General features: G+C 37.1%; 2 protein-coding genes, 1 long non-coding RNA gene and 1 other non-coding gene across 11 annotated transcripts; 2 read left to right on the top strand and 2 right to left on the bottom strand.

Annotated features, from left to right (window-relative positions):
• Window positions 1-13,259: 13,259 nt before the first annotated feature.
• Window positions 13,260-19,319, bottom strand: LOC140981001 (uncharacterized). Of its 8 annotated transcripts, none has more exons than XM_073447198.1 (13): window positions 19,130-19,319; window positions 19,007-19,049; window positions 18,822-18,877; window positions 18,531-18,597; window positions 18,287-18,392; window positions 18,179-18,199; window positions 16,370-16,466; window positions 15,551-15,634; window positions 14,897-14,937; window positions 14,746-14,814; window positions 14,578-14,637; window positions 13,809-13,860; window positions 13,260-13,716 (listed from the first exon to the last, which is right to left on the bottom strand). In XM_073447198.1, exons 1-13 carry the CDS (start codon window positions 19,155-19,157, stop codon window positions 13,631-13,633), a joined length of 810 nt encoding a protein of 269 aa, XP_073303299.1. In that variant the 5' UTR covers window positions 19,158-19,319; the 3' UTR covers window positions 13,260-13,630. The 8 variants fall into 8 exon arrangements, with proteins under 8 accessions (XP_073303299.1, XP_073303298.1, XP_073303300.1 ...); XM_073447199.1 differs by having other exon boundaries at window positions 13,264-13,716; window positions 18,743-18,877; window positions 19,130-19,304; XM_073447192.1 differs by having other exon boundaries at window positions 13,266-13,716; window positions 18,743-18,877; window positions 19,007-19,301.
• Window positions 13,867-14,531, top strand: LOC140981002 (uncharacterized). The gene is made up of 2 exons (XR_012176022.1): window positions 13,867-14,315; window positions 14,348-14,531. It is a non-coding gene; the product is annotated as an uncharacterized lncRNA (long non-coding RNA).
• A 4,656-nt stretch (window positions 19,320-23,975) lies between the features above and the next one.
• Window positions 23,976-50,120, top strand: LOC140981582 (uncharacterized). The gene is made up of 5 exons (XM_073448011.1): window positions 23,976-24,018; window positions 48,016-48,144; window positions 48,868-49,062; window positions 49,264-49,620; window positions 49,867-50,120. Exons 1-5 carry the CDS (start codon window positions 23,976-23,978, stop codon window positions 50,118-50,120), a joined length of 978 nt encoding a protein of 325 aa, XP_073304112.1.
• Window positions 45,901-46,006, bottom strand: LOC140981910 (small nucleolar RNA R71). Its single transcript, XR_012176183.1, has one exon. It is a non-coding gene; the product is annotated as a small nucleolar RNA R71 (small nucleolar RNA).
• Window positions 50,121-69,017: the final 18,897 nt, after the last annotated feature.

Below are 69,017 nucleotides of genomic sequence, written 5' to 3'. Positions count from 1 at the left end.
TTTACACACACCTTGGCCGAAATCCTTCATACTTTTCTCTCCAAGTTTTTCTCTCATTTTTCTTCTTCAAGTGTTGAGGAAGAAATATTCTTCTCATTGAAAAATCTTCTTGTTTTTCTAGTGCAAAACAAGAAGGGATTTACCTAGCAAGTGGTGGGCCTAATTTTTGAAGGAGGAGGAAGCTTGTAGATCTTCATCCACTCAAGAGCCAAGTTGTTTACAACTTGGTTGGTGCCATTCATCAACCTCAAGAGGTTGATAGGTATAATCTCTCAAACACCCTATGTATGTCTTGTATGGTGTTTAAATGTATTTGTTGCACAAGGAACTTGGTGGCCGAAAATTTTAGCATGTAAAATAAAATTTTTGACTTCCGTTGCGCTTCCGGTCACCTTAACCGATCCCCTTTCACGAATCAGAAGTGGATTTGGAAGATGAGTTACTTTGACCATATTCCAAAGTAGTAAGCTTCAAATGTTGCTCCATGGGAGTATCATAAGGTTTACATCCAGTAAAGCTTGTATCAGAGAGTAATTCTAGAGTATATTTGCGTTGATTTAAGCATATCCCTGCCTTAGAATGAGCAACTTCAATCCCTAAGAAGTATTTGAGTGGACCAAGGTCTTTAATGGAAAGATGCTGATAGAGATAGTTTTTTAAGGCAGTCATGCAATCAATGCCTGAAGCGTCTGCTTAATCGTTTTCTTAAAAAATACTAGAAAATTTATTTTTTTAAAAAAAAAAGCTCTCAAAATTTCGGCCTTTACATATACATAAAATACTTTTGCACTATTTTAAAATAAAACATCCAACTAGTAATTGAAAATCCAAATGGAATAGTCAAAACATGAAATCGTTACTCGTTTTACCAAACCTAAAAGGCAATAAATGTTGAAAATTGTAGCCCATACTAAACATCTCAAAATCTCTCAAAACATAAATAAATAGTCGTAAAATCTTTAACGTAAAATCATAAACTTAAATACAGAAAATAGAAGCGCTGGTCCTCGGGTTATATGCACCGACAGTCCAGCAAAGTCAACCCATCAAGACCTCCAATATCATAATTATTAATATCACCTGCATCAAACACACCTAGTGAGTTTAACGACTCAACATATCATATCCTTGATAACAAATAATACGTAATACAGTTCACATACACGAGTGAAAAATACTTGTACTTAAAATAACATTTTCATAACAATGCATAACTTTAAACTTAAACATTTTCATATCAACATATTCATATTCATATTAACATATTCATATCCGTATTAACATATTCGTATTCATATCAACATATTCATTTTCGTGTTTGTTGAATTCAGATCGTGATTGTGACTCGTATTCTTAATCGTATTGGGCGATGGATCCATATAGAGAAAATCACAGTAGTGGGCGGCGGGGACACCTGCGACACTCTCACCGGTCAACTAGGCCTTGGCCAACGTATTAACATATTCGTATTCGTATCCGTGTCCGTATCCAAGGAAACATGATCGTCGGGCTCCCACTGGGACCATAACCCTAACAATATTTCCAACATATCATCGTATTTAGTCACAATCCCTTCATGTCCTTCAACATGTCGTATTTCCATCACTTAATATAAATATGCATATAATATCGTTTTTCTTTTAAATCAAGCATGCAACATATATTTTAAATGTCAATATTAAATCATAAAAAATCCGTAAACATTTAAAATAAACTTTTTAACATATAAAAATAATAAAAAGCCATAAACGTTTTAAAATAACATATTAAAAATCCATAAACATTTAAAATAACATTTTAACATCAAGATATTTAAAAATAACATTTTGACATATTAAATCATAAACATTTTGATGTATAAAATTCCATAAACATCCATAACCATTGAAAATAATCATATTAGCACAAAAAACAGCATTCAGAGCACTGTCATGATGTTTACTAATTTTTAAGTGTAAAAAGATCGTTTTATCCCTAGACGTAAAATTTCACGTTTTTGACTTTTTCTTAATTTCATTGACTCTAACATGTCCCAAATAATTATTTAAGCCTACATGAATTTTCTCATATTTTTATTTAGTTTAAATTTAGGACTTTTAAATTAATTTTTAAATAAGACGTATTACTGTGTTTTTAAATCTCAAATTAAACCAAACCTTAATATAAAATCCCCAAATTAAAAAATTAGACTTTTAATAATTATTTGAGCTTAAATATAATTTTTCATAATTTTATAAGGCTTAAACTAGGCTTTTCAATTAATTCTTTAATTAACGTTTCGTGTGGCGATAAAATCCCGGATAAATCCAAAACTCGTTACTTTTATCCCAAACTTTAAACATAGCATTTTTATTATTTATTCTACTCTTTCAAATCATGAGCCACACCCGTGGACCCATGGATTCAATTTTTGTCCCTAAAATCTCGTTTTTGACCCCCTAACAAACCACCCGAGCCATCTCACGATTTACTCGAGCCACGCCCGAGCCACCTCAAGCCAAACCCAAGCCAACCTCCCTAGGGACCTTACTGACCAAGCCCAGCCCGAAAAACCAGCCCTGGCCCGCTCAAAAACCTCCTGGAACTTGACCCAAAAACCTGCATGTGTTGTGAGTGTTATCCTTGAGCAATAAGACTCCCACCTAGTCTAGGACCCTTCCAGCCCTTAACCACTTGACCCCTCATGACCCTAACCTTCCCTGGACCACGCCCAGACCCAACCAAGCCAAGCCCAACCCCTGAACCAGAGCAGCGAGCCATCTGTTGGAGAAAACAGTAGCCGCGCCACTCCATGGCTTCTTCACGTTTCCTTGAACCAGCAGCCAACCAAGCCGCCACAGCCCCTACCCAGGCCCTTAAGCACCCTCCTAGGACCCTAAAGAGTCGACCTAAACCACTACCCCAGGCCCTGGACTGACCCAAGCCCCCAAAACACCAGAAGTCGAGCACTAGCCTTCACGTGAGCCCCATTCTTGTGCAGCTGGAGTTTTCTGGTCCTACAGCTTTCTCGAACCACCCATACCTTGCACCACCCTATCTAGGCTCTCCCTAGGACCCTTATGACTCGCCCTAGCCCAGCCCAAAGCCCCCTGGCCGACCACCCTTCTCCCTGCATGCTGCTGAACCTGCTCATCTCCCATAGCTTGCTCTCGGGTGGAGTCCTAGCTTGCTAGGACTCCTCCCCAGCCCCTGGTCACGCTAGGACTCTTACCATGACTCAACCACGTCCCTAGTTAGCCCTGGTCCCAAGCCGAACCCAAGCCTAGCCATCATGACCAAAATCGAACCTCTCCAACCACCATGACAGCAACCTGGTCCCATCTTGTTTCCTTTGTTTTTGCAGCGTGTGTGGGGTGTGTCTAAGGCCTCAAACTCGTGGAAAACATGCCCTATATCATCCTAATACATGGCAGCCCCTTAACATAATAAACATGTTTTGGAATGAAAACTCAAGCCTTAAAAATCACTTATGAAGCATACACGAAAATATAACATGATGACACTTGATTTTTATGTAAAATACAATTAAATAAATACTATGGTGTGATATATGTTTGAAGAAAAGAATATGGCATGTCTTTGCATGTTTTACGCACGAAAAACCGTTGGCGATTGAAGAATGGCGATAAAGATCCTTGGCTTGAAATTTCCTTGAAGCTTTTCGAAATTTTCTTCCAAATTGTTGTGTGTTTGAGTTCGTGTATTTGGAGAAAATTTTGGTGTGCAACAAATCTGAAAAGTGGCCGAAGGAATTGTGTGGGTTTGGGATGGGATTAACATATTAAATAATTAATTATTTCCTTAATTAAGCGTAGGCCCATTAAGCCCCCAAATTAGGCCTACTAGTGCTTGGTTAGAATTTAATTAAAATCTTAAAATAGTTTTGTTGAAGTAAGTTTGTGAGTTTATTAGTCGTGTTGTCAAAACGTTCATATTTTTGTTGAAAAACCAACACCGATAAAATTTACGTCCCGACGTATAAAATAACCTCAAAACCCCATATTATCAAAAATAAGAAAAAGCATCACCCTTAATTTAAATAATTAAAAAAATAATTGTTTAATAAAAATGTAACGCCCAGAAAATTTAAAGGTCCACACGAACCACATGCACGTAAATTATTAAATTCTCTTGTATTTTAATTAATTGTTTTAATTGCATAAATTAATTATGTTGTGCATATTTACATGTTTAAAATATATTTTTCTACATGATTGCATTAAAATGTATTTTCAAAGTTTATTCGAGTTGCGATCGAGGAACGGAGAACGAGGACTGAAAAAATAGAAAATATTTTTATTGGTTAATTGTTTTTAATTATTTAAAATAAAGGTGATGCTTTTTCTTTATTTCGAAAATAAGAGGTTTTGAGGTGATTTTATACGTCAGGACGTAATTTTTATCCTGTTGGATTTTTAACAAAATACAAACGTTTTGACAACCTGGCTAATAAATTCACAAGCTTTATTAAAAAAAAAATTTTTCTCGTACTTTCCCTCTTGATATCACACGGCACACACATATCCTTCAAGGAAAAGCATCAAGTTTTGCTAGGATTTCAAGCCAAGGTCTCGTCATCATCGTTCTTCGATTCGTCAACGTATATTCGTGCGTTAAATATGCCAAGACATGCCATATTTCTTCCTTCAAACATCTATCACACCATATTAATTATCTAAGCATATTTTGAAGGAAAACATGGCACGCAAAGTTGTTATTTTCGTAACTATATGTATATGTGTTCTAAATTTGTGTTTTTTGATTCCAAATTCATGTTATTATGTGGTTAAGGGGGCTGCCATGTTAGGAGTATAATTAAAGAGGTTTACACGAAGCATTAGGTTCATAAAACTCAACCAAAATGTTGCAAAAACATGTATAAAACAAGACGGGACCGAAATCGAAACGTCTTGATCATAGGGGCTCGGTTGAGGGGGGGATTTTCGCTTGGCTTGGCTGGGGCTGGACCAGAGCTGAGCTAGGGTCATGTGTGGGTCAGGGAAAGAGTCCTAGCCACGCTAGGACTCGAGAACCAGGGGCTGGGAGGAGTCCTAACCAACAAGGACTCCACCCAAGAGAGGTGATCAAGGGTGCGCAGGTGATCAGCTTGTGCAGGGAGATTTGGCTTGGCCTGGGGGCTCTGGGCTGAGGTAGGAAACAAGAGTTATATTGCATGTGGGTTTCTCAGCCAAGCATGTGTCTGATGTAGGGGTTCGGTTTTCCACTTGGGGTCGAGTTCTATGGGTTCTAAGGGTGCAGGAGGGTCCCTAGAGGGGCTGTTCATGAATTCGTGCAAGGTGGCTCGAGCCAAACACAGAAAACGTGAGGGAGAAGCTCATGGCAGTAAGATAGGCGAGAGGTTGCTGTCAAACTTCAGGGGTTCGCTGCTCTAGTTTATGGGTCTGGGCTGGGTCTGGGCATGATCCAGGGATGGTTAGGGTCAGGTTGGGTCGATGGTTAAGCAGCTGGAAGGGTCCTAGTTGGGTTAGGAATCCTAGAAGTGCAAGAAGTCTCACCCACACACACGCACAGATTTGGGTCGGTTACCAGGAGGTTTTTGAGCGGGCCAGGGCTGGTTATTTGGGCTGGGCTTGGTCAGGAGGGTCCCTAGGTGGGTTGGCTAGGGTTTGGCTCGAGGTGGCTCGAGTGGTTTGTTAAGGGGTCAAAACGAGATTTTAAGGGCTAAAAATGAATCCATGGGTCCACGGGTGTGGCTCATGACTTGGAAGGGTAGAATAAATATTAAAAATGTTATGTTAAAAGTTTGCGATCAAAATAACGAGTTTTGGATTTATCCAGGATTTAATCGCTGCACGAAACACTAATTAACGAATTAATTGAAAAGCCTAGTTTTAAGATTTATAAAATTATAAAAAATTATATTTAAGCTCAAATAATTATTAAAAGCCTAAGTTTTTAATTTGGGAATTTTATGTCAAGGTTTGGTTTAATTCGAGATTAAAGCGCATTAATACGATACATTTAAAGATTAATTTAAAATTCCTCGATTTAAGCTAAATAAAAATATGAGAAAATTCGTGTAAGCTTAAATAATTATTTGGGACATGTTAGAGTCAATAAAATTAAGGAAAAGTCGAAAAACGTGAAATTTTACATCTAGGGGTAAAACAGTCATTTACACCTAGAAATTAGTAAAAGTCATGGCAGTGCCCTGAATGCTGGTTTATGTGACAACATGATTATTTTCAATGATTATGGATGTTTATGGAATTTTATAAGTTAAAATGATTATTTTAAATGTTTATGGAATTTCCAAGTTAAAATGATTATTTTAAATGTTTAGGGAATTTTATATGTTTATGATTTAATATGTCAAAATGTTATTTTAAATATTTTGATGTTAAAATGTCATTTTAAATGTTTATGGATTTTTAATATGTTAAAATGTTTATGGATTTTTATGAGGAAACGATAACGTAAAAAGAAATGTTGCATGCTTGTTTTAAAAAAGAAAAGGATATTAAATGCATGATTTTTATAAAGTGATGGAAATGTAAAACGTTGAAGGAAGTGAAGTAATTATGACTATAATGATGTTATGTTGGAGATATCGTGAGGGTTATGGTCCCAGTGGGAGCATGACGATTGTATTTCCATTGACACCATTGAGGATATGAAGATAAGAATGAGGATATCGTGAGGGAAAAGGCCTCATAGGTAGTCCATTTATGGGAAAAGGCCCTAGAGAGAGCCCGACGATTGTATTTCTATTCGAGGAGGATAGGCCAGGGCTCAGTTGACCGGTGAGAGTGTCGCTGATGTCCCCCGGCGCCTAGTACTGTGGTTACATGTATATGGATCCATCAAATTTTTGAGGATTGAGGAAAATCACAATTAACTATCTGAATTCAACAAAAGAAAAGGAAAATGTTATGATCATGATAAAATGTTTTATGTTATGAAATGAGGAAAAGGAAAAATGTTGAGGATTAAGTGATGCATCATGAAAATGTTTACGAAAATGTTCATGTTTAAAGATTTTGCATCTTCATGAAAACGATATTTTAAGTACAAGTATTTTTCACTGTTGCATGTGATTTTATACGTATTACTTGTTATCAAGATTATGGTGTGTTGAGTCTTTAGAATCACTATGTGTGATTGATGCAGGTGTTTATGATTTTAATGTTATGGGAGGTCTTGATGGTTGAGCTGACCTGATTGAAGGTGCACATGACCTGAGGACCAACGCTTCTAGCTTTCCGCATTTATAATTATGATTTATGTTAAAGATTTTTACGACTTTGTTTTTATGCTTTTGAGTGATTTTTGAAAGATTATAGTATGGGCTGTATTTCTCAAATATATAGTTGATTGTTTTATTTTAAAATGGTTCCAAAATATTTTATGGTTCGGCCGAATGCTATGTGAGGTTTGAAAAAAAAAATAAAATTTCTAGCACGTTTTAAGGAAATGAATAGCAGACGTTTCAAAAAACATTTTCTATTTTTTAGCCCTCGGTCTCCGTTCCTCGATCGGAACTCGAATAACATTTAAAAATACATTTTAATGCAATAATGTAGAAAATATATTTTAAACATGTCAAAATGCACAACATAATTAATTTATGCAATTAAAAACATTTAATTAAAATACACAAGAAATTTAATAATTGCATGCATGAGGTTCGCGTGGACCTTCAAATTTTAGGGACGTTATATTGTCATTCCATGTAATGACTATACCATCAACATAGAGAGAAAGCATTGTAATTGAATCACCTTGTCTCTTGGTGAACAAGGAATGATCATGAAGGGACTGTTTGGATCCAACTTGAGACATTACTTGACAAAATTTGGAATTCCATTGTCTTGATGCTTGCTTCAACCCATATATAATGATTTAATGAGTTTGCGAGCATGATTGGCACGTTGTTTGGCAAAGCCTTGAGGGTTTGTCATATATATCTCTTCATGTAAATGACCTTGTAAAAATGCATTTGTCACATCCATCTGATGTAAAGACCAGTTCTTAGCTGCTGCAATGGCCAACATACATCGAACAGTAACAATTTTAGCAACTAGGGAGAAGGTATCATGGTAATCAATACCATGTTGTTGGCTATATCCTTTGGCAACGAGGCGGGCTTTGTATCGGTCAATGCTGCCATCTGCTTTGTGTTTTATTTTGTATACCCATTTACAACCAATAGGTTTCTTGCCAGGTGGTAAAGGAACAATTGTCCATGTTTGATTGGCCTCCAAGGCTGCAATCTCAGCATCCATTGCCTCACACCATTTTGGATCAGAAGCGGCTTCCATAAATGATTTAGGTTCTGAGAATTCAGAGATGGATGTAAGGAATGATTGATATGATGGTGAGAGGTTGTGGTAGGAAAGGGACTGAAAAATGTTGTATTGTTTCGAAGAAGAAGCTGACAAGGTAGAATTGGAGCAGATGTAATCTTTGCTCCAAGTTGGTGGTCTAGTATGTCTTGAGGACTTCCTGGTAGCGGAAGGAGGATTCCAAGGAGAAGAGGTGTGTAAAAGAGCATCTTGGGGAGGTAAATCAGATGAAGATGAAGAAGGAAAGTCATCGAAGTTAGGTACTGTGATTTTTGGAAAGATTCCTCGATCACCAACATGTGAAGAAAAAGGAAAAACATCCTCGTGGAAGACAACATCTCGAGATGTATAGAAGGTATGGGTAGATAAGTCCAGTAGCTTAAAGCCCTTTTGATGGACTGGATATCCAAGAAACACATATGGCTTGGCTCTAACATCAAATTTATGTAAAGGCTTGAGGTTGGATGCGTAGCATAAACATCCAAAAACTTTTAAATGGCTATATGTGGGAGGTTTGTTGAAGAGAACCTCAAATGGTGTTTTGTTAGACTATAAGGGAATTGGGGTGCGATTGATCAAATATGCTGCATGAAGAACACAGTCACCCCAATATGAATCTGGAATAGAGGCTTGAAACTTGAGTGCCCGAGCTATGTTAAGAATGTGCCTATGATTTCGCTCAACTAGGCCATTTTGTTGGGGTGTATAGGGACATGAGCGTTGATGGATAATGCCTATGGAAGCAAAATAGAGGCGACATTCAGTGTTGAAAAATTCAGTGGCATTATCGGTTCGAATGGTTTCCACATTTTTGTGGAAGTGGTTTGAAATGTAGGTAAAGAATTGTTTCAACAACTGTAATGTATCATATTTAAAATGCATTAAAAAAACCCATGTATATCTTGAGAAGTCATCAACCACAGTGAGGAAATACCTTGCACCATCATGAGTAGGATGTCGATAGGGGCCCCAAATGTCAATGTGTAATAGATGAAATGGATAAGGTGAAGAGTGTTTATCTGCTGTGGGAAAAGAACTTCGAGTTTGTTTTGAAATGAGGCATATTGGACAGTGACTCGTGAGTGATTTGTGCTTGATGAAGGGTAGGAATTGCAATGAAGTGGACAAAACAGTAGTAGTGTTGTTACAATTGATATTGCGGGGTATAATAGATTTTATGGAAGATGAAGTATTGGCAAGATAGTAAAGGCCATGCTTTTGTCTACCAATCGACATGATCCTCCCAGTCAAAAGGTCCTGAAAGAAACAAAAAAGTGGTTAGAAAATAGCACGACAATTGTGGTCTTTGGTGAACTGGGATATTGATAAGAGATTGAAATGAAAATCAGGAACGTGTAGTACGCAGCACAGGACACAGGATGGTGATATACGAACAGAACCAGTAGAATGAATGGAAGTGGTGTTACCATTTGGAAGCCCAACTGAACCAAGAGTGGTTGTGCATGGTCGCGAGTCGTGCAGTTGACTTGAGGCCCCTGTAATGTGAGCATTTGCACCACTATCCAAGATCCATCCATCAATATTTGAAATTGACATTAGGCTTGTGAAGTTACCTGCAAGATTTGTCGTGGCTTCATGCATTGGCGAAGAATCACCAAGAAGTTTCAGAATCTGGCGGTACTGAGCATCAGTAAATGTATGATGCATCACATGAGTAGGTTGTGACTCATCAATTGGCCCAGACTCAACAGGATTGTTGAAACTATTGTTTGCATTGAATTTCAAGGGCTTGTGCTGAGGAAATTTCTTATGTAATTTATGGCCTGGAGGGTAACCAATCAACCGAAAACAATTTTTTTTGGTGTCCCTGGATCTGACAATTTTCACACTTCACTAAATCATATTTCTTGGTAGATGAAGAATAAAATGGAGCCGTGGGAATTTCTGCAATGGGCTGAGAAGAAAGTGCTTGACGAGTTGATTCTTAGTGAATCACAATTGAGTAGGCTTGGTTGACAGAGGGTATAGGATTCATCATAAGAATATGACTCCGAATCTGACCATAGCTATCGTTCAATCCCATAACAAATTGAATAAGCCTCTGTTGTTCTTCATGGTCAAGATATTTTCGAGCACTTGCACACTCGCATGAGGGAAGAGTTACCAGTGAATGATATTCATCCCATAACCTTTTGAGCTTTGAAAAAAATACTGAGATAGAAGATGAGCCCTGGGATAGATGAACAATGTCCCTTTGCAAAAAAAAAAAATTCTCGAACCACAAATTTTGTCAAACCTTTCTTTTAGATCTGCCCAGACTTTGGACGCATCATTGCAGTAGATAATTCCATTGAAAATTTCTTTTGATACGGAACTCATGATCCAAGATAAAACAATGGTGTTGCATCTCTCCCATTGATGCAAGGTTGGATTAGTGGCTGCTGGACCGACAGAGGACCCATTAATGAATCCAAGCTTGTTCTTCGCTTGTAAAGCCACAAACTGGACCGACAGAGGACCCATTAATGAATCCAAGCTTGTTCTTCGCTTGTAAAGCCACAAACATCGCCCTACTCTAGACACCATAATTCTCCATGCCAAGGAGAGGATCTTGAACCAATGAGATTCCCAGAGTATCCGATGGATGTAAGTACAGAGGATCGTTGAACCCAATCGTTCCCGAATGAACCGCCATGAATTACAAGCTGATGTGATCTTGAGATTTGGATTTGTGGAAATAGAATAATGCTCTGGTACCATGTTAAGATTCAAATCGAATCATCATAAATCTCCATTGATGGAGATGATCAATTGATTGAAGAAAATATCTCAAGGAGAGTTTCTTACAAAAGAAAACCAAAAATGAAAGAGGAAAAAGATAAACTTCCGTATGTGAAACTTAAGTCTAACAAAAGTTCTTAACTGCTATTTGTACAGCTATTGTACAGCTGTTGTACAGTTGTCATGTTGACCGACCAACTCTACCATATAGCTCAAGCTATATATCTAACAGTCTTAACTGTAAAATTTCAAAAGTTGGGTTGCCCGGTAGACAGCCGTCGACATGTAACTGTTGTATCTCAGTTTTCTCATGCCCAAACGCAGCGGGAGTTTTAAAATTTTTATTTTATTTTGACAATCAAAATATGTATGTTTGAGCACTTTATGGTTTTATGATTAAACATTCATAGAGCGTTAGAATTTTATACCTTGAATTAAATCACTTGGCTCCTACTAATCCGGTATAGGCGGATATAGCTCTTGATGAATTCTCCACGAACTTTCTTCAAAAACTCCTTTCTTTATTCTTCTAATCAGGTCCACGACTAGATAAATTATTCCTCTTCTAATTTGCACTAGAAAATTAGAAGAAGTTTTTACGTTGGAGATTAAAGTTTGAGAGCCGGCTCAAACTTTTCCCAAAAAGAAGTGGACGAAATTTTGAGAAGAAAATTTGGAGAGAATTTCGAAAATCAAGAGTTTGTGGAGGCTAGGGTTTTTCAAAATTATGAATGAATTTTTTTTAACCCTAAGCCTAATACACATATATATAAGCTTAGGGCCCATTAATTAAATTAAACACTTAATGAGCTTAATTAATTAATTATTCTAATCCAACTAGTTTAATTAATTAATATTTTAAAGTCCAATTAAGAACCTTAATAATATGTATGTTGGTCTTGTACTCCGACAAGCCCATTATACATATACTCATTACATTTAATTTAAATCCCATATAAATTTAATATTTAACTTCTAAATTCAACTCCTTGAATTTATCACCTCCAAAATTTAATATTTAATAAACTCAATTTTTAAGCTTAATAAATTAAATCTATCATAAATTTAACATTTGAATTTAATATTTAAATTATAAATTCAACTCCTTAAATTTACTATATCATAGTATAAATTCAACTCCTTGAATTTATTCTCTCAATGAGAACAAATGATCCAGTGTTTGTGTGACCCTCAATGGTTCAGGGATACAGCTAGTCGTGGTTTCACAACTCCTTTTGATTTAGGACATAATCTTTTATTCGGGCTTACCCTAATTTGCCCCATTCTATGTATCAACAATTGATCATGAGAATGTCATAAATCATATTTCTGATTGAACTCATCGAATCATGGTAAGAGCGTCTGGTAGCATCGCCCCATGATTTCCTAAGTATCACTGATAGTGCCTGCAAGAACCAGTCGATTATGATTAATGTACAGTACACTCCCTTCATCTCATATATCTCGATCGAATATGCAACCATTGGTTCATCGAGGGTTGCATATTAATTCGATAACTATGTGACACATATAATAGTGGCATCGCATGTACTATTGGAGAACTCCTTCTCCAACGTACATCTCATACTCTGGCCAGAGATTCCACGCACTATTATTTCATCAGATCACATAGAATATTCACACCCGTAGGTGAGCGGTGAATCCCCGACTACAATGCACTGGCTCCTCTATGTGTCGCAACTGTACCCAACCTCACCACATGATGACTCTCCTGGAGCCGGTAAACGAGTCAAAGCACAGCCCTAGCATATAGAGCCTCAGTGTTGTCCCGGGTAGTAAGGACTAATAGTGTACAATCATAACCACGGACTTATCCTCTCGATGACTGATAATCACTTGGAAAGTCCGAGGGAGGGTTGTTCGGTATAATCATCATATGACTACCCATCTGCATGTTTGGACATCTCTATGCCCTTACCAAGAAACGCAGTACACAACATCATAGATGCTAGTCTCGAGGTCAAGCGACCTTTATCCATGTTTTAAGCAGCTGAATCGACTAAGAACGAATTTAGAATATGCAGTGTTTACAAATGAGTTTCAACATCGAATTACGATTCATTTGTATTAAAGCATAATCAAGGACATTATCTATGCTGATCGCATGGGTATACAGATAAAGTGAAACGAAACCATTAAAACATAAATTATATTAAAATAAAGATTGTTTTTTACAACTGAGTCAATAAAATCTCTAGTCAACAGTTGGCTTACAGGACATCTACTCTAACAGTAATATGATGTTAGATAAAAGATGTTTCAGGTTCAGAAGCGGATCCAGGATTATACAGGGGAAGGGGCGATTTAGTACAGTGTGTGTGCGGTTGGGGGATTCAAAACCTTTTCAGTTTTGGAGTCAATCGTCTGCTGGATCCGCCATTGGCATAGTCGATGCAATTGCACTAGATTTTCAATCTTGCATCATTTGCCTTTTCTTCGTTCATTGCGGGCCACACAATTAAAACCCGAAACGTTTAAGATCCATGCCCAATGACTTGAAGAATGATTGAATTCAAATTCTTCCTGAAGAAACTGGTTTTGCCAAAAGACGCCTTAAATTATTATTTTCCTGCGATAAAATCCTTCAGATTGTTCACAATTCCCTTGTCGTACGGATTCTTGAACTCTCTTACAGTTTGAGTAACGCCTGCAAAACCGGATCAGTCGAGGGAAAATGCTTCAATGGGATTTTATGCAAGTTTAAAGATACAGCGCTTTATGAGCAGCAGTTCTAGTTACCAGAGCAAGGGATGACCTCAACATGGAACTCTGGATATTTTTCCCAGTTTATCTGCAAAAGTGTAGTTTCGCTTACCAGTAGATGCGCTCATCTAACTCCAAGAAAAGTAAGTTGGAATCCACTATAGAAAGCAGTACATGGAGATGGAGAAACAGATGCAAAAATATAGAATTTGGACAAGAAATGTTGAAAAATTTCAATTATGCCAAAATGACCAAGAAAAATGTAAAACGAAGTATAGATGATGCCCCTCTCATATATTTTGTAATTTTTTTAAAAGTATATTTAAATTAGTATCACTCGAATTCAAGACCTATCACCATTGTGCTATTTAGTTGGCCATGAGTAATATCTTACAACTCAAGATATGCTTTTAATCAATCCGTTTTTTTCCAGACGGAAGTTTCACAAAATTAAAATAAAAGATTCCGAACCCTTAGCTTAAACGAAGCAATACCCCATTTCATTTTCTTGTGACTACAAATGGTGAACAAATATCATTCTAAGTCAAACACATCCTTAAGAAACTGAAACCGAGCACACTGGTCAAAAACTTGTCTTAAATTGGACCTATCGCAAAGTACACAGACAGGCATACCAGCAAACGAAACAGAGTATTCAGACAAACATGGGGAAATATAATTAATCAGGTCTGAAGTAAACTCAATTTAAAAGATACACTTAACATGACATATCAAGCTACTTGCAGTTTCAGACAAAGACAAACACAAAATTCTTCGTCCGCTTCAAGCTATAAATACAACTTACCCATTCATCGGTTTTGATGTTAAAACACGCACAGTAGACATGCCACGCAATAAAAACCACCTACAAGTTCAAAAAACATAACAATCATAAAGTGATAAAACATTGTGGAGAGGGGAAACAAGAAACAAAAGTAAGAGGTAGTGTGTGGGGCCGCATGGGAAGAGGTACCTGCCAAACCACTTGAATTAGAGAAAACAACATTGTACCAAGAACCAAATTTCTGGAAGCAGTAGACTGCTAGAACCAAAGAACATTTCATGAACATTGTACAGATGCATTAAAAATAAAGAAGAGTCGTGAGATTGGGAAGTTATCATACCTCTCTTCCAACTTTGGTTGAACTTAGAGATTTTGTAGTGTCTGGAAATAGGAGAAACATGAAAAGTGAATATCATATACTATAACTTACAGTTTATTCAAATATATGAATTTGCTTAGCTGGTATTATGCCTAAGCACGTGAATTGTTACATCGGAAGTCAATTTGAGACTAATAAATAAAGGCAATTTGATCCAAGAAATTTTATTGGTCGTGCTCGAGAAAAGGATATTGTGAACGGATCTTAATGGTGAAAGGTTTCAGCATTTTAGAATCGCAATGCCAAAGCTCCAGACAATCTTGTTCAGGGAGCATTAATGAATTTTGGTTATGGAAGAGACTAAATAGAAATCAAGTGTGAAATAATTTGCTCTCTTGCAATTTCAAAGAAACCTTTACTTTAAATGAGGTAGCTTGAGCTCCCAAATTCAAGAAGTCGAGCCTGATAATTTCTCGGAATCGACGCTCTAGTAAGAAATATTTAGAGTAAAAATAAAAAGAGTTTGACCAAATGATGTTTTAAACTATCAACTTATTGCTTCAATTTCTTTTAAAAGATGGGAACTAATCCAACTCTCAATTTCGCCTCTGGCATTATTACGTCTATGGTCAACGGAATGGAAGTACAAGGAAAACCCGGCAGGTCATAACTTACACTGAGAAGCACATGCAAAATAAGATGCCTCAGATGCGACAATTCCAACAAGAAGTACGATGAAGAAAAAATGATTTTTTTTACCTGCACAGTAAAAGAGCATTTTTTATGGAAGTATATCAAACTAAACTCTTATATTTCATTTGTGCTGTACTATTGCAAAGTGGATGAGCTATAATATGTACTATTAATCAAACATACACTGTGCATGTGTACAAAAATAAGTTCATAAAATTCTTTTACTATTTTCTAGTTAAAACAATTTAGGCAAGAAATTTTTAGGTGAAAACTTAATTTTAATAAAATTTAATTTTTGTAGCTTAATTGTATTTTTTGAATACAAATTTACATACCAAAATCATCTAACCCCTCTTAACATATACTAACAAATAGGTTAAATATGAGAAGATATCATATTTCCAAAATTATCTAAATATCCCTTTTCTTTTAGTGGAGTTAGGGCTATTTTTGATGACATATATTTGAAGTGCCATAACTAATATTATGAGGTGCTCCCGCTGGTAGCAAGATTTGCAGGCGAGACAGATGAGAGAGGGCATAGGTAGAAGAAGCAATTCCAATTCATTCTTTGTATCTATGCCATTTCAAGAGAAACATCTTCTATACTTCGTAACAGCTCTAGCTATTTCTGCACCTTCTCATAGACATGAACCCAGCTCCCTGCAGCTCACCTCTAAATAAAAAGATGGTGCGGAGCAGCATGAAGAGAAGTGCTCTTTTAAGCAATTAGGTAATTCTAGATTCCATCTTTGGGGCACCATGACATAAATAAGCTAAATTTATAGAGACACATATTACCTATACAATTTCCAAAAGCAGGGCAATGGTGGTCAAAACCCATTATGTAATTGTCGCAGTGCCTGCAATATCTTACCCTCCTGAGCGCGGTAAAACTCTGGACAGAAAGAGAAAATGAATTTTGAGTGCTACAGGCTAACAAATTAAAATATTTTGCAAGATGTTTGGTAGGACAACAAAATAATTTGGAATATATTTAGAATAGCTGTCGCAGCAAAGACACAGGGACACAACAACCGACACAAACAAGTAAGAAGAAGAACCTACCCTTGCCGAACCAGCAGAGGAGAAACTGTTAGGGACTCAAGTATAGTGAGGCTATGTTGTTATGGGCTTAACTAAGTTGGGCTGAGGAGTTACATGGGGAAGGGAATATATTGTGAGGAGTGAGAAAGTTGTACGGTTCATTCAGCATAATTTCCATTTTGTAACCCATAGCATAGCTAGGGAAGCGAAATAGGCTTTACTCTGGGATTTTCATCCATAGTTGTATGTATTATTTGTTTTACCGTCTTATATTCAATATGGGGATTAATTATCCTAACAGAAACCTAGTGGATACATTCAACAAGGAGACTTCTTAGTCATTCAAGTGATCACGTAGAAGTGACGGTAAAGACATATCTCTCTAAGTCAGACTTTAGGTGTGCTGTCACAGCACAGACAATTATCTTTGCCAGAACAGCACACATCAGATAACAAGATCCGCATTATTCAAGGGTTAATCAGTATTTGTGACAGACATTACCGTTGAAATTTTAAAATATGTCTATAGGCAGAAAGACAAAACAGGATAACAGTTTTGCAGACAGTACAAAAGCCACATCCAACTGCAAAGTTCAATTCTATCTTTCATCAACATATTCAAGAAAATAAAAACGAATGGAATGATGCCAAGAAACTCCGACCATCTTAACACTACCCTTGAATCACATATGGATATGTGCTATGCTACCTTGTATTCATTAAGCAATGAGTTTTAATGAATCACATACACATTACATACAGATTTGAGCTGCTCCAGTTTGAAACGAAATAAGCTCGCACATATTATGGTTACTCTAAACATTGGAAACAACAGAGATTCAACCTTGGGGACAGATTCTGCATGACTATCTACAAGTTTAGTATTTTTGGTAATTGAGCCTTGTAATTCCTAAGAGATTTAGGCTTCAAGGATCAGTGTGATTAAAGGCTAGTAATGCATTTCTTCCAGCAAATAGAGAAATAGAAAATTTACAATACCTTCGAACCTCTATAAGCTCTGGTATCCTTTACTTTATCGCATTATTTAATCTACTAATTACTATATACAACTCTCAACCTATTATTATACAAACTTTTTGGGCCTCGAGTTCCATGCAGGTTTTGCATTATTCGTTCTCACTAAAAACGCTAGTTTCTCTAGCCCGCGTTTCTGATCAGATGGAAAACTTGATAAAAATCTTTTAAAATATATAAGAGGGCAAATGATTTATTACCCACTTCTATTCCCTTTTTAGTCCGACCCCTTCGCCACCAACACAAAAAAATCATATGGAGTGAGTTACAGAGTATCCTATTAATAAACAAATACATGTAGAAGTTTCCTACACAGAAATGCACAAAAGCTCAACTGATCGATAGTTCGATACAACTTAAAATCCAATGAACAAAGGAAAATGAGCATTCAAAATACATGAAAAATTTAAAGCATCAGTCATAGGCTGACTAAGATAGTGATAGCACAGAACAAGTCACCGAAGCTAATTTTGGTTACTGAACGAATAGTGTCAATTTCCATTAAAAAGAATTGGTGAAATATCTTACTTCTTCAGTAAGAGATTCCTGCTGCATGAAAAAATAGAAACCTTTAGCGCCAATAAAAAATATATCAGATTTAAAGCTTATGTTTGTGTAATCAAACAACTAGCAGACTTGTACAACCCCTCCATCCTCTTGAACTTCGTTGGGATAACTTTTGACGACTGTGTTGAGGCAGCAAGATTGATCTTTTACAAATCCAGGGTCAACTGACATGATACTACAGCAAACAATATGATTCTCAGTCATCATCAATATATGGGACGAACAAAAATATCTAAAAAATCAATGTATCGCTCGGTTCCAAGGTAAACCATAAATCCATAGAAAAGCTTTTATGCACATTAAAGCAACTCACCCAAGAAGACCAATCACCACCGTGACGATCTCTATGTTGAATACAATGTCCATCACAGGTGAAATGACTGCAAAAAACACTGAACATAAGCCTCTTTGAAACAAAAGATCCACAACGATTACAAGCATCCCAAGACATTAAAATTTCATCAATTTCTGAAGTTACTAAATCATTTCAATCACACAGGGCAAGGCCCTTTAATAGAATTTTACCCTGGCGAACCACATAAATGTAAACAGCCCAGATAAAAATTATGCTAAAGAAAACGAAAGCTGGGGCCGAAGCTCTCACACCCAAAACCTTCTTGCAGCATCTCCCCAATCCCATCACAACCACAATCAAAAGGGCTGCAACATTTACGAAAAAACATAAAAAAGAAAATCACTAAAAGAACTATAATTTTCAAATGTGTATATATATATATATATATATACATACACTCTGCTGCGAGAAAAAAAATTGGAATGAAATAAAACCTGAGAGAGGAAGGAGAGTGAGGAGGGATAAGGTGGGAAGGAACTGAGGAAGTAAGAAGAGAGTTAACTGAGTGACGAAAACAGAGATGATGGATACCAGACCGCTCGTTATCAAAGATTTACGTTTTGGATTTCGGTCTGATTCCGGCATTTCTTCGATGGAATTTGCGGATGATTCAGCTTCCACACTATTGTGGGTTCAAGCTAACCTTCGTATATCCGGAACGAACATATTTCGCGTCCGAAATTAATTGACCCTTTGTTTTTTTACCGATCCGGACATGAAAAACAAAGACGAATGGAATCATCAAACACTAAAATTTCCTAAAAATCTAGAAAAAAATATGAAATTGTCGTTTTCTACAACCATTTCATCCATGAGCGATTGTTCACGAGTTTTTACATATAACTAGAGTATATCTATTTTATATTTATCATGAAAAATAATATTTTTGACAAAAAATATAACATTATTTCACAAATTAGGTAGAGTCGAAGACCCTTTCATAAAAATAACTTACTCGACGAGTTTTGTCACTGTTATTTTTACTGTTTTATAAAAGTGAAACACCCAATAATAATTTATTTGTTCTAACATTGAGTACACCAATGCAATATTACAACTAAAAATTACACTTAGTTTTTTAGGACATCTCCAACCCTCCTCTATAATGGAGGATTCCTCTTAAAGAATCGAGTGTGCTAGTGTCTTTGAAGGCATTTCAAACATTATATTCTCCAATGAGTTGTAATAGCTCGTGTTTTAAGAATTTTAACATCGAGGAATTAAATCGAGTTTGGTTTAAAATCAAGCAGAAGAAACTCGAAGTAATTCTTCATGAAAAAGACTGTTATATTAGAAAACATTTTAACTTATGTAAACTGAATAACTGAAAACGGGTAGATTAGTTTCTGCATTCATCAGTTCAGTTATGGTGACAACTGAACTGATGGATACTCTAACTGATCCAAACAGTTTGAAAACAGTAAGTAATCAGTTAAATACACAAGATACGTTTATGGATGTTCGGAGACTTCAACTGCTCCTACGTCACCTCTTCTACCACCTCGGTTAGGATTCACTAGAAGACTTTTGTAGAACCCGTAAATTAGACTACGTATAAGTCATGCATAATTCATAGTATTTAAATTAAAATGATTTTATTGCATGAGTATTTAAATTCTCTTCTTTAAATTTATTTATTTCATGCAGTAGTTTAATTATTAGCTTTCAGTAAATTAAGTGAGGTCGGACTGGAGTTGGAGTAAAGAGATAAATTTTAATGTTAAGAAATATCCCTAGAATTTATTTAAGTTAAACAATAAGTTAATTTAATGTAAAAGAAGGTTTAAGGAATTATCTAAATAAGTTGAGTTAAGTAGTAAATAAAGTTCAATAATTAATTCCTTAATTCTCTAAAATATTTAATGGGTAGATAAAACACTAGAGATTTAAAATTTAGAATTTAAGAAATATTTTCCCTTTATTTTCTTAAGATTTTCGTCCACCCCTTCTCATTTTTAAAAGATTTAGTCTTTTTGATTTACAACTCTTATCCTTGATTCAATTCCTTATCCATTTTTTTATTATTTTTCTTGGAAGATAATTCCACCACACTAAATCTTCAATAATTGATAATTAAGCAATATTTTTGCCTCTTTTAATCATCAAAATTTGGCCCTCTATTATCTCCTTAATCTGTTTTAAGTAGAGATTCTCCCCACCTTTAAATCTCCAACCAATAAATTATTTAAGCAATTTCTCCCTTGCTCCTAGACTAGAAGATCGACCAAGTGCATTCTAGAATTGCCCTCAAAATCTTTTATTATCACCATCATTCCTTATCTCACAAACTAGAAGATAGAAAGAATATTTTCCTTCCTTTATCTTGCAACCTTTCCTCCATCTCCTAGACTCATTTCTTCTCTCCATTATTTCGAAATTCAGAGCATCTTTCATAGTGTAAATCGTGAGGAAAAGAAAAAAAAACCGAGAGAAACAAGAGAGAAAAGTTGAAACAAGAAGCAAAGCACTCCGTCTCTTCCGCGCCGCGCCGTCGTAATCGTTTGTTTTCTTTCAAAACAAAAATCCAATGCATGTTTATATCTTTCTTTCACTCTTCAATCAAGTCATATACATGTTTTTAAACCATATTTGTTCATGATTTTTAATAGAAAAACCGAAATATTTCAGCAACTACACAACAAATTTCTGCACAGATTTTTCTACTTCCCCTCATGCTTCACATTGGTAGTCATTTTGATGGTTTCAGGGTATGGCTCGTTCCAGGCGCTCAAGGCTGCTTATGGACATGTCCTAGGGTATGTTAGGGTCAAGTTTGATCAAGGGTTCATGTCCCAAAACCGTGAGTTAGATGCTCCAATCCGCAAGCGTGAAACTAGTGTCATATTGAGTTCGATTTTTTTCAGTTTTGTTGTCAAGGGTGATGTTGCTGATCTTGGCTGCCCTAGGGGCTATAGCCATGGTTAGAACATCTCCTTGTCATGTCTAAGGCGTGACCAAGTCGTCCTTTTGAGGCTTGGTCCATGGTTGCATCGGTTTTTAAATCAAAACACAAGAACAACCCCTTCCCCTTTCAGCCCTTCTCATTTTTCAGCAAGTGTGTTTCGGGTATTGTGGAATGGTGTGGATCTTGGTTGGCCTATGCCCCTTAGCCATGGTTCACACCCTACCTCTGGATGTCTAGATAATGTCATGGCCAACCAAATGGCCACTGGAATGGTCCATGACAGCAAGAACCACAGCAACATCCCACGCGCAGAATTAGTGCTCGGTTGGGACGCATGATTTGTTTCTGGTGTGATGCGAATTGTGGCTGGCCTAGGGCCCTTAGCCATGGTTCAAATCATTCCCTAGGATGTTGGTAAGAGGTTCTGGTCGGTGGTTCAAGCCCCAATGGCCATTAGCCTTGCAAACGACGCAAGGAAACCAAAGCACAGCTGCTGTATTTTTGTGACTGCAACTTGCTGCGGCGGTTCAGTGGCTCGTTCGAGTTCTTGGTTGTCTTTTAGCCTATGGCCATGGACTGGACAGTGCCTCATCAAGTTAGAAAGGTCATGTTTTTGGCCGTTCATGATTCGGATCATTTTAGAGGTCGGACGAGAATTTACGGTGCAATGTGCCAAAGTGACTCTCAAAAGAGCGTTTCACGTTTTTGGCCTCCATTCCCTAAATTTCGAGTACTGTAAATTTACGAGCATTATTTCATCATTTTTAAGAGTATTTTAATCATGACTAAACGTTGGTTCGGGTTGGCCCGGAGTCATGATTAAATACTAAGTCAGTGGGCGTAATTGTCTCGTTTTTGGATTCAATTACAAAGTTTGGTCAAGAAAAATCAATTGCATATTTTTCATGTTAGATTTAAGTCGCAGCGAGCCTGGGAACGATCCAACCCATTTGGTACAATTAATACAGGACATTTAATTACGTTATTTAATTATATTACGTGCATAAAAATAGAAATTTTTTATTTTTGAGATTTATGTGATATTGCTTGTGGCCATTGTATTATTGTGGGATTATTACTTCACCCGGTCGCCAATTACCGGTCAGTTTAGTTTTGTACCACCCAGTATACTGTGGCATTAGTCTAATCAGACGATTAGTATTTCACCCGGTCGTCAGTTACCGGTCAGTTCAGTGCAGTTCATGGGGCCACTTGCGTAGAACATAATCTCAACAAAATTATCATCCAGGCTATTTTATTACAGAGCTCTATTGAGCTAACAGTTCACTTATGATTTTCAGTTCAGTTATGCACGTATTTATAATTATCCATGATAAGATATTTATAGTTCAGTTATGCAAGTACTATAATTCCTCATGACATGATATTTTCACTTCGCATGCAATTTTATTATTATCTATTTACTTGTTATTTACGATATATGCATGCTGAGTCTTTAGACTCACTAGACTTGATTGTTGTAGATACTGATGATGTCGGAACCGAGGGCGGGGACCAGTGAGCCAGCTCGAGTCGGCAGTAGTGGGACCCGAGGACCTCATTTATCAGTTTATTTATTATTTTTGGCGAAAACTCATTTTATTACAATGAATTATTTTAAGCTGTCGTGTTGAAACATTATTTACTTCCGCTGCTATTTTTGAACATTAAACTTTATTTATCAGTTTATTTATGAATGATGCATTTTATTTAATTAAAAAGAAAATTTTTAAATTTTTCCGCAAATTTTCAAGTACGAATTTTGAGACCTCTACAGGTGGTATCAGAGCAATGGATATGTAAAAGGGTTTTACTACTACTGACCTCGAGAAGCTCACGAAGTCACGTCTTCGGTCTGTAAGTTTTACATTTTCGCCTTTTATTTAATGCATGAATTATTTAACAGCATGTTTTCATGAAATATTTTACGACCAGATTTTTTTTTTTTATTGTTCAGTATTTAAAACTTAAATAAATTAGAGAATTATGCATGTTGGTTACGTTTAGGTTATATATGGAACAGTATGCCTCCTAGACGCCCGGTTGGACGCCCGAGAGGTGATGATGAGCGCCGTCATGAAGACGGTGAGGATCAAGGACAGGGGGGATTCGGACCTCCACCCCCTCCACCTGATATGAACGCCCAGATGCTGGTTGGGATGACGCAGTTCTTCGTGCAGTTTGCGGGGAACAATGCCGCTGGAGCAGCTAGGCCGACAGGGGCCGAAGCTATTTACGAGAGATTCATGAAGATGCGTCCTAAGGAGTTTTCAAGGACGACGGACCCCATGATTGCCGAGTACTGGATCAAGTCCCTCGAGGTTATCTTCGAGTTTATGGAGCTTGGAGATGCAGACAGAGTTCGTTGTGCCACCTACTTATTCGGAGGAGCCTCAGTAGCCCTGAATTTGGCTACACTGAGTTGGGCGCGCTTCACGGAGGTATTCTACTCCAAATATTTTACTGAGGAGGTACGCACCAGGTTGACCACCGAATTCATGAGTCTGAGGCAGGGGGATCTGACTGTTACGGAGTTCATCCGTAAGTTTGAGAGGGGTTATCATTTGTACCCCTGATCGCGAATGAAGCTAAAGCGAAATCGATGCATTTCTTGGTGGGTCTACGGCCGATCTTGCGCCGTGATGTTAGGGTGTCTAACCCTACTACTTATGAGGTCGCTGTCACCAGAGCTCTAGCTGCAGAGCAGGATTAGCGTGATATTGAGAGAGACCGCCAGGGCAAGCGCCCAGTCCAGGTACCACACCGCCCTCCTCCTCAGCAGCATCAGCAGCAGAATAAGAAGCCTTTCCATGGCCCGCCTAGAAACAGAGGCCACCACCAGCAGCAGCAGTAGCGGGGACGCGCAGTCCCTAAGCCTATTGAGCATCCGATCTGTCCCAAGTGCACACGCCTCCATCCTGGAGTATGTATGTATGGCTCTGGGAAGTGTTACAAGTGTGGTAGCACAGACCACATATTACCGCAGTGCCCGCAGAGGAATCTGCCTACCCAAGGCAGGGTATTTGCTCTGCATGCAGCGGAGACGAACCCCGATACCATGCTTATGACAGGTACCTTTAAGCTTTAAATTTATATTTGGGATTTAATGTTTTGGGTTGAGATTTTGAACCTAGTATTGCGATAGGATTGCATGCTCTACTCAGCATTATTTTCGGGAATTTAAGTTAGAAGAACTTTGACCTTTGCATGTCTATAAGTTAGTTTTATGATTATTGGGTTCAGCCTAGTGTTCTAACCTTTCAGGTAGAATTTTCATAGCTGGCTCAGCTACAAAAGCCCTGATAGATTCAGAGGCCACTTACTCATTTATTTCTAAGGTCTTTGCGAATTTTCTCAAAGTTAAGACCGTTGGGCTAGATGTAGCCTCCTCAATGGTACTGCCTTCGGGAGAGGAGATGGCAGCCACCAATGTGATCCGAGACATAGATCTGGAGTTTCATGGCAACCTTGTTTATGCGGATCTGATTGTCTTGCCGATGCCAGAGTTCAACATCATATTAGGCATGGATTGGCTATTGCGGAACAGAGTGTTGATAGACTTCCAGTGGAGATCTGTCCTAGTCCGACCGCCTGGGACGACACAGTTCTTATTTGAGCCGGACAAGTATTTTCCCTTACCGCGCATTATTCCTTATGCCCAGGCTAGGAAGCTCATGCATAATGGGTGTCGAGCGTTTTTAACAACTTTTATATCTGTCCCCGAGGCGCCCAGTCAGTCAGCCTCAGATGTCTCAGTTGTCAGCGATTTTCTAGACGTTTTTCCGGAAGACGTCTCTGGTATGCCACCTGAGCGAGAGGTGGGGTTTTCCATTGAGCTTATGCCAGGTACGGTTCCGATCTCAAAAGCACCGTACCGACTAGCGCCGACAGAGATGGCAGAGCTTAAGAAGCAGATTCAGGAACTTCTTGACAAGGAGTTCATTCGCCCGAGCTTTTCACCATGGGACGCGCCAGTCTTGTTTGTGAAGAAGAAGGATGGCTCTATGAGATTTTGCATCGATTACCGGGAGTTGAACAGGGTTACAGTGAAGAATAAATACCCACTTCCGAGGATTGAAGATCTATTTGACCAGTTGCAGGGAGCTTCGGCGTTCTCCAAGATTGATCTGCGTTCCAGTTATCATCAGTTGAGGGTGAAAGATACTGATGTTTCGAAGACTGCTTTTAGGACTCGTTATTGCCACTACGAGGTCCTTGTGATGCCGTTCGGTTTGACGAATGCGCCAGCGATCTTCATGGATCTCATGAATCGCGTATTTCAGCCGTATCTTGATCAGTTTGTGATAGTGTTCATAGACGACATTCTCGTCTACTCGAAGAATCAAGAGGATCACAGCAGACATCTGACTACAGTGTTGCAGACCTTGCAGAAGCACAAGTTATTCGCAAAGTTCAGTAAGTGCGAATTCAAGTTGGAGAAGGTGGCGTTCTTAGGCCACATTGTTTCTAGCAGTGGTATTGAGGTAGACCCGTCAAAAGTTGCAGCAGTCAGAGATTGGGTTGTACCACAGAATGCATCTGAGATTCGCAGTTGTCTTGGCTTAGCAGGATATTACCGGAAGTTTATTCAGAGATTCTCATCTATCGCAGTTCCACTTACAGCGTTGACCAAGAAGAATGTGAAATTTGTGTGGAGCGATGATTGTTAGAAGAGCTTCGATACTTTGAAGCAAGCTCTTATCTCAGCACAAGTATTGGCCATGCCATCAGGGCCCGGTGAGCTTGTTCTATATACCGATGCTTCGAAACTCGGTCTTGGCGCAGTATTGATGCAGCATGGGAAGGTGATAGCATATGCTTCTCGTCAGTTGAAGACTCATGAGAGGAATTACCCTACCCATGATCTAGAGTTGGCAGCCGTTGTTTTTGCTTTGAAGATCTGAAGGCATTATTTGCATGGAGAGAAGTACCAGATCTTTACCGACCATAAGAGCCTCAAGTACTTCTTTACGCAGAAAGAGCTGAATATGCGTCAGAGGCGATGGTTGGAGCTTGTGAAAGATTATGATTGTGACATTAGCTACCACCCGGGTAAGGCTAATGTAGTCGCGGATGCACTGAGCAGGAAAGTTGCAGTGATGGCCCATTTGGCGTTTCAGAGACCTCTTCAGTCTGAGGTGCAGAGGTTTGATCTAGAGGCATATCCTCAAGGTAGAGTTCTACGTCTATCCACCTTGACAATCCAGTCTTCTCTCCTTGATCGTATTTGCAGTAGTCAGCCAGCAGTTGGCAAAGTGGAAGCAGCGAGATGAGGCCAAGGGCAGTGTCTTGTATTCAGTTAGTGACGGTATTGTCAGATATCGAGATAGGATATGGGTTCCAAGCAGTGATTCCATTCGAGAGGATATTCTATCGGAGGCCCATATGTCACCGTACTCTATTCACCCTGGGAGTACGAAGATGTACAAAGATCTGCAGTTATTATATAGGTGGCCAGGAATGAAGAAGGATATCAGACGTTTTGTATCCGAGTGTCTGACTTGTCAGTTAGTGAAGGCGGAGCATCAGAGACCAGCAGGTCTGCTCAAGCCTCTTCCTATTCCCGAGTGGAAGTGGGAGAATGTTACCATGGATTTCGTGACTGGCTTACCGAAGTCAGTCAGAGGATCTAATGCTATTTGGGTGATTGTCGATCGTCTTACCAAATCAGCGCACTTCTTGCCTATCAAGACGACTTTCACCATGGTTCAGTATGCAGAGTTGTATATCCGGGAGGTAGTCCGACTTCATGGTATTCCAATTTCTATCGTATCTGACAGAGACCCCAGATTCACTTCCTCATTTTGGAAGAGTTTGCATTCGACGATGGGTACGAAGTTGCTGTTCAGCACAGCTTTCCACCCTCAGACAGATGGGCAGTCAGAGCGAGTCATTCAGATTTTGGAGGATCTTCTCCGTGCTTGTGTTATCGATTTCTCCGGGAGTTGGGAGTCGAACTTGCCATTAGTGGAGTTCACCTATAATAACAGCTTTCAGTCGTCTATAGGAATGGCTCCGTATGAAGCATTATATGGTCGCAAGTGTAGATCTCCTGTTCATTGGGATGAGGTAGGAGAGAGAGCCGAGTTGGGTCCAGAGATTATTCAGCAGACTGCTGATGTAGTAGTCAAGATCCGTGACAGGATGAGGACTGCTCAGAGTCGACAGAAGAGTTATGCGGATCGACGGCGGCGAGATTTAGAGTTTGCAGTCGGCGACCATGTTTTCGTGAAGGTGGCACCTATGAAGGGTGTCTTGCGATTTGGAATGAAAGGGAAGCTCAGTCCGAGATTCATTGGACCATTAGAGATCCTCGATAGAGTTGGGACGTTAGCTTATCGTGTAGCTCTTCCGCTGAATCTGGTCGGAGTACACAATGTTTTCCACGTCTCTATGCTAAGGAAGTATATGGCAAATCCTTCGCATGTCCTGAATTTTGAACCGTTGCAGCTCACGCCGAACCTGTCTTATGAGGAGAGACCAGTGCATATCTTAGACAGACAGGAGAAGAAGCTTCGAAACAAGCTGGTTAAGCGAGTGAAGGTCAAATGACTCAACCATTCAGAGGAGGAAGCTACATGGGAGTCTGAGCCAGAGATGAGGAGTCGGTATCCGGAACTATGCGGTGAGTTCTAATTTCGAGGACGAAATTTCTTTTAAGAGGAGAAGGATTATAGAACCCGTAAATTAGACTACGTATAAGTCATGCATAATTCTTAGTATTTAAATTAAAATAATTTTATTGCATGAGTATTTAAATTCTCTTCTTTAAATTTATTTATTTCATGCAGTAGTTTAATTATTATCTTTTAGTAAATTAAGTGAGGCCGGACTGGAGTTGGAGTGAAGAGATAAATTTTAATGTTAAGAAATATCCCTAGAATTTATTTAAGTTAAATAATAAGTTAATTTAATGTAAAAGAAGGTTTAAGGAATTATCTAAATAAGTTGAGTTAAGTAGTAAATAGAGTTCAATAATTAATTCCTTAATTCCCTAAAATATTTAATGGGTAGATAAAACACTATAGATTTAAAATTTAATATTTAAGAAATATTTTCCCTTAATTTTCTTAAGATTTTCGGCCACCCCTTCTCATTTTTAAAAGATTTAGTCTTTTTGATTTACAACTCTTATCCTTTATTCAATTCCTTATCCATTTTTTTTATTATTTTTCTTGGAAGATAATTCCACCACACTAAATCTTCAATAATTGATAATTAAGCAATATTTTTGCCTCTTTTAATCTTCAAAATTCGGCCCTCTCATCTTTGTAGGATTTAAAACTTGTCAACTCACAATTTAATTGATTTTCTTCCTTATCCATTTTTAGGAGATAAATCCCTCACTTTTTAATTCTCCAATAATTAGTAATTAAACAATTCCCTACCCTATTTTAATAAATAAAAATCGATCACCCCTCTCCCTTCTTTTAAAAGATTTAAATGAGTTGACAACTCATTCTCTATTATCTCCTTAATCTGTTTTAAGTAGAGATTCTCCCCACCTTTAAATCGCCAACCAATAAATTATTTAAGCAATTTCTCCCTTGCTCCTAGACTAGAAGATCGACCAAGTGCATTCTAGAATTGCCCTTAAAATCTTTTATTATCACCATCATTCCTTATCTCACAAACTAGAAGATAGAAAGAATATTTTCCTTCCTTTATCTTGCAACCTTTCCTCCATCTCCTAGACTCATTTCTTCTCTCCATTATTTCGAGATTTAGAGCATCTTTCATAGTGTAAATCGTGAGGAAAAGAAAAAAAAACCGAGAGAAACAAGAGAGAAAAGTTGAAACAAGAAGCAAAGCACTCCGTCTCTTCCGCGCCGCGCCGTCGTAATCGTTTGTTTTCTTTCAAAACAAAAATCCAATGCATGTTTATATCTTTCTTTCACTCTTCAATCAAGTCATATACATGTTTTTAAACCATATTTGTTCATGATTTTTAATAGAAAAACTGAAATATTTCAGCAACTACACAACAAATTTCTGCACAGATTTTTCTACTTCCCCTCATGCTTCACATTGGTAGTCATTTTGATGGTTTCAGGGTATGGCTCGTTCCAGGCGCTCAAGGCTGCTTATGGACATGTCCTAGGGTATGTTAGGGTCAAGTTTGATCAAGGGTTCATGTCCCAAAACCGTGAGTTAGATGCTCCAATCTGCAAGCGTGAAACTAGTGTCATATTGAGTTCGATTTTTTGCAGTTTTGTTGTCAAGGGTGATGTTGCTGATCTTGGCTGCCCTAGGGGCTATAGCCATGGTTAGAACATCTCCTTGTCATGTCTAAGGCGTGACCAAGTCATCCTTTTGAGGCTTGGTCCATGGTTGCATCGGTTTTTAAATCAAAACACAAGAACAACCCCTTCCCCTTTCAGCCCTTCTCATTTTTCAGCAAGTGTGTTTCGGGTATTGTGGAATGATGTGGATCTTGGTGGGCCTATGACCCTTAGACATGGTTCACACCCTACCTCTGGATGTCTAGATAATGTTATGGCCAACCAAATGGCCACTGGAATGGTCCATGACAGCAAGAACCACAGCAACATCCCACGCGCAGAATTAGTGCTCGGTTGGGACGCATGATTTGTTTCTAGTGTGATGCGAATTGTGGCTGGCCTAGGGCCCTTAGCCATGGTTCAAATCATTCCCTAGGATGTTGGTAAGAGGTTCTGGTCGGTGGTTCAAGCCCCAATGGCCATTAGCCTTGCAAACGACGCAAGGAAACCAAAGCACAGCTGCTGTACTTTTGTGACAGCAACTTGCTGTGGCGGTTCAGTGGCTCGTTCGAGTTCTTGGTTGGCTTTTAGCCTATGGCCTTGGACTGGACAGTGCCTCATCAAGTTAGAAAGGTCATGTTTTTGGCTGTTTGTGATTCGGATCATTTTAGAGGTCGTACGAGAATTTACGGTGCAATGTGCCAAAGTGACACTCAAAAGAGCGTTTCACGTTTTTGGCCTCAATTCCCTAAATTTCGAGTATTGTAAATTTAGGAGCATTATTTCATCGTTTTTAAGAGTATTTTAATCATGACTAAACGTTGGTTCGGTGTTGGTTCGGGTTAGCTCGGAGTCATGATTAAATACTAAGTCAGTGGGCGTAATTGTCTCGTTTTTGGATTCAATTACAAAGTTTGGTCAAGAAAAATCAATCGCATATTTTTAATGTTAGATTTAAGTCGCAGCGAGCCTGGGAACGATCCAACCCATTTTGTACAATTAATACAGGACATTTAATTATGTTATTTAATTATATTACGTGCATAAAAATAGAAAATTTTCATTTTTGAGATTTATGTGATATTGCTTGTGGCCATTGTACTATTGTGGGATTATTACTTCACCCGGTCGCCAGTTACCGGTCAGTTTAGTTTTGTACCACCCAGTATACTGTGGCATTAGTCTGATCAGACGATTAGTATTTCACCCGGTCGTCAGTTACCGGTCCCGGTCGTCAGTTACCGGTCAGTTCAGTTCAGTTCAGTGCAGTTCATGGGGCCACTTGCGTACAACATAATCTCAACAAAATTATCATCCATGCTATTTTATTACAGAGCTCTATTGAGCTAACAGTTCACTTATGATTTTCAGTTCAGTTATTCACGTATTTATAATTATCCATGATAAGATATTTATAATTCAGTTATGCAAGTACTATAATTCCTCATGACATGATATTTTCACTTCGCATGCCATTTTATTATTATCTATTTACTTGTTATTTACGATATATGCATGTTGAGTCTTTAGACTCACTAGACTTGATTGTTGTAGGTACTGATGATGTCGGAACCGAGGGAGGGAACCAGTGAGCCAGCTCGAGTCGGCAGTAGTGGGACCCGAGGACCACATTTATTAGTTTATTTATTATTTTTGGCGAAAACTCATTTTATTACAATGAATTATTTTAAGCTGTCGTGTTGAAACATTATTTACTTCCGCTGCTATTTTTGAACATTAAACTTTATTTATCAGTTTATTTATGAATGAGGCATTTTATTTAATTAAAGAGAAAATTTTTAAATTTTTCCGCAAATTTCTAAGTACGAATTTTGAGGCCTCTACAACTTTGATTTATACAACTACTTGTACAAGCCCACCCAGCTTAGGACTTACCTATTGCCTAACTGAATTCCTAGTCTAGACTGAAGGCAGCACCTTCCAGCCAACGCTTCTTTTGCGTCTATGTGAGAAAGGCTACATACACAATTTTAACGTCTTTGTGCAAGACAGTATTTGAATGGTGGTGAGAGTGTTTGTGTGTGTGAGAACTGAACAAAGATGTTCTCACACACTGACGGAAATAAGCTTCTAAACTAAGTTTATATGACTGTTAAGAGTTCCCTCTGAGCTGATTGCTTCTGAAAGCTGATGTTGTAGAACCCGATAAATCAGATTACGTATAAGCCATGCATCATTACTATTATTTAAATTAAAAAATTATTTTTTTTACACATGAAGGGTTTAAGTCATTTTAAAATTTGTGAAGTCATGATTATTTATTTTAATCGCAGGAGTTTAGTTTTTATCCTTTCTTATAAATACGAGATGCCGGACTGGAGTTGGAGGATTGAGATAAAATTTATAATAAGAAAATACTCTTAAATTTAATTTAAGCCAAGGAATAATTTATTTTAATGTTAAAGAATGTTTTAAGATTTATTAAGTTGATTGGAGTTAAGTTAATAATTAAGTTCTCCCATGTCCAATATTTAATTAAAAGCCTAAATTAAAATGGGTGACCAATTGAGATAAATTAATCTAGGTCTAATTTATTCAAGAAATTATAACCTAACATTTTAATAATTAATTCTATAGATCAAGCCATGCTATGCAAGAAAATTATTACCCTAATTTAATTTACTAACTTACTAAAATACATAATGGAAGTTTAAAACTTTAAGGACTTAAAATACAAGATTTAAAACAATATTTTACCTTACAATTGCTAGTAAATTTCGGCCCCTTAGATCAATTCATGTATGTTTGGAAACTCTCCATTTTAACTACCCTTCCATAACCTTTCATGGTATATTAATTCCCTCACCTTTAAATCGCCTATATTTAATAATTTAAGCATCATTATGCACCTAATCAAACCACTAATCTAACCTACCAATCCCACAATTTTCGAGCAGTGATGAAACTTAAAATTAATAATTTATTATATGTTAAAACTTATATTTTAAAATTTAAGTTTCATTAAAATTATAAAATTATGTTATTTTAGTATTGTTTGTTTATATTTAAATGTTTTACTAAATAAGTTTTATTTTCAAGTTTTCTACGTGTTGGTAAAATAATGATAACTCAAGCTAGAAAATTCAAATAGAGGTGATTCAAACATGTTTGAAATCCTTGAGAAATTATCTACAACTTTGCAGAAGACATGATTGCCTAAAATTTTTGTTAAGATGATCAAATTGTGAAAATATCAAAAGGAGGACAAATTTACTTTCACCATGACCAGTATTGAAACGTCCTGCCCTTTTTATTGCTTTAAAAGTACTAGAAATTTTTTTTTTCCTAAATTTCGTTCCTCCCATGAAAATATTTTTATAAAATATTTTACCATTTAAAATTAAACATCCACGAAATAGTCATAGAAATGAAATCGTCAATTTGTTTTACCAAACCTAAAAAAAACCATAATTTTGAAAAGAATAACCCATACTAAACCTCTCAAAAATATCTCAAAAATCATAAATAACTAGTCTTAAAATCTTTAATTATAAATCATGATTCATAAGTGCGGAAATAAGTAGAAGCGCTGGTCCTCGGGTTATGTGCACCTTCAGTACAGTCAGTTCATCCGTCAAGACATCCCTCAAACTCACCTGCATCCATCACACCTAGTGAGTCTAAAGACTCAACACACCATAATCTTTATAACAAATAATACATATAAAACCACATGCAACAGTGAAAATACTTTTAGGTAAAAATAACATTTCATGACATGCATAAATAAATCTTACTCTTTTTCATTCTTTTCCTTATCATGACATAAAAACATTTTAACACGATCATAAACATTTTCCTTTTCCCTTTCCTTTGTTGAATTCAGATCGTTAATTGTGACTTTCCTGATCATGATCAGAAAGAGTCGATGGATCCATCTACATGTAACCACAGTACTGGGCGGCGGGGACATCAGCAACTCTCTCACCGGTCAACTGAGCCTTGGCCTATCATGATTCGAATAGAAATACGATCGTCGGGGTTCCCTCTGGGGCCTTTTCCCATAAATGGGCTTCCTCATGGGCCTTTTCCCCTAACGACGTTCCCATTCTTACCGTTACCACAAATCCGTTACCACATAACCGTTACCACATATTCGCAATGATGGAAACACGATCGTCGGGCTCCCACTGGGACCATAACCCTCACGATATCCCCACCATTAACGAATTAGTCACAATCAATTCACTTCCTTCAATATTTTTCATGATCATTACTTTAGAAAAATCATGAATAGCCTTTACATTTTTTTTTTTGAAACCAAGCATGCAACATGTATTTTTAAATGTCTTCCTTAAATTATAAAAATCCCATGGACATTTAAAAATCATAATTAAATCATGAACATCTCATATACATTTAAAAATAACCATAATATGATAAAAATAGCATTTAGGGCACTGCCATGACGATTACTAATTTCTAGGTGTAAAAAGACCGTTTTACCCCTAGACGTAAAATTTCTCAAATTTGACTTTTTCTTGAATTCATTGACTCTAGCATGTCCCAAATAATTATTTAAGGCTAAATTTTTTTTCTCATAATTTTATTTAGCTTAAAAATTAGACTTCCTCATTTATCATTAATTAATTGTTTTGACGGTGTTTTAATCCCGGAAAAATTCCAAACTTTAATATAAAATTCCTAAATTCTAAATTTAGTCTTTTTATATTATTTTAGCCCTTATGGACCACAACTCGACCTCCGTGAGCCGTTTTCCACTTTTCTTTATTTTAAAAACCCTAATTTGACACCTAAACTTCGACCCCGAGCCAACTTTCGATTTTCACGAGTTACCCCCACACCATGTCGGACCAAAACTTGACCAACATCCTAAATTAACCTACTGGACCCTTAAACCACTAAGGAACCAACCTGAGCCCTCTTTTCCTTACCCCTAAGCTGGCCGAGAGTTGCACCTAGACTAGGACTCTTGTTTTGCTTCTAAGACTCTTCCCCACGCACCCAACCGCTGAACCCACCTACTGTACACCCTCTAAGGACCCTAATGAGACACCCTAGCCTAGCCCACGACCCACGAGCCGAGCCCCTAAGCCCCTGGATGCCTGCCCTCTCGCGCGCACCTGCAACGCGATTCACGGGTGGGAGTCCTAGCATGGCTAGGACTCCTTCCCCAGCCCATAACTCGAGTCCTAGCTTGGCTAGGACTCTTACCCTGACCCATGACAGCCCCTGGCCGAGCCCTAGCCCAAGCCAAGGCCGAACCAACCCCCTGAACCCGATCGTCCCCAACCCTTGACAGCAGGATCACGGTTGTTACTTGTTCTTGTTTCTTTTGTTTTTTTTTTCTTTGTTCCCGCCGAGGGTTGGGTGGTGTGGGGGACTCTAAAACATGTATAAACCTTACTTGATCTTACCCTAATCATGTCAGCCCCTTAACCGAACAACATACAAGTTTTTGGATTCAAAAATCGAGTTTCCTCATGTACACATGCAACATACCGAAATTTTCCGAAATAATTCTATGAACTTCATGCATACAATAATTCAAACAATACTATGATATGATGGATGAGAAAAGGAGATGTATAGTGTGCCTTTGCGTTAAATACGCTCGAATATCCGTTGACGTCGAAGAACGGGACGAAACCTTGGCTTGTTTCCCCTTGGCACCTTCGAATTTCCTCTTCTCCTTGTGGTGTGTGTGTGCCATGGGGTGCTAGGGTTGTGGGGAGAGTTTTTCAGATTGTATAGTAGGGTGGCCGTGAGTTTTGTGGTGTTAGGAGTGTAGGGTTTTGTAATTAAAGATTTTTAAATAGCTAATTAAATTTGCTAACTAGGTTAGGCCTATTAAGCCAATTAAATTAAGCCCATTAGTCTATTTAGGACATAATTAAAATATTAACAAAGTTTTTTTTTATTAAACATGTGAAATTTATTAGCCGGGTTTCCAAAAAGTTCGTATTCTAGTTGAAAAACCAACTCCAGTAGAATTTATGTCCCGACGTATAAAATCACTTTAAAACCTTATATTTTCAAAAATAATAAAAAACAACACTCATATTTTAAATAATTAAAACAATTATTTAGTAAAAACATTTTTTTTCGTTTTTTCAGCTTTCGGTCCCCGTTCCTCGATCGTCACTGGAATAATGCTTAAAAATACAGTTTTATGCATGATGACAATAAAAATCTCATTTAGCATATAAAAAAGTATGTCACATAATTAAATGGCAATTAAAATCAGTCATTTACTTATTTTTTATTATTTCCTAGATTCGCATGCAGTTGGATTACGTCGTTTAATTTTGGACCTTACAATTCCTCCCCCCCTTAAATAAAATTTCGTCCTCGAAATTAGAACTTACCGAATAGATCTGGGTAGCGACTCTTAGAGTCTCTCTCGGTTTCCCAAGTAGCTTCCTCTTCCGAGTGATTCAACCACTTGACTTTGACCATTGGAATGACTTTGTTCCTCAATCGTCTTTCTTGCCTTGCTAAGATCTGGACAGGTCTTTCTTCATATGTCATATTTGGGGTGAATTGAAGAGGTTCATAATTAAGCACATGTGACGGATTCGACATGTACTTCCGCAACATTGAAATGTGGAACACATTGTGAACTCCTACAAGCGCTGGTGGCAATGCCACTCTATAAGCTAGTGTACCAATCCTCTCCAAAATCTCAAATTGACCAATAAATCTTGGGCCTAGTTTCTCCTTTTTGCCAAAACGCATAACACCTTTCATGGGTGCTATTTTCACAAATACGTGATCTCCCACTGCAAACTCTAAGTCCCTACGTCGTTTGTCTGCATAACTCTTTTGTCGGCTTTGCGCCGTCTTTATTCTATCTCGAATTTGACTATAAGCTCGGTAGTCTCTTCAATCACCTCTGGACCAATCTCTCTTCTTTCACCCACTTCGTCCCAATGAATAGGAGATCTACATTTCCTTCCGTAAAGTGCCTCAAAAGGAGCCATCCCGATTGATGATTGATAGCTATTATTGTAGGTAAACTCCACTAGAGGTAATTTTGGTTCCCAACTGCCTTGGAAATCAATAACACATGCTCGAAGTAGATCTTCCAAAATCTGTATAACTCTTTCTGACTGTCCATCGGTTTGAGGATGAAATGCTGTACTGAATAGTAACTTGGTTCCCATCGCTGCATATAGACTTTTCCAGAAAGATGACGTGAACCTCGGATCTCTGTCAGAAACAATGGATACAGGAATCCCATGCAGACGAACTACCTCTCGAATATACAACTCGGCGTACTGAATCATGGTGAAGGTCGTCTTGATAGGTAGAAAGTGCGCTGATTTAGTAATACGATCAACTATCACCCATATAGCATTAAATCCCTTAACTGTCTTTGGCAATCCCACGACGAAGTCCATGGTGACATTTTCCCATTTCCACTCGGGAATAGGGAGTGGCTTCAATTTACCTGCTGGTCTTTGATGCTCTGCTTTAACTTGTTGGCAAGTCAAACACTCGGATACAAACTTCAGAATGTCTCTTTTCATGCCTGACCACCAATATAGCAACTGCAAATCTTTGTACATTTTCGTACTCCCCGGGTGAATGGAGTAAGGTGTGTCATGAGCTTCTTTCATAATAAGGCCTCTCAAAGAATCGTCACTAGGAACCCATAACCGATCTCGATAACGAACTATACCATCCACCTCTGAATATAATTTCCGACCCTTGGCTTCATCTCTAGCTCTCCACTTTTGTAACTGTTCATCAGTGGACTGCCCATCACAAATTCTATCCCTCAAGTTTGACTGTACCGATAATGTGGCAAGATTAGGTGCCTCGCTCCTAGCATACACTGTCAGCTCAAATCGCTGTATCTCGGACTGCAACGATCTTTGGAGTGATAGATGAGTGATAACTGCTGCTTTTCTACTCAGTGCGTCTGCCACTACATTAGCTTTTCCCGGATGGTAGTTAATGTCACAATCATAATCTTTTACTAGCTCAAGCCATCTGCGCTGTCTCATATTCAGCTATTTTTGGGTGAAGAAGTATTTAAAACTTTTATGATCGGTGAATATCTTACATTTCTCCCCATAAAGGTAGTGTCTCCAAATTTTCAAAGCAAAAACTACTGCTGCAAGCTCAAGATCATGAGTGGGGTAGTTTTTCTCGTGAATCTTCAACTGTCTCGATGCATAGGCTATAACTCGGTCATTTTGCATCAGAACTGCGTCCAATCCAAGTTTAGATGCGTCGGTATAAAGAACATAATCCCCTTGCCCCGATGGCATAGCTAAGACAGGTGCTGAAATCAAGGCTTGCTTCAACTTGTCAAAACTGTCTTGACACTCTGATCCCCATATAAACTTAGCATTCTTTTTGGTCAAGGATGTCAAAGGTACTGCAATAGAAGAGAACCCCTGAATAAACTTGCGATAACAACCAGCAAATCCCAAGAAACTGCGAATCTCGGTAACACTCTTCGGTACTGGCCACTCTTTCACTGCCTCGACTTTGCTTGGATCAACTTCAACACCATTACGAGAAATGATGTGGCCTAAGAATGCCACTCTATTGAGCCAAAACTCGCACTTACTAAATTTTGCATATAGCTTCCTGTTTGTAGTACTTGCAGTGCTGTCCTCAAATGACGACTATGCTCCTCTTTGTTCTTCGAATAAATCAATATATCATCAATGAAGACAATAATAAACTGATCCAGATACGGCTGAAATACGCGATTCATGAGATCCATGAAGATCGCTGGTGCATTAGTCAGACCGAATGGCATGACCATAAACTCATAGTGCCCATATCTAGTACGGAATGCTGTCTTGTGCACATCAGACTCTTTCACTTTTAATTGATGGTATCCAGATCGCAGATCAATTTTTGAAAATACCGCGGCTCCTTGCAACTGATCAAATAAATCTTCAATTCTTGGCAGTGGATATTTGTTTTTGATCGTGACCTTGTTAAGTTCCCGATAATCGATGCAAAGACGCATACTACCATCTTTCTTCTTCACAAATAATACCGGAGCGCCCCATGGAGAATAACTAGGGCGAATGAAGCCCTTGTCTAGCAATTCTTGGATTTGATCCTTCAATTCTTTCATTTCAGCGGGTGCTAGACGATAAGGTGCTTTAGATATAGGAACGGTGCCCGGTATAAGATCGATAGAGAATTCCACTTCACGATCAGGCGGNGACAAAAGATTTACCACTAGGTTGCCTAATAGATACCGATCGCTGACGAAAATCAATCGAAGCTCCATTTACTGATAGTCAATCCATCCCCAATATAATATCAAATTCGGGCATAGGAAGCACAATAAGATCTGCCCGAACAACATCCTTGAATAAACGAAGCTCCAGATTCTTGACAATTTTAGACGTGACCATTTGTTCATCGGATGGAATAGAAATTTTGAAACCCAAACCCATATCTTGAGGATTAATATTCAGTCTTTTGATGAAGGTTTCATATACGAATGAATGTGTAGCTCCCGAGTCTAAAAGTGCGTAGGTTGTTACACCTTGAATGATAATCCTCCCTGCGGTGAAAATGTCTTTTAAATCTTTTCGTTTTGAATCTCAAGGATTTACTATCATTAATTCCAAAAGTTATATGAAGAATTTGTGTTGAACTTAAACCTATTTTCGAAAAAATTGTACTTTAGTCCCTCAACTATTGAGATTTGCAATGTTGACCCAAAGTTTTCGAGTTATTGCAATTAAGTCTTTAAACTTTTTGAAATTGTTCATTTTAGCTTTTGAAGTTCCCGTAAATTACATTTATGGCCCTTAAGTTTTCGGTACTTGCATTTTGGTCCCTTAATTATCGAAAATTGTATTTTAGAACTTAAAATTTCGAAATTTGCACATTTAACCCCCAATGATTCGAATTCCTCTAAAAATCCTTTAGTTATGATCTTCTTTAATTTTGGCCCTAAACTTTTTATTTGGAATCATTTCATCCTTCACATAAAATAAGGCACAAAACTCAAATCATTTTTTATGGTTTCTAAAATCATAACTTAAGTCCAACTAGGTAGAACATGCAATCTAATTTTCACTAGGTTAATCCTTTTCTCTAATCAATTCTAATATCCAATTTAACATTTCAAGCAATAATAAACAATATAAAAATGTTAAATGACTAGGTTACCCGTGATGAGTGTAATGTCTGTCTCTTCCTCAGCTTCCTCGGCATTCATAACATAAGCTCGTGCCGTGGTAGCCGCTTTCCTCTGTGGGCATTCTATAGCTTTGTGACCAGCCTCCTTGCAGTAGAAACATTGAAATGATCCCAATTCGCATTTGCCAAGATGTAGACGGTTGCACTCCTTGCATGGTTGCCTTTCAGCAGGCTTTGGTGCTCCAGGGTTTTGTGGCTTTGGTGGCGCTGGCTTCTTGACTTGACCTTGGGGCTTTTGGGGCCCTTGAGGTCTAGGAGGACCAGTATTCGGCTTCTTGTTGGGTTGATTGTTATTCTGATAGTGCTGCCTCTTACGCTGAATCTCAAAGTCAATGTCCCTCAAGAACTGCTCAGCCTGATATGCATAAGTAACTGCCATAGCATAATTCTCCGGACGCATCATCATAACTTTATCCCGAATGGTAGGTCGTAGGCCATCCATAAAATGTCTAAGCTTTTCTTCCGCATCCCTGGCAATAAGGGGTACAAAGTGACAACCCCTATCAAATTTCTTCACAAACTCAGAAACAATAGCATCACCCTGACGGAGGGCCATAAACTCCCTCTTTATTCGGCTCCTAGCATCCGGAGTGAAATATTTCTCATAGAAATTTGTCTTGAACTGTGCCCAAGTGAGTGTAGTAAGGTCAACACCATGCTCGGCTCCTTCCCACCATAAAAAAGCGTCGTCCCTAAGCAGATAAGTAGTACACCTTACTCGATCCGCATCTCCCATATCAAGATAGCGAAAATGTACCTCAAGTGAACGAATCCAACCTTCTGCAGCAAAAGGATCGGTAGTGCCAGCAAATTCCTTCGGCCCTAGCCTCCGGAACTGCTCATAAACATCCTGCTGTGGCCTAGTCGCCTGCTGCTGCTGCATCTGCTGTAACTGCTGTTGTAACTGTTGCTGTTGTAACTGCTGCTGCTGTAATTGTTGCTCGAAGAGACGAGCCATACCCTCTAATGCAAGAGTAGCAGGATCCCCCGGTGGTGGTGGTGGTGGTACGTTTTCTTGTTGATTCACACTGTTCTCTGCTTGGTTTCCATTAACGGGGGCACGTCTAGGAGGCATTTTATCTGAACACTTTCCAAATTTCTTAACGTAACCATCATGCATTTAAATCTAAATTTTCTAATCATGTGACATAGCCTATACCATTTAACAATTTAAGCATGCACGCATAAATACTCAAGAATCTAATAAACATGTAACGTAAACACCTTATTCATGACATAATGCAGGTAACACCATATAATCATATAAAGCATGTATACTTACAATTTGAGGCTTGACGACTGATCTTTCCGGCGCTGATGGTGGCACAACCCTTTACAGGACCCTTGGCTATGATACCAACTGAAACGTCCTGCCCTTTTTATTGCTTTAAAAGTACTAGAAAATTTTTTTTTTCCTAAATTTCGTTCCTCCCATGAAAATATTTTTATTAAATATTTTACCATTTAAAATGAAACATCCACGAAATAGTCATAGAAATGAAATCGTCAATTTGTTTTACCAAACCTAAAAAAACCATAATTTGAAAAGAATAACCCATACTAAAACTCTCAAAAATCTCTCAAAAAGCATAAATAACTAGTCTTAAAATCTTTAATTATAAATCATGATTCATAAGTCATAAGTGCTGAAATAAGTAGAAGCGCTGGTACTCGGGTTGTGTGCACCTTTATTCCAGTCAGTTCATCCGTCAAGACCTCCCTCAAACTCACCTGCATCCATCACACCTAGTGAGTCTAAAGACTCAACACACCATAATCTTTATAACAAATAATACATATAAAACCACATGCAACAGTGAAAATACTTTTAGGTAAAAATAACATTTCATGACATGCATAAATAAATCTTACTCTTTTTCATTCTTTTACTTATCATGACATAAAAACATTTTAACATGATCATAAACATTTTCCTTTTCCCTTTTCCCTTTTCCTTTGTTGAATTCAGATCGTTAATTGTAACTTTCCTGATCATGATCATAAAGAGTCGATGGATCTATCTACATGTAACCACAGTACTGGGCGGCGGGGACATCAGCAACTCTCTCACCGGTCAACTGAGCCTTGGCCTATCATGATTCGAATAGAAATACGATCGTCGGGGTTCCCTCTGGGGTCTTTACCCATAAATGGGCTCCCTCTGTGGCCTTTTCCCCTCACGACATTCCCATTCTTACCGTTACCACAAATCCGTTACCACATAATCGTTACCACATATTCGCAATGATGGAAACACGATCGTCGGGCTCCCACTGGGACCATAATCTCACGATATCCTCACCATTAACGAATTAGTCACAATCAATTCAGTTCCTTCAACATTTTTCATGCTCATTACTTTAGAAAAATCATGAATAGACTTTACTTTTTTTTTTTGAAACCAAGCATGCAACATGTATTTTTAAATGTCTTCCTTAAATCATAAAAATCCCATGGACATTTAAAAATCATAATTAAATCATGAACATCTCATATACATTTAAAAATAACCATAATATGATAAAAATAGCATTTAGGGCACTGTCATGACGATTACTAATTTCTAGGTGTAAAAAGATCGTTTTACCCCTAGACGTAAATTTCTCGAATTTGACTTTTTCTGGAATTCATTGACTATAGCATGTCCCAAATAATTATTTAAGCCTAAATTAATTTTCTCATAATTTTATTTAGCTTAAAAATTAGACTTCCTCATTTATCATTAATTAATTGTTTTGACGGTGTTTTAATCCCGAAAAAATCCCAAACTTTAATATAATATTCCTAAATTCTAAATTTAGTCTTTTTATATTATTTTAGCCCTTATGGACCATGACTCGACCCCCGTGAGCCGTTTTCCAATTTTCTTTATTTTAAAAACCCTAATTTGACACCTAAACTTCGACCCCGAGCCAACTTTCGATTTTCACGAGTTACCCCCGCACCATGTTGGACCAAAACTTGACCAACATCCTAAATTAACCTACTGGACCCTTAAACCACTAAGGAACCAACCCAAACAACAAAAATGAGCCCTCTTTTCCTTACCCCTAAGCTGGCCGAGAGTTGCACCTAGACTAGGACTCTTGTTTTGCTTCTAGGACTCTTCCCCACGCACCCAACCGCTGAACCCACCTACTGTACACCCTCTAAGGACCCTAGTGAGACACCCTAGCCCAGCCCGCGACCCACGAGCCGAGCCCCTAAGCCCCTGGACGCCTGCCCTCTCGCGCGCACCTGCAACGCGATTCACGGGTGGGAGTCCTAGCCATGCTAGGACTCCTTCCCCAGCCCATAACTTGAGTCCTAGCTTGTCTAGGACTCTCACCCTGACCCATGACAGCCCCTGGCCGAGCCCTAGCCCAAGCCGAGGCCGAACCAACCCCCTGAACCCTGAACCCGATCGTCCCCAACCCTTGACAGTAGGATCACAGTTGTTACTTGTTCTTGTTTCTTTTGTTTTTTTTTCTTTGTTCCAGCCGCGGGTTGGGTGGTGTGTGGGACTCTAAAACATGTATAAACCTTACTTGATCTTACCCTAATCATGGCAACCCCTTAACCGAACAACATACAAGTTTTATGATTCAAAAATCGAGTTTCCTCATGTACACATGCAACATACCGAAATTTTCTGAAATAATTCTATGAACTTCATGCATACAATAATTCAAACAATACTATGATATGATGGATGAGAAAAGAAGATGTATAGTGTGCCTTTGCGTTAAATACGCTCGAATATCCGTTGACGTCGAAGAACGGGACGAAACCTTGGCTTGTTTCCCGTTGGCACCTTCGAATTTCCTCTTCTCCTTGTGGTGTGTTGTGGGGAGAGTTTTTCAGATTGTATAGTAGGGTGGCCGTGAGTTTTGTGGTGTTAGGAGTGTAGGGTTTTGTAATTAAAGATTTTTAAATAGCTAATTAAATTTGCTAACTAGGTTAGGCCTATTAAGCCAATTAAATTAAGCCCATTAGTCTATTTAGGACATAATTAAAATATTAACAAAGTTTTTCTTTTATTAAACATGTGAATTTATTAGTCGGGTTGCCAAAAAGTTCGTATTCTAGTTGAAAAACCAACACCGGTAGAATTTATGTCCCGACGTATAAAATCACCTCAAAACCCTATATTTTCAAAAATAATAAAAAGCGACACTCATATTTTAAATAATTAAAACAATTATTTAGTAAAAACATTTTTTTTCGTTTTTTCAGCATTCGGTCCCCGTTCCTCGATCGTCACTGGAATAATCCTTAAAAATACAGTTTTATGCATGATGACAATAAAAATCTCATTTAGAATATAAACAAGTATGTCACATAATTAAATGGCAATTAAAATCAGTCATTTACTTATTTTTCATTATTTCCTAGATTCGCATGCAGTTGGATTACGTCGTTTAATTTTGGACCTTACAAGTATATAGTAAAAAAAATCATAACTATTTTAATATTTAACCAAATGAGGTGAACCAAGTGGCCAAATTCATCTAGAGACAATTCCCCACATGTTTGCTGTTTTGAGCAGAGTTAAATTTGGTGATTAAAGTGGTGGAACAAAGCATTGAAAGAAGGGACATGGAATTGAAGTTGGAGGAGACAGAGACTACTATTACAACTACATGCCAATAATAAAATTTTTGACCATTTCTCTAATTTGGCATATAAATAGAGGCCTTGTGCTAGCTTGAGAATCATTCTATCTCATTGTAAAATATAGTGTGAATGTGTATAGAAGTTCTAAGTTCCAATATATTTTTCATTTTTCCAATTATGAGTGATGTTTTTAGTGTTGATCAAAAGTAAGCTCATGGAAAGCTAAATCTATTATGTCAAGGTGAAGAGGATGAATTTTTGGTGAAGTATGATTGTTTATATTTTGTATATTCTTTCTTTATTTTTTTCATTTTGCTAATTTCTTTTTATTGTAGGTATAAAAATGAATTATTTTTTGTTATCAATTTATATCAAATTCTTTAAAATATTGTAGTGTTTATCTTGTTTTGTTGTTTAGTTTTGATACAATAAATATTTTATCAATTATTATTGTTATATTATACATATATATATATATATATAATTATATTATATATATATAATCATAGGTACCATATATAAAATATCGGCGAATTCGGTATTTTCTATAGTGGGAACTATATTATATTAGGTGTGTGTTTAAATATTTAATTTTCTTGAAACCATTATTTATGGTGGTTTCCTTTGTTTTACTTTTAGTTAAACAGTATTGCATAAACCAAGAATAAATCCTCGATCCTCGACAAAATTTATAATTTGTAAACTTCGTTCTTGCATTTGGTAATCTATAAATTAATAAATTTAAACTTAAAATAACCTCTCTGTGGATCGATCTCGTACTTACGAAATATATTACTTGCAGACAACCTACACTTGGGTGAATTATAATTTAAGTAGTAGCAAGTTTTTGGCGCCGTTGCCGGGGAGGTATACATTAAGTTTATTTTTGTTAATTATGTTTTATTTATATGTATTTTGTTGTTTTTTTTTTTTGTATGAGTATTTGGAGTCGAAAAAAAAAGTGGTAGACTTATTCGAGTATCTGAAAATAATTTAAATATGGATGATAATTCAAATAATCAAGATAATGATAACAATAATAACAATAATAATAATAATAATCAAGAACATGATCAATTAAGAACACTTAGGCACCATATGAACCCTATTAGAACTAGTGCCCCATCTTGTTTAGTTTTTCCTCCTGATGCATCTAATTTCAACTTTAAACCTCAAATTATTCAACTTTTACCAAATTTTCATGGCTTAGATTCTGAAAATCCATATTTACATCTAAGAGAATTTGAGGAAGTTTGTAACACTTATAATGATCAAAATTGTAGCATGGATATAGTTCGATTAAAGCTTTTCCCTTTTTCTTTAAAAGATAAAGCTAAAACATGGCTACAAAATTTGAGATCAAGTTCAATAAGATCATGGGAAGAAATGCAACAACAATTTCTCAAAAAGTTTTTTCCTTCCCATAGAATAAACTATTTTATAAGACAAATTACTACTTTTTCTCAAAAACAAGGAGAAACATTTTATCAATGTTGGGATAGATATAAAGAATTACTTAATACATGCCCACATCATGGTTTTGAAACATGGAGAATAGTTTCTCACTTTTATGAAGGTCTAATACCTAAAAATAGGCAAATGATAGAATTCATGTGTAATGGAATTTTTGAAGATAAAAACCCAAAGGAAGCTTTGGAGTATTTGGATTCATTAGCAGAAAATGCACAAAATTGGGATAATATAGGCACAATAGAACCACCAACAACTAAAATCAATAATTCAACAAATGGGGGTGATATCTATAATCTTAAAGATGATATATATATTCAAGCTAAACTTGCATCTTTAGCGAGAGAAATTGAGTCATTAGAAATGAAAAAGAGTGGTCAATTAAAAAATATTCAAGAAATTGTTTGTCATATATGTGATACACATGATCATGCTACAAAAGATTGTCCAACATTACCTTCATTTAAAAAATATCTCCATGAACAAGCAAATTATGTGAACAATTATAAAAAATCAATACTAGATCCTTTTTCAACATCATATAATCTTGGATGGAAAAATCATCCTAATTTTAGTTGGAGGAATGATAATAATGCACAACCCTCACAACAATATTTTCAAAATAACCAAAATCATCAAGGGTATATTCCTTATGTTACACCTCCAAGAAAAAATTTTGAAGATGTAACTCATGCATTTATCCAAAAGCAAGAACCTATCAATATTCAAAACATTCAATCTATGACTGATTTGAAAGAAACTCTTGCAAAATTTGCATCTGCACTTAATATTCATGAAAAATGAAAATTTCCATCTCAACCTCAACCTAATCCAAAAAATCAAAATCAAGAATTAAAAAATGAAAAAATTGATCAAATAAAATCTGTTATTATACTTAGAAGTGGTAAAATAGTTAATGATCCATATAGTAATGAAAACAAGGATCATTTAAAATCAAAGAGTAAGGATGATAATCCTGATACTTTTGAGAATGATGATACCTTAAATTCTAAAAATAATATGTTGAATGATAAATCATCTGAAATATTAAATGAATCAAATAAACCTTCACCATTTCCTCATGCATTAACAAATCATAAAAAACAAAAAAATGATTTTGATATCTATGAAGTTTTTAAACAAGTAAAGATAAATATTCCATTATTAGATGCTATTAAACAAGTACCTTCATATGCAAAATTTTTAAAAGACTTATGTACTGTGAAGAGAAAATTGCATGTGAAGAAGAAAGCATTCTTGGCTGAACAAGTAAGTTCTATTCTTCAAAATAATTCTAGTTTAAAATATAAAGATCCTGGTTGTCCAACAATTTCATGTATTATTGGAGAAAATAAAATTAAAAAAGCTTTGTTAGATTTGGGAGCAAGTGTGAATTTACTTCCTTATTCAGTTTATGAAAAACTTAATTTAGGAGAATTAAAACCCACTTCTGTTACTCTCTTACTGGCGGATAGGTCAATCAAAATACCTAGAGGTATTGTAGAAGATGTGTTGGTTCAAGTTGATAAATTCATATATCCTGTAGATTTTATTGTTTTGGATACACAACCAATAGAAGTACATAATGAAATTCCAGTAATATTGGGACGACCATTTCTAGCAACTTCAAATGCTTTAATTAATTGTCGAAATGGAATAATGAAATTGTCTTTTGGAAATATGACTCTAGAACTTAATGTGTTCAATTTATGTAAACAACCAAGTATTAATGAAAATGAATATGATAATGAAATTGAAACAATTATGGAAGAAAATATACAAGAAGAAAACTTAAATCAACAATCTGAAGTTTTTTCAATAGAAAGTTTTGAGTCTGAAAATAATTTTAAAAAAGATGATAATACAAAACTTGAATTAAAAGTTTTACCATTCGAATTGAAATATGTATTTCTTGGTGAAAATAAAACATTTCCTGTTGTAATTTCTTCCACTCTTCTACCAAATCAAGAAGAAGATTTAATTAAATTACTTAAGAAATATAAAAATGCAATTGGATGGACTTTGAAAGATATAAAAGGTATAAATCCTTTAATTTGCACACATAAAATTCATTTGGAAGAAAATGCTAAAACATATCAACAACCACAAAGAAGGTTAAATCCACATATGAAGGAAGTTGTTAAGAATGAAGTATTAAAACTATTAGACGCTGGAATTATCTATCCAATCTCAGATAGTAAATGGGTAAGTCCAACACAAGTAGTACCTAAAAAGTCAGGCATCACTGTTATAAAAAATGAAAAGGGAGAGTTATTACAAGCTAGGATTCCATCTAGTTGGCGTATGTGTATTGATTATAGAAAATTAAATGATGCAACTAGAAAAGATCATTTCCCACTACCATTTTTAGATCAAATTCTAGAAAAAGTAGCAGGAAATTCTTATTACTGTTTTCTTGATGGGTATTCGGGGTATTATCAAATACCTATATCATTAGAAGATCAAGAAAAAACTACTTTCACTTGTCCTTTCGGAACTTTTGCATTTAAAAGAATGCCATTTGGTTTATGTAATGCTCCGGCTACTTTTCAAAGATGCATGTTAAGTATTTTCAGTGATATGATTGAAGAATTTGTAGAAGTTTTTATGGATGATATAACTGTTTTTGGAAACTCATTTGAAAATTGTCTTAAAAACCTAGAAGAAGTATTAAAACGATGTGAAGAAAAAAATCTTGTTTTAAATTGGGAAAAATGTCATTATATGGTTAAATCTGGGATTGTGTTAGGTCATGTGATATCTGAAAAAGGAATTGAAGTTGATAAAGCCAAAGTTGATGTTATTGCTAATTTAACATCACCAAAAACGGTCAAAGAAGTTCGATCATTCTTGGGTCATGCAGGTTTTTATAGAAGGTTTATAAAAAATTTCAGCATAATATCTAAACCAATTTCGAATCTTTTAACAAAAGATACACAATTTGAATGGACTCAGAAATGTGAAAATGCTTTTAAAAAAATAATTAATCTTTTAATTACATCACCTATTTTACAACCTCCAGATTGGTCTTTACCATTTGAATTAATGTGTGATGCAAGTGATTATGCTATAGGAGCTGTGTTAGGACAGAGAAAAGAAGGAAAACCGTATGCAATCTATTATGCTAGTAGAACCTTAAATAGTGCCCAAATAAATTATTCAACTACTGAAAAAGAATTACTTTCAGTAGTATTTGCATTAGATAAGTTTCGATCTTATTTAATTGGTTCTACTACTATTGTGTACACTGATCATTCTGCCGTAAAATATTTATCAAATAAACAAGATGCTAAGCCAAGATTAATACGGTGGATTTTATTGTTACAAGAATTTGATATTATAATTAAAGATAAAAAAGGAAAAGAAAATGTCGTAGCCGATCATTTATCTAGAATAATGACTGAATCATCTCATAATGAAATACCAATAAATGAAAATTTTCCAGATGATCAGTTGTTTTATGCTACTATTATGCCCTGGTTTGCTAACATTGTAAATTTTATTGTGACAAATAAAATGCCTTCTCATTGGAATTCACAGGATAAGAATAAATTCTTGATAGAAGTTAAAAAATTTTATTGGGATGATCCTTACTTGTTTAAGTATTGTCCTGACCAAATTTTTCGACGATGCATACCCGACAATGAAGTAAGTAATGTTATTAAATTTTGTCATTCTGAAGCATGTGGAGGTCATTTTTCATCCAATAAAACAGCTGCAAAAATCTTACAATTTAGATTTTATTGGCCGTCTTTATTCAAAGATACGCATTTATTTTGCAAATCTTGTGAAAACTGTCAGAAGATGGGATCAATTTCAAAACGAAACATGATGCCTTTAAATCCAATCATAATTATTGAAATATTCGATAGTTGGGGGATATATTTTATGGGTTCATTTCCATTATCTTTTGGATATACGTACATTTTAGTCGCTGTTGATTATGTTTCAAAATGGATTGAAGCAATTGCATGTAGAACTAATGATCATAAAGTTGTTATAAAATTTTTAAAAGAAAATATTTTTAGCCGATTTGGAATACCTAGATCAATAATTAGTGATGGGGGAAGTCATTTTATAAATAAATTAAATTCTTCTTTGTTAAGAAAATATGGCATTACACATAAAGTTTCTACCCCATATCATCCTCAAAGTAATGGTCCAGTTGAACTTGAAAATAGATAAATAAAACAAATTTTAGAAAAAACAGTTAATCCAAATCAAAAAGATTGGTCTTTAAGATTAACTGATGCATTATGGGCATATAGAACTGCATTTAAGACATCATTAGGGATGTCACCATATAGGTTAGTTTTTGGTAAGCATTGTCATTTACCGGTTGAACTTGAACATAAAGCTTATTGGGCAATTAAATCATTTAATATTAATTTATATGATGCATCTAAATTAAGAAAATTGCAATTAAATGAACTTGAAGAATTAAGAAATGATGCATATGAAAATTCAAAGATTTATAAAGATAAAACTAAAGCCTTTCATGATAAAAATATTATGAGAAAGTCATTTTAAATTGGACAAAAATTTTTACTTTGTAATTTTCGTTTGCATTTATTTTCAGGAAAACTAAGATCGAGATGGTCAGGACCATTTATAGTTAAATTTGTTTATCCTCATGGCGCTGTTGATATTGAAAATCCTAAAAATAATGACGTGTTTAAAGTTAATGGGCAAAGACTTAAGTCTTTTATAGAAAATGAAATTCTTAATGATGATTTTATGCCTTTATATGATCCACAATAGTTGTTTGATATTTTCATTTTGTTTTTGCAGATTCTAGTTCATTTCCCGGTTAAGTGACGGATAACGGTACTCCGTGACTATCTAAGTCGGTTTTTTCAGTTTTCCCAAAATAATTGAAATATATAATAATAATAATAATAATATGGATGCTTGTATTGTGAATCTTCGTAAATATTTTGCTTGTTTACCTGATAATGCATTGAAAAAAATTTATAAAGCTAGACGTGAGCAACTAAGGTTGATGATGTCATATGGCATACCGAATGATATCCGGTTGATAATTGAAGCAAAAGTCCGATTGGTTGGGGAAGCAAGTGAAATAATAATAAGACATATGCCAAGATTTGGTAAAAGCACATATGCCAAGAAGCGAAGAGCTAAACGTATAGGTGGATGTCATAAATGTGCAAGGTGGACTTGTAAAGGGAAATGCAAAAATGTTGGAATGACATCAATGAATAGAGAAGATAAAATTTTATTCATTAAGAATGGTCTGAGTAAAGAGCCTTTGGATAATTTTCTAGAGGTTCTTGATACGCATTCTAGTGGGTACGTGCAAAATGAACTTCTTAAACTATTATGGCAATTTCAACATGAAGAATATCAATATGGACGGTGGAATCAGTCTTATAAAAATCCTACTGTAGTAACGCATATCTGTTTAGATAAGTAAATATATATATACAATTTCGTCTCGAGAATCTGACGTTAAAAGACCCTGTTTGCTAATTTATAAGAAAATTGGATGGGAAGCATATCCTCGACTCATAGAAGGCGTTGAAGCCGTTACTGAACGTAAAATCAGAGGAAGATGTGAGCCATAATCACAACTACACTGTACATATGTGTTTTAATTTATGTCATTTTTATTTTCTTTTAATAATAATAATTTCCTGTTCAAATATTGACTTTTGGCATGTTACGCTTATAAATTCACGTGCTGTGACTTAACAATTGCAGAAAACATATTTCTCAACATGTCGACGTCCAAGGTAAGTAAACTAAAAAATATTTGTGTATTTTGTGGATCTATTGCAGGAAAAAATTCAATTTATGAAGAGGTAGCAGAAAAGCTTGGAATAACACTTGCTAAAAAAAAGACTCATTTGGTATATGGTGGTGGTGAAGTTGGTCTCATGGAAAAAGTTGCAAAAGCTGCGCATGCAGGTGGAAGTGAAGTCTTAGGCATTATTCCGATTACCTTAGCCAGTCTTACTGGACCAACAATAGGAGAAGAAATGAAAGTGGACAACGTGTATGAACGAATTACTCAAATGATTGAACATTCAGATTCTTTCATTGCTTTGCCAAGAGGTTTAGGTACTTTGGAAGAAATATTTCATACTATTTGTTGGGCATAATTAAATATCCACAATAAGCCAATTGGTTTGTTAAATGTTAACAATTATTATGATAAACTGCTATCGTTTCTTGATGATGTTGTGGAACAGGGATTTATTTCATTAGTTTCGCGAATGATGTTAGTTTCTGCTACAAGTGAAGGTGAACTTATTGATTTACTGCAAGGATTTAGTCATGAACCAGATCCATTCTTATCTCAACTTAATTGGCCAACATCCAAGAGTAAGAAAAGAAAATTCATGTGATGCTGAACTTGTGATTCAACGGTATGTTTTAATTTTTTTTCTCTTTAAGGTATGAAAAAATCTCCTCTTCTTCTTCTCCTCTTAGTTTTTTTTTTTATAAAAAAAAATATATTCATATATATAGTAATAATAATAATAATAATTTTTAGTTCAATGACGAGTAAGGTGTCAGTAAAATGCACCTGAGACGCATTAGTTAATAATTATTGGAAAATCACAATACGCTAGATTTTAATATTCATTATATTCAAATTACANGAGAAAAAAATTAATAAACTTTTATTGATTATTAAAAAATGGTTAATTACAAAAATATAACTCCCCTATAAAAAAATATTAATTATTAAAAAAAATAAAAGATAAATAACGGACTGCAAAGTTCTTTGTTCATTGTAATTTTTTTTCTAGATTTGATTGATGTACTATAAATGTGTTCTAAAAAAAACCATCAATCAATATGTTCTAAAAAAAAGAAAAAAATTTGTTTGTGTTGGATAAGTTTCAAAGGTAGTCGAATGTATCCGTTATATAAATGTTTATATATATAGACATTTATGGTAGAATGTTTGGATAAAAAAAATTATGTCATTGTAAAACTTTGCAGTCACGTTAATAAAAAAAAAAGGGGGGGATTTTATTCTTTGTAAATTTTCCTATTTTGTTTTCAATATTAGTTTATTTAATTGTTTGCTTTAATAATTAGTCTTTTTCAATGAGTGTTAATATTCATTTAAACTCCATGAGTGTAAATCAGCTGTCCATTAAATATTTTGACCTGAAAGAATATGGAGTTGAGGCTTTTACAAAAAAATTCTCGATATTATACATGTTATGGTGGGTGGTGTGAATTATCGTTTTTACAATATTATCATAAAATGAATATGTTTGTATATTTGAATATATAAAAGGAATAAAGAATCTAGGTTGTGATTTTCCGATAAATTTTATTACTAAAGGACTACTAATAAGATAGTGTGGGGGTATGATGAAACTTAAAATTAATAATTTATAATATGTTAAAACCTATATTTTAAAATTTAAGTTTCATTAAAATTATAAAATTATGTTATTTTAGTATTGTTTGTTTATATTTAAATGTCTTACTAAATATGTTTTATTTTCAGGTTTTCTACGTGTTTGTAAAATAATGATAACTCAAGCTAGAAAATTCAAATATAGGTGATTCAAACATGTTTGAAATTCTTGAGAAATTATCTACAACTTTGCAGAAGACATGATTGCCTAAAAAGTTTGTTAAGATGATCAAATTGTGAAAATATCAAAAGAAGGACAAATTTACTTTCACCATGACCAGTATATAGTAAAAAAAAATCATAACTATTTTAATATTTAACCAAATGAGGTGAACCAAGTGGCCAAATTCATCTAGAGACAATTCCCCACATGTTTGCTGTTTTGAGCAGAGTCAAATTTGGTGATTAAAGTCGTGGAACAAAGCATTGAAAGAAGGGACATGGAATTGAAGTTGGAGGAGACAAAGACTACTATTACAACTACATGCCATTAATAAAATTTTTGACCATTTCTCTCATTTGGACTATAAATAGAGGCCTTGTGCTAGCTTGAGAATCATTCTATCTCATTGTAAAATATAGTGTGAATGTGTATAAAAGTTCTAAGTTCCAATATATTTTTCATTTTCCCAATTATGAGTGATGTTTTTAGTGTTGATCAAAAGTAAGCTCATGGAAAGCTAAATCTATTATGTCAAGGTGAAGAGCATGAATTTTTGGTGAAGTAAGATTGTTTATATTTTGTATATTCTTTCTTTATTTCTTTTCATTTTGCTAATTTCTTTTTATTGTAGGTATAAAAATGAATTATTTTTTGTTATCAATTTACATCAAATTCTTGATACCATTGAAGTGTTTCTCTTGATTTGTTGTTTAGTTTTGATACAATAAATATTTTATCAATTATTATTGTTATATTATACATATATATATATAATTATATAATTATATCATATATTTTCTTTAGACGATAGCGTGGCTCTGCTGGTTGTTCTAAATGAAATATAATGATTTAATTTAACATTTACTTTATGCAGTTATATATTTATATAGTTATATATATAATCATAGGTACCATATATAAAATATCGGTGAATTCGATATTTTCTATAGTGGGAACTATATTATATTAGGTGTGTGTTTAAATATTTAAATTTCTTGGAACCATTATTTATGGTGGTTTCCTTTATTTTACTTTTAGTTTAACAGTATTGCATAAACCAAGAATAAATCCTCGAGCCTCGACAAAATTTATAATTTGTAAACTTCGTTCTTGCATTTGGTAATCTATAAATTAATAAATTTAAACTTAAAATAACCTCTCTGTGGATCGATCTCGTACTTACGAAATATATTACTTGCAGACAACCTACACTTGGGTGAATTATAATTTTAGTAGTAGCAAGCAGCAAGAGGGAAGGAAACAATTCTTGTGTCATTCAAATCCCTCACTTGTAGCTCCTACCTTAATGCATTTCTTTTATCATTTATCACCTCTAGTAGACTTCACCTTCATTACCTAGCACCCCTAAACCCCTTACCTTCAAAAATATCAGAAGAAAAGAGCTGCTAGAATCGTGAACCAACAGCAGAAAAACAAGAAAAAAATACAACTCCGTCTCCGCCGCGCCGTGTTCGTCGTATTGCTTTGTTTTATTCAAAACAAATTTCCAGGCATGTATATATTGTTTATTTTTTCTTCAATCAAGTCCTATATATATTTTTAAACCATTATATGTTCTTTATTCATGAAACAAACGAATTTGACAGCAACATTTCAGAAAAATCTGTACAAGCCTTCTCGGCCTTATGCTTGTTGCCTCAAGTTTGAGTTATTTTGATTGGCTACAGGGAGTTGTTCGGTTCCAGGCACTCAAGGCTGCATCTAGGCATGATTTAGAGTGTGTTAGGGTCATGTTGGTTCATTAGTTCAAGCCCATACACGCAGGATGAAGGTTTGACAGCAAGAAGTCCTAGAACTACAGATTTGACACACGATTTGCTGTTCGGATGTTTAATGTGAAGGTTCGAATCTTGGTTGGCCCAGGGCCTGCAACCATGGTTAGAACCCCCCCTTAGCATGTCTAGGACGTGACCAAGACAACCTTTCAAGGCTTGGTTCATGGGTACTTTGAAATTTTTAAACCACAAAACAACTGCCCCTCGGTTTTTCATTTCTGGTTTGGGTGAGTGAGTTTGGTTTTGGGGTGTTTGGGTGGATTGTGGTTGGCTTCTATCCCATATCCATGGTTCATACAACACTTCATCAAGTCTAGATCGAGCCCTGGTCAAGCATATGGCCACTGGAACGATACAAGACACATCACACTATGCAGAAAGTGATGTTCTCGGGCAAAGCTTTGGATTGTCATAGGTGTTTGCTTGGATTGTGGTTGGCTTTTAGCCCTTAGCCATGGATCAAGCCACAACTTAAGATGTTGGTAAGAGACTCTGGTTGGTGGTTCAAGCTCCAATGGCCATTGGTCTCGTAAACGAAGCATAGCAAGTGCAGTTGCTGCCACTTTTTTTTTTGACAGCAACTTTGTTTCTGTTCAGAGGTGGTGTTTGAGTTCTTGGTTGGTTTTTAGCCTATGGCCTTGGACTAAACAGTACCTCAATGAGTTAGAAAGGTCATGTTTTTGGCCGTTTGCGATTCGGTTAAGTTTAGAGGTCGTACGAGAATTTACGGTGCAATGTGCCAAAGTGACTCTTGAAAGAGCGTTTCAAGAGTTTGGCCTCCATTCACTAATTTTCGTGGATTACAATTCTTAGGGTTATTATTTCATCATGTTAGGTGTATTTTAATCATGACTAAACGATGGTTCGATGTTGGTTCGGGTTGGTACGGAGTCATGGTTGGAAAATTAGTTAGTTCGTCGCGTTTGTCTCGTTTTTGGGTCGGATATCAAGTTTTTGCCAAGTTGAAATTATTTGTATGTGTCTCATATTAGAATTAGGTCGCAGCAAGCCTGAGAACGATCCAAATCACTCGGTAGAAACATGGTTATAATTATATTACGTGCATAAAATATAAAATGATTACTTTTGAGATATATGCGATATGTCTTGTGGCCACCTCACGCTTATGGGATCTCTACCCGGTGACTTACAATCGGTTTATGTTCATGTATGGGTACGGACATCCAGTCCAAGGGCTGTGGTGATCTATACCGCCTAGTATACTGTGGTTTAGTCTGATCAAACGTTCATGTTATGTTATGGGCCACTTGCGTAGAAGCATTATCTCTACTAGAAAAATCTCATCATGATATTTTGTGACAGGGCTCTATCGAGCAAATCTTTTACGATACGATATTTTTCGTTGCATGCGATCTTATGATATATTTACTCGTTATTCACGATATATGCATGTTGAGTCTTTAGACTCACTACACTTGATTGTTGTAGGTACTGATGAGGTCGGGATTGAGGGCGGGGACCAGTGATCTAGCTTGGGTCACCAGTAGTAGGAACCCGAGGACCTCACATTTCATCATTTACTTTTTATGCTCAAACTCAGTTTTTATTTTGATGAATTATTTTTAAGTTGTGGTTTTGAACACAATACTTACTTCCGTTGTTACTTTTAAGTTAAATCTATTTATCAGTTCATTTTATAAATGATGCACGTTATTTATTTTAAGAGAAAAATTTTTAATAATTCTGCAAAAATTACGAATACGAAATACTGGCCTCTACAATTGGTATCAGAGCCTATGTTCTTGTAAAGGGTTGTACTACTACTGATCTCGAGAAGCTCATGAAGTAACGTCTTCAGTCTGTAAGTTTTACGTTTACGCATTTCGTTTAAAGCATGAAATATTTTAACAGCATGTTTTTATGAAACGTTTTATGTCAAGATTATGATTATGCAGTATTTATTTAAATTTAAAGAAATAATGGAATTATGCTTGTTGGTTACGTATGGGTTGTATGTATGGAACAGTATGCCTCCTAGACGCATTCATGATCGCATGAGAGATGATGAGCATCGTCATGAGAACGGTGAGGATCATAGGCAAGAGAGAGATTTACGACCACCCCCTCCACCGGACATGAACACCCAGTATGCCTCCTATTCTACTCTAAATATTTTACTGACGAGGTGTGTTCCAGGTTGACTAGGGAGTTTATAACCCTGAGGCAGGGAGACATGACTGTTACGGAGTTTATCCGTAAGTTTGAGAGGGGTTGCCATTTTGTACCCCTGATTGCAAATGATGCTGGAGCCAAGTTGAGGCATTTTCTGGATGGTCTACGGCCGATCTTGCCCCTCGATGTTAGGGTGGCTGGCCTTACTACCTATGATGTCGCTGTCTCCAGAGCTCTAGCTGCAGAACAGGATCAGAATGATATTGAGAGAGATCGCCAGGGCAAGCGACCCGTCCAAGCGCCGCACCGCCCTCCTCATCAACAACATTAGAGTAAGAAGCCTTTCCACGGTCCATCCAGGAACAGAGGACAGCAGCAGCAGGGACGTGTACTCCCGAGGGCCCCGGAGTATCCAGTCTGTGATAAGTGCACATGCCGCCATACTGGAGTTTGTAGATATGGTTCGGGGAAGTGCTACAAGTGTGGTAGTCCTTCTACTTACTGAAGGAGTGCCCTCAGGGGAGTCTGCCTACCCAAGGCAGAGTTTTTGCCCTCCATGCAGCGGAGACGAACCCAGAGACAATGCTCATGACAGGTATCGTAATGATTTAAGTTTGTATTTGAAATTCAATGTTTTGGTAGTCTGGTTTAAGATTTTGAACTTAGAATTTGTGAAAGGATTGCATGCTCTAATCTGCGTTATTTTCGGGAATTTAGGTTAGAAGAACTTTGACCTTCGCATGTCTATAAGTTATTTCTTGTAATTATTGGGTTCAGCTTGATGTTCCAACCTTTCAGGGAGAATTTTTATAGCTGGTTCAGCTACCAATGCCTTGATAGATTCAGGGGCTACTCATTCGTTCATTTCGGAGACCTTTGCAAATTTCCTCAAGGTCAAGACCATTGGGCTAGATATAGCAAATTTGGTAGTACTGCCTTCTGGAGAAGAGCTGACAACTACTAATGTGATCCGAGACATAGACCTCAAACTTCATGGTAATCTTGTTTATGCGGATCTTATCGTATTGCCGATGCCAGAATTTGATATCATTCTGGGTATGGACTGGCTATTAAGGATCAGAGTTTTGATTGATTTCTAGAGGAGATCTGTTCTAGTCCGACCGCTTGGGAGAGAGCAGTTCTTATTCGAACCAGACATGTACTTTCTTTTACCGCGTATTATACTTTGTGTCAAGGCTAGGAAGCTCATGCGTAGAGGGTGTTGAGCGTTTTTAGCAACCTTTGTATCTGTTCCCGAAGCACCCAGTCAGTCAGTCTCCGATGTCCCAATTGTTAGGGACTTTCTAGACGTTTTTCATGATGACGTATCTGGTATGCCACCTGTGCGAGAGGTGGAGTTTTCTATTGAGCTTATGCCAGGTACTGCACCGATCTCAAAAGCACCGTACCGATTAGCACCGACAGAGATAGCAGAACTCAAGAAACAGATTCAGGAACTTCTTGAAAAGGAGTTCATTCGCCCGAGTTTTTCGTCATGGGGCACGCCAGTTTTGTTTGTGAAGAAAAAGAATGGTTTGATGAGGCTTTGCATTGATTACCGGGAGTTGAATAGAGTAACAGTGAAGAACAAATACCCACTTCCGCGGATTGAAGATTTATTTGATCAGTTGCAGGGAGCTTTAGTATTCTCAAAGATTGATCTACGTTCTGGTTATCACCAGTTGAGGGTGAAAGATGCCGATGTTCTCAAGACTGCTTTTAGGACTCGTTATGGCCACTTCGAGTTCCTTGTGATGCCTTTCGGTTTGACGAATGCGCCAGCGATCTTCATGTATCTCACGAATCGCGTATTTTAGCCGTATCTTGATCAATTTGTGATAGTATTCATAGACGACATTCTCGTCTACTCAAAGAATCATGAGGAGCACAGCAGACATCTGCCCGCAGTTTTGCAGACCTTACAGAAGCACAAGCTATTCGCGAAGTTCAGTAAATGCGAGTTCTTGTTAGACGAGGTGGCGTTCTTAGGCCATGTCGTTTCTAGCAGTGGTATTGAGGTAGACCCAGCGAAAGTTGCAGCAGTCAGAGATTGGGTTGTACCGCTAAATGCATCAGAGATCCGTAGTTTCCTTGGGCTAGCAGGATATTATCGGAAGTTTATTCAGGGATTCTCCTCTATCGCAGTTCCACTCACGTCGTTGACAAAGAAGAATGCTAAGTACGTGTGGAGCGATGAGTGTCAGAAGAGCTTCGATTCTTTGAAGCAAGCTCTTATTTCAGCGCCAGTATTGGCCATGCCGTCAGGGCCAGGAGATTTTGTTTTGTAATGCTTCGAAGCTCGGTTTAGGCGCAGTGTTGATGCAGCATGGGAAGGTGATAGCATATGCTTCTTGTCAGTTGAAGATCTGTAATGCCCGAGATTTTATCCTGTTAATCTGAGATGAGTAGTTGATTGATTGATATGATTATAGACAGAGCACATTGAGATTGGATTGGAATTGTTGAGTTGTGAATATGTGCGAGGACAGAAGGTCTCGCGCATATGCGCGGCTGGTGGGCTCGCATATGCGCGAGCTGTGTGGTTCCAAGATGTGCCGAGACGAAGGTCTCGCGCATATGCGTGACAAGAGGTGCGCATATGCGCGAGGTGTCCAGTAGCCAAGATGTTATTTCCAGAGAATGTCGCGCATGTGTGCCAAGATGGTGCGCGCATATGCGCGAGCAGCTGATACAGCCAAGCGCCGAGACCTAAGGTCTCGCGCATATGCGCCAGTGAGGGTCGCGCATATGCGCGAGACGTGCAACACCAAGAGATGATCCACTTGTCCTTGCCATGCAATTTAAAAACCATAAGTCTTCATTTCCTTTCCAACTCCAACAAGAATCGAGGGAAAGTTTCAGAGAAATCTTCAAAGCTTCATCCAAACTTCGGAAGTGGGTTGGGCAAGATCTAACCATCCGAATTGCAATCCGACTACATTTCCGTGCTCCTCTCGTTAACGGCTAGAAAAAGATGTAAGTTTTATTCATTTCCAGCAAGGTTTGAAAATATGATAGTGAAGGAATCAGATATGATTAATATATGGTGTTCTTGGGATATTAGACCTCGTATAATTGAAACCGGATTGAAGAACGGATACCGTATGAAATTGTTATGATTTTTCAAATCTGATTAGATTCAGATTATACAGATTTGGTATCAGAGTGTGTTGTTGATTGAATATGAGTTATCGAGATTGATGTTTATTGATATAGTATTGCTGGTATTTCAAGATTACGCCGTTATGCCGTCAAAGTGTACCGAGTTGAATATTGATCCGTATGTGTACTCCTTTGAGTTAGAGGTTGATATGGTACATTGTATATATGTCTTTTCAGATTGGTATTGACAGATTGGATATCGAGATTTCAAGACTTCGACTTGTTCAAACCGAGACTGCAACAAGAAAGGAATAATTCATGTTGATTCGGGAAGATACAACTCGAGTTAGATTTGATTCGAGTTTCCCAAAATCACATACTAGATTTCTATACCTTGCTATGCTTGTGTTTTATCTTGATTTATTTACACGCATTGAGATAGGATAGTCATTGGCAGATTTGCCAAACTTTCTAGATGTTCGGTGGTATCGAAGCATAGGAGAAGATCGACTCCGATTGTAGAGATTCGATACAGACATGACCGAAGTCTAGGAATAAGACGTACCGCCACCACGATTGGGAGAGTAGGTGGGAGACTTGTTACGTCTTATTCACACCGGGATCCCTAGACTTAGATATGAGTCGAGTCAAAGAATAAGAGTCGAAGAGTTTTATCTGTATTCACNGTGAGAATTACATTCCCAGTATAAACTATGTATACATGCAATCATACAGACAATATAAAAGCATATAACAGGCATTCATAACATGTATCAAAATCCGAAACATGAAGCAATATCACTAATAAATCATATTCTAAAGATGTACCATAATCAGGAACATAATTCAATATCAAGCAATGAATCACTCTCCGTGATTCTCAGACTCAGACTCGACTCAGTCCTAATCTAGGGATCCCGATCTGAATAAGAACATACACCCACCTACACTCCCGATCGGGGTGGTCGTACGTTCTTATTCGCGGACTTTGGCCCTTCCATACCGAACATCAGTAATAGAAGAAACTCCAATTCTATCCACTGCGATATGACCAAACGTCCGATGTCCTGACCTATCCGTCAAAGACTCTGACACTTCCGCCATATTCCTATCCTGTGACAATGTGCAATGTGCCAGTGAAGATTCTATCACTATCAGGCACTTATGTCACAAGATGACTCATCTACTACTCGTCTAAAATCAATAGAGCAAGCATATCAATTCATAAATTGCAAATATCAATGCAATAAAATAAAGTATGTGATTTAGGAAAACTCAAGTCAAATCTAGCTCGAGTTGTGCAATCCCGAATAAACATTAATTTATACCTTTCTCTTCTCGATCTGACGAAGACGAAGTCTCGAATTCAACTCTGTCCATACCCAATCTGGTAATGACAATCGAATAGGTACAATATCAATATACAACTCAATTCAATACCTGTTCTGATCAATACTTAAATCAAAACACAATCTGATCAATATCAACAATACAATGATACAATTTCAATCAATCATGAATTTGAGCAACATCAATCTACTGATGTTTTGACGGCATAACAATACAATCTCGATAACCCCGTCAATATCAACATCACAGATATAATACCAGAACTCCTAATCAATATCGGTACAACTCATAATCAATAACAATACAATCCTGATATCGAATCTTTATCAAATCAATTCCGAAATCATAACAATTACATAAACAATATGTTCTTCGATCTGACTTCAAATATACGATGTCTACTATATCAGAAACACCATATATGAATCATATCCGCTTCTGACAATACCATAATTTCTGATCATATCAAAACGTAGTAAAACTTACGTCCGTATAAAGCCTGCGTCGATAGAAATACAGTACTGAAGTCGGATTGAAAATCAGATGGGCGGATCTTGCACAAATCAGAAATATATAAAATAAAAAGCGTAAGGATTTTCTTCAATTCTTCCTCGACCTTTCCTCGGAATTCTCCAGGATACAATCCAGCTGTTACATATATATATATATATCACATTGCATGGTTAATGATACGTGACTCATTTTCTTAAATTCCATTCGGCGCTCGAGCGGTAAGAAAGTACCGCTCTGGTGCGGAATGTTCTGCCCAAATATTTTCTTCTCGCACATTGGCGCTCTGGCTGTTATAAATTACCGCTCGGGCGCCGCATCTTCTGCCCAAAACATATACTTGTCGAACCATGGCGCTCGGGCGGTCAAAAACTACCGCTCGGGCGCCTATAGTTCTGTTCAAAACTTGTGTAAGTCATATGCTTGGCCCAATCCGGTCTTGGACTGATCCGTCTATAATCACATCAATTCAAAATCAAGAATCTCAGCTTAACAGAATCAAAATCTTGGGCATTACAAAGATCAACTCCGATTGTAGAGATTCGATACAGACATGACCGAAGTCTAGGAATAAGACGTACTGCCACCACGATTGGGAGAGTAGGTGGGAGACTTGTTATGTCTTATTCACACCGAGATCCCTAGAGTTAGATATGAGTCGAGTCAAAGAATAAGAGTCGAAGAGTTTTATCTGTATTCACCAATGTGTCATAATTACTGATTCAAGTGTTATGATTTTGTATTTAGTTGCATGATAGGCATCTATACATGTTTTATACTGGGATTTGTTCTCACCGGAGTTTTCGGCTGTTGTTGTGTCTGTATGTGTGCATAACAACAGGTGGGACAGGATCAGGGTCGAGACAAAGATGAGAGATCGAGATAGCGTGGAGATTTCGGGCGGAGAAGAAGAACTAGTGGTTTATTACTAGACATGTATTTAAATTTGAAACGCTAGTGAGATACTTGTAGTTGAACAAGTAAATGATACTTTGAGTTAAATGATATGATAGCATTATGTATGATTTATATACACTTGTTTATAATTGTTAAAAGCAAAATTTTGACCCACATTTTCTAGCAAGATCCACTTAATCCCAAAGATAATTGAGTTAGAGCCCGGGTCCCCACAACAGTTGGTATCAGAGCGATAGATCCTTTAGACTGAAATAGAATAGAATGAGCGGGCGTAGAACGAATTTTTCTTCCTTGCTCTGATTGTGCTAGCATGATTTATTCCTTTCACTATTATATGTTGTATTGTTATCTGAGTTGATTACATCATCTATTTGCAAAGACTGAATCAGAACAGATTGTGGATCAGAGGTATATGATCAGAGGAGGACTGAGACAGATTGTATAGATTGTGTACTAATCCGTTTGATAATCAGATATGCCTCCTCGACGAGTACCGCAACCAGTAGCTGGTCGGGCACCAGAACAGGGCAGTACATCCAATGATCCGATGGATGTGACCGCTACACCGATGGTGACTTTGTTAAAGCGGTTTTAGTCATTCCGACCACCGACACTGAAGGGCACATAAAATTCAGTTGAATGTGAAAGTTGGCTCGATGACATCGAGATGTTATTTGACTCTCTTTATGTGGAGACCCGGGCTCTAACTCGATTATCTTTGGGATTAATTGGATCTTTGCTAGAAAATATGGGTCAAAATTTTGCTTTTAACATTTATTCAATTGTATATAAACAAGCATAAGACATTATATAAAATACTGTCATCTTATTCAACTACCATTAACATTCACATGTTCTATTGAAATCAACATACTAGGGTTTATAATTCAGTACATGTCTAGTAAAAACCACTAGTGATCTTCTACGCCCGTAATCTCCACGCTATCTCGATCTCTCATCCTCTGCGTGACCCTGATCCTGTCCTACCTGTTGTCATGCACACATACATACACAACAACAGCCGGATACTCCGGTGAGAACAAATCCCAGTATAAAACATGTATACATGCATGTCATGCAATTCAATACATAATCATAAAACATGCTATCATGAATAAAATTCAATAACAATATGTTCCATAGTCTATGAAACAAGATCAATGCAACATAACTCAAACTCATGTCTGGACTCAACTCGACTCTAACTCTAGGGATCCCGGTGTGAATAAGACGTCACAGTCTGCCACCTACCCTCCCAATCGGGGTGACGGTACGTCTTATTCCTAGACTTCGGTCATGTCTGTATCGAATGTCTACAATCGGAGTCAATTCTGCTCCTATGCGTCGATATCACCGAACGTCTAGCTTGGCAAGTCTGCCAATGAATCTCCTATCTTAAATGCTTGAATATAAATCTATAAACAAAGCATCAACATATAAAAAGGTAACAATCTAGTATGTGATTTTGGGAAACTCAAATCAGATCTAATTCGAGTTATATCTTCCCGAATCAACATGAATTATACCTTTCTTTCTGTCAATCTGACGCTGTCGAAGTCTCTTACTCAAGGCCTGTCAATACTCAATCTGGGAATGACAATATCGAGGAGTATAATATCAATACACCAATCACTTCAATACTGGATATAATCAGAACGAAATCAAATTCTGTTTCGACAGCATAACTGCATAATCACAATATACCCAACAATACAAATCAACAGATATCCGTTCTCGCAACTCATAATCAATAATAATACAACTCTGATATCAAATCTCAGTCAAATCAACTCTGAAATTCATAACAATTCTATACGGTATCTGTTCTTCAATCCGGTTTCGATTATCCAATTTCTACTACGTCAAGAACACCATATATGAATCATATCTGATTCTGACAATACCATAATTTCAGATCATATCAAAACTTAGAAAACTTACGTCCGGTTGAAGCCTGCGTCGATAGAAACACAGTACTGAAGTCGGATTCAAAATCGGACGGACGGATCTTTCACAAATCTCAAATATAGAAGATAAAAGGCGTAAGGATTTCTTGTAGTTTCCTCTCTTCCAACTGAATCTGAATGAAGAAGTTTGTATATATATAATTAAGTTGCATGTTAATGATACGTGTCATTATTTTTTTCACACCTTTCAGGCGGCGCTCGGGCGGTAACCGATTACCGCTCTGGCGCGGAATGTTCTGCCCGAGTGCTCGACTTGTTACACACTGGCGCTCGGGCGCCAGACGTTCTGTCCAAAAACCACCTGCTGGTGCACTGGCGCTCGGGCGGTCATTTTCTACCGCTCGGGCGCCAATAGTTCTGTCCAAGTGTTCATCTCCACTGGCGCTCGGGCGGTAACAAACTACCGCTCGGGCGCCAAATTTTCTGTCCGAGGCTTCTTGCCATTGCATTTCTTCACTTTTCCTTTCCTTCCTCATGCCTCCATTACCAATAATAGTTCAAAAGAGTGATATCAAATTTCAGGCCTTACACTTTACTACACTGACGAGCGACGAGTTAAACTTATTTGGCATCAACTGCAAGAAGTTGCAAAGAACTGATGGCTTACCACGAAAAGAGCCTTGGAGCATCGTGGCACATAGATCACTTGGAAAGTTTTCAAAGAAGAGTTCTATCAATGATTCTTTCCCTTGTCCTACCGAAAAGACAAAGGTGCTGAATTTGCCAATTTGAGACAGGGACAGCTGAACATCGAAGAATATGTTGCTAAGTTCTCTGCATTGCTCCGATTTGCCCCTCATGTTGCAGAAAATGATGAGGCCATTGTAGATCAGTTTATTAATGGCTTGAATCCAGATATTTTTACTTTGGTGAATACCGGTAGACCTAACAACTTCGCTGAAGCGTTGAACCGTGCCAAGGGGGCGGAAGCTGGACTGCTTAGGCAACGAAGTACTCCTTATGTCACTCCGAGTCCAAGACCACCACAGCCCTCTTCTCAACCTCCTTCCAGATTCGAGAGCAGTGGTAATAGCAGCGGGAGAAAAGACCAGTTGAACGCGAAAGGCAAACAGTTCAAGAGATCAGGGAGCAGTTCGACGAGCTCCAGTGGATCACGACAGAGAGGTCCTGGTCAGAGTACAGAATATACAGGTGTGTATTGCAGCTCTTGTGGAGGTAGACATGCTACCGAGCAGTGTCAGATTGTGATAGGTCGCTGCAATATCTGCAGACAGCAGGGACACTTCGCCAGGGTTTGTCCACAGAAAGGGGTACAGCACGCTCAGAGTGTAGGAGCATCTGGGTCAGTAACTCAGCCTGAGAGGCAAGTTTCATCTGTTCACTCCTTTCAGCCGCCCCCTACACGGAACCAACCCCGAGCCAGAGGTAGCCAGACAATGAGCCAGCCTTCCAGACAGCAGGCTCAGGTGTTTACACTGACAGAGGAGCAGGCCCAAGATGCACCAGACGATGTTGTCGCAGGTAACTGTTTTCTTTGCGGTTATCTTGCCTATGTTTTGATAGATACAGGTGCATCTCATACATTTATATCAGACCGTTTTGCATTGATACATGAATTGCCTGTCGAGTCATTATCTGTCGTAGTGTCTGTTCCTTCTCCGTTGGGCAGTGGTCTTATATCCGTGACTTCAGTTAGACAGTGTATGCTACAGTTCGAGGGTCACGAGCTTGAGTTAGACTGTGTTGTGCTTGGGCTATCTGATTTTGATTGTATTGTCGGTATTGATATGTTAACAAAGTACCGAGCCACTGTAGATTGTTTCCAGAAGATTGTCAGGTTCAGACCAGAGATGGCTGACGAATGGAAATTCTACGGTAAGGGTTCCAGATCTCGGATTCCCTTAGTATCTGTTTTGACGATGACACGATTGTTACGGAGAGGAGCAGAAGGGTTCCTTGTGTATTCAGTAGATCTACTGAAATCGAGTCCGTCATTGGAAGATCTGCCAGTGGCACGTGAGTTTGCCGATGTATTCCCCGATGAGATTCCAGGGTTACCTCCAGCTCTAGAGGTAGATTTTAGCATCGATCTCATTCCAGGTACTGTTCCTATATCCCGAGCTCCGTACAGAATGGCATCTATTGAACTGATAGAACTGAAAACACAACTAGAAGATCTTCTAGCCAAGGGATATATCAGACCGAGTGTATCTCCTTGGGGTGCACCAGTGCTATTTGTGCGAAAAAAAGACGGTTCGATGCGATTGTGCATTGATTACCGACAACTAAACAAAGCAACGGTGAAGAACAAATATCCTCTGCTTCGTATCGACGACTTATTTGATCAGTTGCAAGGATCTGCTGTCTATTCTAAGATTGATTTGAGATCCGGATATCACCAACTGAGAGTCCGAGATGTTGATATACCGAAGACAGCATTCCGAACCAGGTACGGACATTATGAATTTATTGTCATGCCTTTCGGTTTAACAAATGCTCCAGCGGTGTTTATGGGACTGATGAATCATGTCTTTCAGAAATATCTTGATGAGTTCGTAATTGTTTTTATCGATGATATTTTGGTATATTCCAAGAGTATGTTTGTGCATGCCGCACACTTAAGAATTGTGTTGCAGACGCTGAGAAATGAGAAATTATATGCTAAACTGTCAAAATGCGAGTTTTGGTTGAGATAAGTTGTCTTTTTGGGGAATATCATATCTGGAGATGGTATTTCTGTTGATCCAAGTAAAGTTGAAGCTGTAATCAGTTGGCCTAGACCGACTTCTGTGTCAGAGATACGCAGTTTCATGGGTCTAGCGGAGTACTATCGACGATTCATCAAAGATTTCTCCAGTATCGCGAAGCCGATTACCCAGTTGACAAAAAACAATGCGCCATTTGTGTGGTCTGAAGCTTGTGAGTCTAGCTTCTTGGAGTTGAAGAGACGATTGACCAGTGCTCCAGTATTGACGATACCTTCAGGTACGGGTGATTTCGTTGTATATTGTGATGCATCTCACAAAGGGTTAGGATGTATTCTTATGCAGCTAGGACATGTGATTGCATATGCCTCTAGAGAGTTGAAGCCACACGAGACTCGGTACCCAATTCATGATTTGAATTAGCGGCCATAGTATTTGCACTCAAGATATGGCGACACTATCTCTACGGCGAGAAGTTTGAATTCAATTCTGATCACAAAAGCCTGAAGTATATGTTTTCTCAGTCAGAATTACACATGAGACAACGAATATGGCTTGATCTGACGAAAGACTTTGATTGCGAGATCAAGTAGTATCCAGGAAAATCAAATGCAGCAGCAGATGCCTTGAGTCGAAAAGTATGTGCTTTATCCTTATTGACGATAGGTGTTTCTAATTTGATTGAAAATTGCTGTTTGTCTGGATTAGTATTTGATACATATTGTAGACCATTGCGACTTGCTGCGATTCAAATGGAACCAGATGTGATTGTTTGCATTAAAGAAACACAAAAAAATGATCAGAATGTTCAGAAGTTGATTCAGATGGTCAAATCAGGACATCACTCAGAGTATCAGGTACATGATCATGTTCTATATGTAAATAACCATCTTGTGGTGCCAGATGTTTCAGATTTGAAACAACAGATTCTATCAGAAGCGCACTGTAGTCGGTTCAGTATTCATCCTGGTGGCAGAAAGATGTACAACGATCTAAAAACACAGTTTTGGTGGAAAAAGATGAAATTAGACATTGCAGAGTTTGTGTCGAAATGTTTGAATTGCCAACAGGTGAA

Source organism: Primulina huaijiensis, chromosome 7 (genome assembly GCF_012295235.1).
Source record: "Primulina huaijiensis isolate GDHJ02 chromosome 7, ASM1229523v2, whole genome shotgun sequence".
NCBI lineage: Eukaryota > Viridiplantae > Streptophyta > Magnoliopsida > Lamiales > Gesneriaceae > Primulina > Primulina huaijiensis.
This window is presented reverse-complemented; position numbering and strand designations above follow the sequence as displayed.

What these genes read in the sequence shown, in the direction of transcription:
- LOC140981582 (XM_073448011.1), top strand. Translation starts at nt 23,976, where the DNA reads ATGAGTCTGAGGCAGGGGGATCTGACTGTTACGGAGTTCATCC. An exon ending in CTCAGATAGTAAATGGGTAA is followed by an intron (nt 48,145 to 48,867) that starts GTCCAACACAAG and finishes TTTTAACAAAAG; the next exon opens with ATACACAATTTGAATGGACT. An exon ending in ATTTTGTCATTCTGAAGCAT is followed by an intron (nt 49,621 to 49,866) that starts GTGGAGGTCATT and finishes CGTACATTTTAG; the next exon opens with TCGCTGTTGATTATGTTTCA.
- LOC140981001 (XM_073447192.1), bottom strand. Translation starts at nt 19,157, where the DNA reads ATGCCGGAATCAGACCGAAATCCAAAACGTAAATCTTTGATAACGAGC. An exon ending in TGCTTTTGGAAATTGTATAG is followed by an intron (nt 15,635 to 16,369) that starts GTAATATGTGTC and finishes TTTACTGTGCAG; the next exon opens with GTAAAAAAAATCATTTTTTC. An exon ending in TGAGGTCATCCCTTGCTCTG is followed by an intron (nt 13,717 to 13,808) that starts GTAACTAGAACT and finishes CCGGTTTTGCAG; the next exon opens with GCGTTACTCAAACTGTAAGA.